Raw genomic sequence first — 72,089 nt, 5'->3', positions numbered from 1 at the left:
GAGCCTGCATACAGGCAGGCCTTTGTTGCTGCCATGACCACTGTCTTCCAGGGCAGGGTCTGCACTCTCTACCTGTGAAGGTCCAGAGAGTAAACATTCCAGGCTTTGAGGGACCTACAGTCTCTGTCACAACTACCACCCTCTGCTGTTGGAGGGCAAAGGCAGCTCCTGCAGTAGGTAGTCCAGGCTCGCACCCCCGCTTCCTGACATAAGTATTCCTGAGATACAATTTTCACATAACTTTGTTGGCTTTAGGTGTGCAGCAAAATGACTTGTTACATGTGCATATTGTGAAATGATCAGTTCATTAACTATACTTGACGTCTGTCATCACCCATAGTGACACACTATTTTCCTTGTGATGAGAAATTTTAAGAGGTACTCTCTTAACTAACAAATGCACAACGCAGTGCTGTTAACTACAGTCACCTTGCAGTACATTATGTCCCCAGGACTTGTTTATCTTCTAACTGGAAGTTTGTACATTTTGATTATCTTCCCGAATTTCAATCACCCCCTGACTCACCTCTGGCAACCACCAACCTGATCTCTGTTTCTATGTGTTTCGGTTTATTTTGTAGATTCCACATATAAATGAGATCATAGGTATTTGTCTTTCTGTCTTATTTATTTCACTTAGCATAATACCCTGAAGGTCCACCCAAGTTGTCACAAATGGCAGTATTTCACTTTTTTAATGTCTGAATAAGATTCCATTTTATATACATATATATGCATCTCGTTTTCTGTACCCATTCATCTGCTGATGGACACTTAGGTTGTTTACATATCTTGGTTATTGTAAATAATGATACAGTGAACATGAGGGTGCAGTTGTCTCATTGACATAGTGATTTCATTTCCTTTGGATATATTTCCTGCAGTGGACTTGCTGGATCATATGGAAGTTCTATTTTTAAATTTTGGGGGAGACTTCTTACTCTTTTCCCGAGTGATAGCACCAATTTACATTCCCACCAACATTGCACAAGTTTCCCTTTACTTCACACCACCACCATCACTTGTTATCTCTTGTATTTTGATGACACCCACCCTGACAGGTGAGAGGGGGTATCTCATTGTGGTTTTGATTTGCATTTCCCTGATGGTGAGTGATGTTGAGCACCTTTTCATGTACCTGATAGACATCTGTGTGCCTTCTTTGGAAAAATGTCTATTCAGTTCCTCTGCCCACTTTTTAAATCAGATTGCTTGTTTTTTGCTGTTGAATTGTAAGAGTTTTTTATATGTTTTGGGTGTTAACCCCTTATCAGATATATAGTCTGAAAGTACTTTCTCCCCTTCTGTCTGTTATCCTACCCTCTGCTTTCTGGATGACAGGGGTCCAGGCACTTGGGAATCTCTGCTTCTCACGTGTTTCCAATGGTGGGTGGGTGAGGGCTGTGTTCTGATAAAAGTGTGCACAACCGTGGGTCACTACCCCTTAGTTTAGAAGGTGGGCTCTGAAGAGTGCAGTGTGGGCAGGGATGTTTCCCTGAAGTCATCATTTGGATGGTCATGTGCTCTGGAACTCACATCATCTAGCCCGGGTGTGATGGGGCAATTTGCAAAGGGAGGACCTTGTAGCTAAGACACTGACCAGGTGATCTTGTGTCTTGTTGGAAGGACCTGGAAACAAAGTTGTGTGGAACAGGGACTCCTCCAGGTCACAAGGCTCAGTTCAGACTTCTGGGATGCAGAGACCTGCTCAGAGCCACTGTCACTGAGGAGGGAAGGGCCTCAGGCAGGAGGGAGGAGTTGCTGGATTTCACTTGCCCTGTTTGTCAAGTTTCAGCTCTGGTGATGTGTGGAACATGGGCTTAGCTTTGGGAATGTAAGAGGAGAGGTTCCTGGGGAAGGGCTGGCTTTTTCCTCTGATTGAGGTCCTACTGTGTGCCAATCACAGCAGTCCTCTGAGTCAGGGCTGGAAAGCCAGGCACAGAGAGGTCAGGGAGTTTCCAAGTCACACAACATTAGGGGCATCATTAGGGTCTGATGCAGACCTGACGCCCAGCCCACATTCTCTCTCCTTTCTCAGGACCATCATGATCCCACATGTCAGAATCACCCAGAGAGGCCCAGGTATGGGCACTGGGACCTTTCCTGCCTAACATGCCAGGAGCCTTAAGAGGGACGACAAGACACTTCCTGAGTCCATGATTCCCAGAGGCTGCTCTTAGCAAGAGGCTCAGCACACACTCCTGGATGAATCCTAGCTCTGTCCTGAGTCACTCTGTCCTCCCTGCCTCAGTTCTTCTGCCCACATGGGGCTGCAAACAGCAGCCACTTCACAAGGGTCTATGGAACCTCCAGGATCCTGGAAGCAGCGCCCTCACACAGGGAGCACGGTCTCCTTAACTTTTCCTCACCTCTTTGCTGGATGTAGAGTCCCAGAGGGGCACTGGCTTGTCCCAATTCTCACCCCAGATCAGGGTCCAGCAGGGGGTGTTGTCCAGGCTGGACTCTGTCCTCTGCCCCTTTTGGGGACCCTCATTCATTGCCCCTTGGCTGCCTGGACACTGTCTTCCAGGGGCCACTCTGTGCCTCCCACACCTACCTAGCATCCACCCACCCTGGGTTACTCCAGCGCCCTCTGGCCCTTGGCCACACACCTACTCCGTGTTGAGTGGAAATGAGGTGACCGACATGCTGGGCCTCCTGGACAGTCTGGAGGAGCCCGATATCCCCAACCTGCCCACCACACCAGGTGCCCAAGATGGGGAGAGGGTGTGCCTCCATTCATACTCTGATTTGCTCAGATTCTCAGCACCTACTTTGCTGGGTGGATATGGGGGCAGAGGTATGATGTAAAAGCAGGAGACATGGACAGCAGACCATGAGAAGGGGGCTAGCCCAGGCTGGTCTCATAACCCCCTTAGATTTGACTTTATCATCTTTAAAGTGGGACAGACTCTTGTGAGGTGAGCAGGATCCTGACCCATAGCCAGGCACTGTCCTACACACCTTAGAGAAGCTTACTGACTCCTCATGAAAATCTGTGGGGCAGGGACAGGCATTATCACCCATTTCTGCAGAAGTAACTGAGGCGCAGAGAGAACAGCTGAGGTGACCACCCCAGATTACAGAGCCCAGGTCATCTGGTTCCAGTGTCCAGGCTCATGGTAAGTGCCCATTCTGGGTTTTCCTCCTCCCTTCATCCTCCACTGGGACCCATGGCCGCAGCCTCATCTCAGTGTGATTGTTCATGGGGAGCAGGGTGGTTGCACTGAGGGCCCGTTTCTCTGAGGACTGCTTTCCCAGAAGGCTCAAGGGGTTGACTGTATTCACCACTGGACACCCAGGCCTGGGCCCAGGCCAGCCACACTGCAAAGCCTGAATCAGTGATTGTTGAGTGAATACCTGAACCTCTGCGTGTATCTGCATGTTGCCCCCATTTCCTCATCTCCACAGCTGGCTACCCAGCCAAAACGTTGTGTAATCAGGCCTGGGCCAGGGACAGTCAAGGGGACCAGAGCTGCTCAGCTGGGGACAGGAAGCCTCAGGGGCCCTGTGGCTGTCCCAAGCACCTCCTGGGGCAATTCACAGGGAAACCCAGACAGCTTCCAGGAACAGCAATCAGGTCCCAATCCCAGGGGTATAGGGTAGGTCTTGAGGGGTGTTCCTGAGACTGACTTTGTGTATGAAGGGGGCCTGGGGGTCAGGCTGCTTTCAACGTCCATTCCAGGCCCACACCCCTGCTGGCAGCATGGAGCTAGTCATAAAGGACACAGGTCGTGGGGCCAAGGCTATAGCAGGGCTCTGCTCCCTCTCTGTGGCTCAGTGTCCTCATCTGTAACAGAGAACTAGTAACAGGGCCATGGGAGGGCTCACTGAGACCCTCCTCTGTGGCTTTGGTTGGACACTGCCCTCTCTCTGCTCAGTGCCCTTCTCTGTAATAGAGAACTAGTAACATTTTTCTTAGCCCGTTTTGGCCCCATTTTTCTGAGTCTCTTTCTACATTGGGCCCAGGGCTTTCACAGAGATCACAGACTTGGGATGTAATCAGAGTGTGGTCACAGCCCTAGTGGTCTCAATTGAGGCCAGAGGAGCTTCAGGGGGGGTGGGAATCCAGAACTGCTTCATGGAGGAGGTAAGATCTGAGCTGTGTCCCCAAGGATGAGCTGTCATCTAGCTGAGGCCTGGCATTGAGCAGGACCCATGTACATGGTTAATGAGGGTGTGAATGAATGGATGGGCACCCCTCTAACAGAGAGTGAGGGAGGGAGTCCCCTAGGCCAAAGCAGGAAACACAGGGCACCCTGGGGGTGCAGAGGGCGGGGCTGCAGTGTGATGCCTGCCTCACCCTTTATGGGTGTCTTGCCACCACTTTAGCGTGTGTTCTGGTGGATTTAGAGCCCTTTCCTCTCCTCTGCTAAAGTATCCTGCTCTTCATTCCCAGCAACATCCGCCTGTGTCACCTCAGTGTCCCCAAGTGGACCTGGACCTGTCTTGTGGGAGATTGTGAAGAGGGATTTGGTGTGCATCCCAAGAATGAAGTGGGAGGGAGAGGATAATAGGGACCTCCATAGGGGATCATGGGCTGGGAGACATCGGAGGGGTGGGGAAGGCAGAGCCTCAGAGCTGTAGGATCCTGCTAGTGGTGGCTCCTTCACGAGGGGCTTCACAGGAAGGAAGCAAACATGGGGTAAAGGCAGAGCTCAGTTTGGGGCTTGCTGACATGGAACAGCTCATCACAGAGATGTCCAGAGGAGCTGGATGTAGGGAACGAAGATGCCACTGATGTCAGGGTCAAAGCCTGAGACCCAGATGTGGTGGGGCGGTGGTGCAGGGGAAGGGGCTTGAGGATATCAAGATGTTCATTCATTGGGGTCCTCAGGGTGGGGACCTTCATGTTCATTTCATAGCCACCTGGTGCCTGACAGAGTTAGGCTTAGGGAGGTCAGAGTAGACACGTGCCGATAACCTAGATTCTCCTCTTTCCACATAAAGTCCCTGGTGTGAAGCCAGCAGGCACTCTTCAGAGTCATACACCCTCACCCATGGGCTCTCTGTGTGCCTAGAGCCCAGTGGCCCCTTACCTCCCACTCCCCACTGCAGGACCCTTTGCACACCTGCATTTCCACAAGCTATAAAACATCTTCTCTTGCTGTGTGTTTACCCTATGAAACCTCATTGCCCCAGGAAGAGAGAACTCACATCCTTCCCTTATTAAATTGGTAAAGCCTTTTGTTCAGAGAAGCCCCTGACAGATCTCACAACCAACAAGGTACCTGTGCATGAATTGATCATGCAGCCCCCTCCTCCTTGTGTGCACAGCACCCCCCCAATAACAGACCCCACACACTCAACATTGGCTCTCGTGTAGGCACCTCTTGCCTGTGTGGCCTGATGTTGCCTATAGCAGTGTCCCTATTGAACTTTCCTAAACCCTTCTCAGACGCTGGTAATTCTTTACCAACCCAAGTAATTAGCCTGCCATTGTGCCCACAACACCTGAAACAGAGTTGACTAAATTATGCAGACTGATGATGCAGGTTAATTTGCTATAAAGGTGAAATCAAGGTTTACAAATGAAAGCAACATACATACTCAAGGCAGGACTAAGAACTCACACGGATAACTAAGACCCTCCACATACATCCCACTTTGCCCTTAGGGCCTTTGGGATGGCTGCTCTTTCAGCCAGGCTCTCTCTCCCCCTGCTTCTTAAACACCTCCAGGAATCTGCTCAAATGTCCTCCCTGACCTTATTTTTCTCCATGGAACATATCACCTCCGGACATTGTGTATATTTTACTTAATTTTCTCTGTGTCCCCCACCAGGCTGTCTGCTGCATGAGGATGGAGACCTGACTGCTTCACTACCTGCTGTGCCCGGTATCTGGAACCCACCCAACACAGTAGGACCTCAGAGATTGTGTGACGGGTGTGTGATCACTGTAGGCCACAGACAAAAGCCTTCCCAGCAGTCATGGTAAGAGTCATTCATACTCTACTTACTGAGCCCTACTGTGTGCTGGTTACTGACCTGGGTGGGAGGCATGCAGTGGATTAGACACAGTGAGCACACACAGCATGTTAGGAGGGACCTGTGCTCTGGAGAGCACATAAGGCTGGGGGAAGTCAGGAGTGCAGGAGTGGAGGAGAAGAGGGCCAGGTGGAGACAGTGGTGCCAGAGGAGACAGAGAGGTGGGGCCCAGGTCGTGTAGGGCTTTATGGCTCCTGTGAGGGCTTTTCGTCAGGGCAGCGGAACCATGGCTGGGTACGGAGCAGGGGCCCGTGTCCTGAATGCTATGCAGGAAATGGAGCAGGTGTCTGCTGGGGAGATGTGCTTGGAGGAGGCTGTCCCTGTAGACTGTGCAGGCAGAGAAGGCTCCTCTGAGGAGGTGACATCTGAGCTGAGCCCTTGTATGGACCGTGTTTCCACCTTCTGTAGACTGGATGCTTTCATCTGCCCTGCAGCCCTGTGCAGGACACACCCTGTTCTCAGTCACCTGGACTTGGCCTCCTGCCTCCCTTGTGGGCCCTCCCACCCCAGAAGGAGTCCTTCTAGATCTAACTCACTACCTCCTCCACTGGACTTGGACTCACACTGAGCCACTGTCCACCTGCCCAACTCACCCAGAGTCAAGTCCAGAAACTTGGGGGAGCCCCTCCACCACAGAGCCCATGAACTTACTCAAATGGCCAGTCCTCAGCCTGCTCACATGCCTCACACTCCCCTCCTGCAGAAACCCTGTGACAGATCATGTCCACAGCACCCTGCTCCTCCGATCCTGACCCCAGGCTTTCCCATGGGGTGTGACCCCGCATGGGTTGCAGTCCCCTCCTCCAGTCTGGTGAGTAGAAACTACCTTTTCTTTTTTCTTTTGTTAATATATTTATTTTTTTAATTTTTATTTTATTGAGTTATAGTCAGTTTGCTTTGTTGTGTCAATTTCCAGCATAGAACATAATTTTGTCAATTGTGTTTACTCTTTCAAGAAACCATCTCTTGGCTTGATTTTTTCAAATGTTCCTTATATCTCTATTTTATTTATTTCCTCCCTGATCTTTATTATTTCCTTCCTTCTGCTTACTTTTGTTATTTTTGCTCTTCTTTTTCTAATTCTTTTAGGTGGTAAGTTTGATTGTTTATTGCAGTTGTTCCTCGTTTTTGAGGTAGACCTGATTCTCTCGCTATAAACTTCCCTCTAAGCACTGCCTTTTCTGGATCCCATAGGTTCTGTATGGTTGTGTTTTCATCATCATTTGTCTGAATGTGTTTTTTATTTCTTCTTTGATTTCATCATCCACCCATTTTTTTTTAAAGTAGTATGTTGTTTAACCTCCATACTGTCATTTATTTCTCCTTTATTTTTCTGTAGTTCATTTCTAGTTTCATGGTATTGTGGTCAGAAAAAGTTGCTTCAAATATTTTCTATCTTCTTCAAATTGTTAATACTTCTTTTGTGACAAAGTATATGATCTATCCTAGAAAATGTGGTATGTGCACTTGAGAAGAATGTATGTTCTATTTTAGGGAAATATAATGTTCTGAAAATATTACCCAAGACAAATTGTTCTATTGTATCATTTAATTTCTATGTTGTCTTATTAATTTTATGTATGGAATATCTGTCCAGTGATGTTAATGGATTGTTAAAGTCTTCTACTGTGATTGTGTTCCGATCAAATTTTCCCTTTTTATCTGTTAGTATTTTCTTGTTATCTGTTATGTATTTAGGTGCTCCTATGTTGTGTTCATATATGTTAATGAGTGAAATATCTTCATCTATGACTCCTGTAATCATTATAAAATATCCTTCTTAATCTTTCTTTATAATCTTTGTTTTAAAGTCTATTTTATTTGAAATCACTGTTGATATTCCTGCTTTCTGGTCATTTCCATTTGTGTGGAATATCTTTTTCAATCCTCTCACTTTCAATCTATGTGTGTCCTTCTCCCTAACGTGGGTCTCTTCTATACAGCATATTGTAGATACTTGCTTTATTATCCACTCTGCACTCTATGTCCTTTGATTAAAGCGTTTAGTCCACTGACATTTATATTAATTATTGATAGAAATGTGTTTATTACACTTTGAACTTTGTTTTGCAGTTCATTTTGTATTTCCTCTTTGTTCCTTACTTTTTCTTTTTGTGGTTTGATAATTTTCCTTTTTATTATCTTGGTGTCTTTTTAGTTTTGTGACTCTATTGTAACTTTTTGGCTTGTGGTTAACCTACTTTGTACATATATTAACCCATTACTATATCTGTTTGTTTTAAACAGATAGTAATATAAGCTCAAACCCATCCTACCAAGAACAAAAAAGAGAGAGAGACAGAGAGAAAGAGAGAGAGAGAGAAACCTGTATATTTTCTTGCTCGCCTCTCCCACCCTTAATGATTTAGATGCCCTCTTTTATGATTTCATGGTTATTCTGTTGTAATTCATTGTAGCAATCACCTTTCCAATTATGGTTTTCTCCTTTTTGTAGCATCCTGCTTCTTTTCTATTTAGAGTAGGTCTTTCAATATTTCCTTTAGCATAGGTTTAGTGTTGCTAACTTCTTTTAGTTTTTGCTTGTCTGTGAAGTTCTTTATCTCTCCTTCTATTCTAAAGGATACCCTTGCTGGATAAAGTATCCTAGGCTGCATCATTTTTTCATTCAGGACTTTGAATATACCTTGCTTCTCCCTTCTGGCCTTTACTGTTTTTGTAGAGAAATCAGCTGAAAGTCTTATGGGGGTTCCCTTGTATCTCATTCTTTGTTTTTCTCTTGCTGCCTTTAGAATCATTTCCCATTCTCAACCCTGGTCATCCTGATTGTAATATGTCTTGGTGTGGGTCTGTTTGGGTCCTCCTTGTTTGGGACGCTCTGTGTTTCCTGTACTTGGATATCTGATTCCTTCTTTAGGTTTGGGAAGTTTTCAGTCATGATTCCTTCAAATATCTTTTCAATCTCCTTTGTTCTTTCTTCTCCTTCTGAGACCCCCATTATGAGTAGGTTGGCATGCTTTATGTTATTCCATAGGTCCCTTATATTGCTTTCATTGGTTTTTATTTGTTGTCTCTCAGCTGTTTGGTTGTCCTGTCTTCTAAGTCACATATTCATTCCTCTCAATTATCCAGCCTACATTTTACATCCTTTACCTCAACTCTCATCTCAGTAAATGAGTTTTCCAATTTTCACTGGCTCCTCTTTAGAGTTTCAATTTCGTTATTTGACATATTCTCTGTCTCTATACACAATCTCTTTTAGTTTCTTCAGTACTTTGATCACTCCTTTTTTGAAATCATCTAGTAGACTATCAATGTCTATTTCATTGATTGTTCTTTCAGGGGGTTTATCTTGTTCTTTTAATTGAGACAGGTTGCTCTGCTTTTTTATCTTGCTTATATCTCTGTGGCACTATGGCTTATGGAGTATCAATTATCTACTGTGGTCTTTTAAGAGTTTACTTATTTATATAAAATGGATGCAGAAATAAAACTAAGCACAAAGAAATTAGTTTTAAAAGCAGTATAATCAATAACAGAAGAACATATTGAAACAAGATAACAATTGAGTTGGGATGAATTTTTAAAATATTAAAGGAAGAAAAAATATTTGACAACAGAGTATAATCACAACAGAAGAAAAAAACAAGGATAAAAATGAAATTAGACAAATTGAAAGATAATAATAAAAGTATTTTAAAAGAAAATTTTAAAAGGGATTAAAAATAGAAATATAAAAATTATTTAAGAAGTAACATTTAAAAAGTAAAAGAAAATGGAACAGAAAAAGAAAAGAGTATGTTCCCGTGGAGATTGTGTGCCCTTAGTAATTTTATCAAGAGGTCCTTCTTAAATATGTGTGGTTACCAAGTCTTACTTCTGTGCCTTTTGTCTGTTATCCCTTTGGTTAATGATGTGGCCATTAACCTGTTAACCAGAGCCTACCCTGGCTATTGAATGGGGACTCCTCTTTGTTTTGTGGTTGTCACAGCTCCTGCCCTTGCCTTGCTTCATGAACTCAGCTCGTTGTTTCCAGAGACCCTCTGGTCACACCCTTGGTCTGTGCTGCTCCCAGTGCCTGTAGGTAGACATGTCACATCTCCTCCCAGTGCTGCATCTTGGTGCTGCACTCCTGCATGGTAGGTGGGCAGGTTGTGCCCCTTCCCAATGCCATGTCCAGGTGCAGCAGTCCTCCACAATAGTTGGGTTGGTTGCTCCCATATTCAGTGCAACTCCCCACTCCACATCTGTTCCACACTCTGTGGGTGGGCTTGAGGCAAATGGCCACACCAGCCCTAGTCCCTGCTCTTTGCCAGAACTTTGCTCCTTGTTCATTTGTCTTAGAGGTGTGAGTTCGTAGAGGCACCAGGACAGAAACTTCCTATATGTCTGGGGATGTAAACAAGTCTCAGTCTCACCTATGAGGTTGCAGAACTGCCAGGTACATATTCAGGTTTCAACCCCATGTCTGCCTGGGTGGGTATGATGGCTGTGGCTGAGCCTCATCTCTCTTATTCTGAGAAATCACCAGTTATGTTGCCATGAGTCAGCAGAAACAAAGGACGAAACACCCCTTCCCCCAGGCAAGCCAGCAATATTGCTTTGCTTTATTTTTTTTCTTATTTTATGGGAGGCCCAGGCTGTTCTGACCTGTATACAATCCAAGCAGATGTCCACAGCACACTGCAGTCCCCCAGGGTTACCTATGTACAGTCATCCAGAGTCTGCCTGGATCCAGCAGCCTGTCCCTTCCCATCCCTGATTCACTTCTAGGTTTGGGGGTTGTTGTCACACTTTGTGCCCATTTAACTTAATTCTGTCAGTCAAGGGTGGTTCTGTACACATCTGGGCCTCAGAGGTTCCCTGTCCATCCTGCTGACCTCTCCATTGGAAAGAGGGAGACCCAGTCAACCAGCACTATCCCTCCTTTGCTGCTCCCTCTTCAAAGGACCAACCCCAAGCCATTTTGCATTTTCTTCCTTCTTTTTTCCTTTTCTCCTACCAGATTGGTGGCACATTTTGTCTTTTGAAGATGGCAATGTTTTATCAAAGTTCAGCAGATGTCCTGAGTGGATGGGTGTGTCTGTGAATGTCAGTCTTGGTGAATTTATTGGAGAGGATAAGATACAAGCATCCTTCTACTCCACTATCTTGGCCTTTCTGCAAGAATATACACTCTTAATAATTTTGTCATAAGGTTTTTTTTAACTATGGGTGGTTGCCAAGTCTTCCTTCCATGCCTTTTGCCTGTTATCCCCTTTGTTGGTGGTGTGGCTGGTGTTCTGGTGGCCTGAATCTGCCCTGGCTATTGAGCAGGAGCTCCTTTTTTTCCTGTGGTTATCACACTCCTGCCCATATCCTGCTGTGAAAACTCCACTTGCTGGTTCCAGAGGCCGTCTAGTCGTGCCCCTGGTCTGTGTCCCAGCATCGGTAAATGGGTGGTCTGCACCCCCCACCAGATGCCTGGTCCCAGGACCACACTTGTGCAAGGTAGTTGGCAGGTAGCTCCCCTGCCGCATTAGGTCCATGCTTTGTAGGTGGACTCAGAGGAAACAGCTGCACTAGCCCTCACCCCTGCTCTGTTCCAGAACACTGCTTCTTGTGCATTTGTCTTAGAAGAGCCAACTCAGAGAGGCATCGGTGTGTAATGGTCCCTTCTTCTTGGGACTGTAAACAAATCTCAGTCCCACCTATGAGGTTGTGGAGCCCCTAGGTAGGGATTCGGGTTTTGACCCCTCCTCTACCTGGGAACCATGCACCAGAAAATATGGTGGCTATGGCTGAGCCTTGACACTCTTCTCCCAAGAAGTCTCCAATAATGGCACTGTGGGTCTGCGGACACAAAGGCTATGGCTCCCCTTCCCCCCAGGGCACACCAGCAGTGTTTTCTGCCTTTTTTTTTTTTGTATTTTATGGGGGACCCAGGCTATTCTGTATACTCTCCCAGCCATGGCACACAGAACATTGCAGTCCCCCAAGTTTTCCTCTGTAGAGTCAGCCCAAGTCCTCTGCTCAACTCAGACAGCCTGTCCCATCCCTCACCTGCTGGTTCGCATCTAGGGCTGGGGATCGTTGGGACCCTTTGTGCCCCATTAACTTATTTCTGTCAGTCAAAGTCTATTCTATACAGATCTGAGCCTGTGAGGTTCCATCTCCATCCTGCTGAACTGGCCAATGGAGTTGGAGAGACCCAGTGTATTAATGCTATTCCTCCTTTGCAGCTCCCTCCCCATTGGAATGGTCCAGAACTATTTTCCTTTTTCTTCTTTTCTCCTGTTCTCCCACCAGATTTGTGGAAAATTTTATCTTTTGAAGAAGCCAATATTCTGTCAAAGTTCAGCAGGTGTTCTGGGTGGTGGGTGTGTCTGTTGATGTCACTCTTGGTGAATTTGTGGGAGAGGGTGAGCTCTGAGCATCCTTTTAACTCCACCATCTTTCCTCCTCCTTCACTCTTTTTCTTTTGATTGGAACATTTAGTCCATTGACATTTATAGTAGCTATTTTATAGATGTGGGTTTATTGCTATTTTGAAATTTGTTTTCCAGTTGATTTTGGTAATTATTTGTTTCTTTCTTTTAATTATTTTTATTTTTGTGGTTTGATAAATTCCTTTTCTATTAGCTTGGTTTCTTTTTGGGTTTTATGACTCTATTATATACTTCTGATTTGTGGTTATCTTGTCATTCAAGTATGGTAACCCCTTACTTCATCTGTTTGGTTTTAGTTGATAGTCATGTGGGCTCAAGTGCATCCTAAAAAGAAAGAAGACAAAGAGAAAAAAGAAAAAAAAGAGAAAAAATATATATTCTCTTGCTCTCCTCTTCCACCTTTCATGATTTTGCTATTCTCTCTTTCTTGTTTGCCTTCTTGTTTTCTTTATTGACTTACTGACTTATTTATATCCTCATGTTTTCCCTTGCAACTCACTGTATTTATCGCATTTCCAATTATGGTTTCTTAATTTCTATAGCTTCCTGTTTATTTTTTATTTAGATTAGAACTTTCAAATTGTTTTTTAGCATAGATTTAGTACTGCTGAATTCTTTTAGTTTTTGCTTGTCTGTGAAAATCTTTCTCTCTTTCTGTTCTAAAGGATAGTCTTTCTAGATAGAATATCCTAGTTTGCAGCCTTTTTCTTATTCAGGACTTTGAATACATCTTGCCACTCCCTTCTGGCCAGAAGATTTTAGGTAGTGAAATCTGCTGAATGCTTATGGGACTCCCTTGTAACAAACACTTTGTTTTTCTCTCACTGCCTTTAGAATATTTTATTTTACTTTAACCATTTTAACTATAATATGTCTTGGTGTAGGTCTGTTTGGTTTCTCCTTGTTTGGGACCCTGTGTGCCTCCTGTAGTTAGATAATTCTTTCCTTCTTAAGGTTTGGAAAGTTTTCAGTCATGATTTCTTTAACTAACTTTTCAATCCCCCTTTCACTTTCTTCTCCTTTTGGGACTCACCATTATGCATAGGCTGGCACACTTTATATTATCTTGCTTTAATTGGTTTTTATTGACTTTTCTGTCTGCTGTTCTTTTTGGGTTATTTCTTTTATCTTGTCTCCTAAGCCATTTATTCATTCCTCTGCATTATCTAGTCTTCTTTTGATTGCCTGTAGTTGAATTTTCTATTTTTAACTAGCTCTTCTTTATAGTTTAAATTTTCTTTTTAAAGTTTTCTGTCTCTATTGATAGTCTCTTTTATTTCTTTCAGTGAGTTGATCATTTCCTTTTTGAAGTCTAGTAGACTATCAAAGTCTATTTTACTGATTGTTCTTTCAGGGGATTTCTCTTGTTCTTTTAATTGAAAGTGGTTCCTCGGCTTCTTTATTTTACTTATATTTCTCTGGCTCTATGTATTTCTTTTAGACCCGTTTCTGAGCTGTGATATGTAGTAGGCAGGGTTGGAGCAATTCAGTTGTGAAGAAGAATAGGCAGAAGATGTTCACTGGGGAGTTCTCTCTGTGGTGTTGCCTGTCACTTGTTATGCAGACTTACAAAGTACAATTTGTTGATGTTGGCTTTATCCCTGCCTTAGCTATGGGAATGTCAGCCACCTACTCTGGTGCCCCTCAGGTTCTGAGCCCCAGGAAACATCAGTGTAGATCCAGCAGTGTCAGTCCCTTGGACCTGCCTTAGCAAGTGTGCAGTCACACACATGAATTTGTGGTCCACTACAGGTTCAGCTCAAACCCTAATCCCGCACCCACATATGGAACCATACACCACCCTGTTGTAAATACCCTCACTGGCCACCCTTCTTGAGTCAGAACTCCACTCACTGCCTGTAAGTCTCAGAGGTGTGGATCCACAAAGTGACCAGATACAGCAAATCCACCCTCTCTGCCTGGGGCTGTAAACAAATCTCATTCCTGCCTGTGAAGTTGCAATGGCACAGGGTATGGAGTCAACATTCAGCTCTGCCTTTGTGCAGAAGTGTTGCCTATCACCAAGCCCCATTTCTCTTCTCATGAGAACACACCAACAATGGAGCCAAGTGGAGAAAGTGACTTTGGCACAGCTGTGTTTCATTCCTCCCCCATTATACCAACATCGGTGCTTTTTTATGAGAGTTTCAGTCTGTTCTGTTCCACACACACACACACAGCCAGAGCTCACACTGCCCTCTAGTTTCCTGAGGCTGCCTGTCTGCAGTGTGACCCAGCCCTCTGCCTGGGCTCTTCACTGACTCCAGTAGCCAGTTCTGGCTCATCCCTTCTAGCTCATGTCTAGGGCTGGTCATCACAGGGACCCTCTGTGTCAGTTTTCTCCAGTTCTGCCTGCCATGCAGTTGCCACTGTCTCCTCCAAACCTTGGAAGCTCTGCTTCTTTCCTAGCTGATCTCCCAGCTAGAGAGGTTGTGTCCCAGTGTGAGTGTGCCTTTCTTCCTATGCTACTCTTTCCCTGCAGGATCAGTTCTGCACTGAATTTTTCTTTTCTCTTTTTATTCCTTACCATATTTTGTGAGAATCTTCCTGTATTTCAAAATAAAAGACACTCTACCAGAGTTCAGGAGGTTTCTGTGCAATTCAATGTTTTTGTAGATGTAATTCTTTGCGTATTTGTGGGAGAGGTCAAGCTGTGAGTCTGTCTACTCTGCCATTTTGGCTCCTTCAAATTTTAAAATAGTGCTAGGTCTTTCTTAATTACTCTTAACAAGCTGTTGTAGTTTTCAACGTACATGTCTTGTAATTTTTCCTTGCCTCTATTGGATGCTGATTCAGAACATACACAACCTTCTGGAGAAACCTGTCCCACCCTGCCATTTACTGCCAAATAGCTGGCCTGTGTCTGAGTCACCAAAAAGTTTTGTTCTTTATCTGATTCTTAATTCTTTAGAATTTATCATTTTACTCTCATAAATGCTGATTGTACTTGTAACAAATATTTTAAAATAAAAATAATAAACTTTATTCTATAGATGAAATATGAATGAATCTCAAGTAACATATGCTTTTAATACCTTAGAATTAGTAAAGCAATATAGATACATTATAAACGCTTGAAATGTTGCCTAAAGGAAAAGTGCAGAGATTTGCAAATCCCACTCCCAGAAGTGACCGTCATTAATGGTTTGGTGAACATCTCTCAGTCTCTATCTCTCTCATTCTCTCTGCCTCTGTCTCTCACACACCACAAGATTCATTTACATCTATGATGATTTGACACATATGTGGTCATAGAGATGGCATCTTGGATGTAGATGATGGATTAACAGGCATCCAAACTGAGGGCTTCCTTGACATCAGGTAAAGACCTAGCACTCATTTTTCCAGCTGCACAACAATCATTCCTCCATCTGAACCAGAACTGATGAATCCCACCCCCTCTCCATGAACATTAGTGTTGCTTCCATTTCCCTAGTAGTTTAAACAGGACTGTGATGAACATCCTTGAAAAGACATCTTTGAACAATTGTGCAAGAATTTTAGTATGATCAACGGTAAGCATTAGCACTGCTCGAAAAGTGGTGCACTTGTGGAACTGTGATGCATCCTGCATACTGTTCTCCCAGAGAGGAGAGTCTGCTCACTCTTCCCTCCAGGGGATCTACTGTGGCCTCTGTCTCCTCATGTTGTCACTAGAGCTGGTTGTCACCAGGCTAAAGGCCTGCCAGTGTGATGTTGACCAATGCTGTCTCCGAAGTGTGAACATCTTGCATTCTCACTTGAGAGGTCGAGCATCTCTAATATACACTGGCCACCTGCATTGCCTCTTGTTGGAATTGCATGTGTTTGTTCTGTTTCTGTTTAGAACACAGTGTTTCAAGATATTTTTGGACCACAGGGATGTGAAACCTTTCTCTGACTTTAGGTTATGAAAAATGATATTTCCATGTTGTGGTTTGTCTTTCATGGATTTTGATTATTATTTTTTTTTATTTTGTTAGGTTATGTTTTGCCACAGGAAGAGCTAAGCATCTCCCTCCTGGCTCTGGTTTCACACATAGAATAGCAGTGCCTATCTCGAGATTATGCACATAGTTTCTAAAAATATTCATTTTGTATATCTCATATTTAATCCACCTGGATTTCCCTTTGAAATAACCAAAATGCTACTTCAAGTAAAAAAAAAAACACCAATCCCTTGTTAAAATATGAGAGCAGACACAAACAGCCATCTTTTGTATGATTTCATTGATAGGGAACATCCAGTGTAGGGAAAGACACACAGAGAGAAAGAGGATTAGGGCTTGTCAGGGGTTGGGGGAGGGAGAAAAGAGAATGTGTGCTTTGGATACGGGGTTTTATTTTGAGGAAAGAAACAGTCTGAAACTAGACAGTGACGATGGTTATACAGCATTGTGAATGCACTTAATGCTCCTGAATTGCACAATTTAAAATGGAAAAACATCTAAATTTTATTATGGTAAACTTAAAACATAAAAATAGATGGTACTCTAAATGACATGAAAGAAAACAAGGAAATGACAGAAAAAAGAAACAAAAATGATGCCAGGAGAAGGGAAGTAAAGTTCGGGTCTGAGAGTGGGTTGATTCTTAGAATTAGATGACAGTGTTGGTGGTTGCAGAGACATCTCAGCCCGTAGGGGTGGTGATGCCTGAATTGGCTCTGGGTCTCATAGAAGTATGTGTGTAGGTGCAGGGGGAGCTACAAAATCAGGCTCAGGGTCTCCCTGCAGGACTGGTAATGTAACCTGGTTCTAGGTCTCCTGTAGGGCTAGTCTTACAGTCTGCAAAGCTGGTGGGATGTGACACGGTCCTGTGTGATTTGCAGGTGCAGGCTCGGGTTCCCCAGCAGGGTTGTTAGAATGGGACACAGTCCTGGGTCTCCTGAAGGAGCCAGCTCAGGATCTCATGCAAGACCAGGCTCAGGGTATCCTTGTAATGCTTGTGGAATGAGACCCCATCATTTTTCTCCTGCAGCAGCAGATTCAGGGTGTCCCTGCAAGGTTTTGCAATTTCACCCTGCTCTATAACTCCTGCAGGAGCAGGCTTGGACTGTCCCTGCTGGGTTGTTGGAATATGACCCATCTCTGATTCTCTTTCAGAAGCAGGCTCAGGGTCCCCCTACAGGGCTAGTCGATTTTGTTCCAGTCTTAGGTCCTTTGCAGGTGCAGGACTGGGGTCTCCCTTCAGGGCTGGTGAAATGTGACTCAGCTGTTGGTCTCTTGCAGAAACAGGAAGAGTTTCTCCCTGCAAGCCTTGTGGAATGAGACCCATTGCTGGGTCTCCTACAGGAGCATGCTCGGGGTCTACATGCAGGGCTAGTGGAATTGGACCTGGCTAATGGTGTCCCTGCAGTGCTGCTGGAATTGTTGCAATTCTTGGGTGTCTTGAAGGTGTAGGCTCTAAGTCTCCCTGCATTGCTAGTGAAATGTGACCCAGTTGTGGTTCTCCTGAAGGGACAGACTCAGGGTTTCCCTGCAGGGCTGGTGGATGGGACATAGTCCTGGGTCTCCTGGAGGAGCAGGCTCATGTTGCAACATGACGAATCTCAGGTTCTCCTGCAGGAGTAGGCTTGGGACCTTCCTGAAGGGCTAGTGGAATTGGACATGGCTCATGGTCTCCCTGCAGTGCCATTGGAATTGGTCCAATTCTTGGGTCTTTTGAAGGTGTAGGTTGCAGGCTGATAAATTACCTGTAGGGCTGGTGGAATGTGACATGGCTCTTAGTCTAATGCTAGAGCTGATTCAGGGTCTTTCCACAGGGTTGGTAGAATTGGTCCCAGGCCTGGGTCTCCTGCATGTGCAGGCTCTGGTATCCCTGTAGGGCTTGTGGAAAGTGACTGGGTTTCTGTTTCCTGCAGGGGCAGGCTCAGAGTCTCCTTGCAGTGTTGCTGGAATGGCACATGGTTCTGAGTTTCCTGCAACAGCAGGCTTATGTCCTTCCTGCATGGCTAGTTGAATATGACTCAGACCTTGGTCACTTGCAGGAGCAGGCTAGTTTTCTCACTGCTGGGATGGTGGAATCAGACCCTGTCCTGAGTCTTCTGCAGAAGCAGCTCCAGGTCTTCCTGCAGGGCTGTTGGAACATGACCCATCACTGGTTCTGCTTCAGGAGTAGGCACAGAGTCTCCTTGCAAGGATAGTGTAATTGGTCCCAGCTCAGGGATCACTACAGGGCTGATTAAATGTGTCCTGGCTCTGTGGTTCCTGCAAGTGTAGATTCTGTGTCTCCCTTCAGGGTTGGTTTAGTGGGACCCATTCCTGAGTCTCCTGTAGTAGTAGGCTCAGAGTCTCCCTGCAGGGCTGGTGGAATGGGACCCTTCTCTAGGTCACCTGCCAGAACAGATTTGGACTCTGCCTTCAGGCTGGTGGAATTGGGCCTGTTCTTGCATCTCCTGCAGGAGCAGGCCTTGGTTCTTCCTGGAAGAATACTGTAATATGACCCATCTCTGGTTCTCTTGCAGGAGAAGCTCATGGTCTCCCTAGAAGGTTAGCAGAATTTGTCCCATTCCTTGGTCCAAGGCTCAGGGTATCCCTGCAAGGTTGGTGGGATGGGACATAGTCCTGTGTCTCCTGCAGTAGCAGGTTCTGTTCTCTTTGCAGGGCTGGTGGAATGTGACTCCACCCTGTGGTTCTTTTGCAGATGCAGGCTCAGGGACCCCACCAGAACTGATGGCTCTTAGTCTCCTATGGGAGCAGGTGAGGGATTCCCTGGAGAGCTGTTGGAATTGGTCCCAGTCCTGGGTCTCTTACAACTGCAGGCTCAGTGTCTCCCTGGAGGGTTTGTGGAATATGACTTGGCTGTGGGTATGCTGCAGGAGCAAGCTCAGTGTTTCCATGCAGGGTTGGTGGAATGGGATCTAGTTCTGGCTCTCCTGCAGGAGGAGGCTGGGGTTCTCCCTGGAGAGGCTGATGGAATTGGACTGGGATGTCTGTCTCCTGCAGGAGCAAGCCTATGGATTACCTGCAGAGCTGGTAGAATGTCACACAACTCTTGTTCTTCTGCAGGAGCTGGCTCATATTCTCTGTGAATGGCTTGGTCTCCCCCAGGAGCAGGTTTGTAGTCTCACTACAGGGCTGGTGTTATGTGACCCGCACTGTGTTTTCTGCAGATACAGTCTTAGTGTTTGACTGCAGGTTTGGTGGAATGGGACTAAGTTCTGGGTTTCCTGGAGTAGCAGGCTCACGGTCTCCCTTCTGGGGTATTGGAATGTGACCCAGTCATGTGTTTCCTGCCGAAGTGGCCTCAGGATATCCCTGCAGGGCTGTTGGAATTGTACCTCACTGTGTATCACCTGCAGGATCAGGTTTGTGCTCTCCCAGCAAGGCTGGCGTATTTGGACCTATTCCTGGGTCTCCTGCAGAAGCAGGCTTTCAGTCTTCCTGCAGGGCTTCTGGAATATGACATATCTCTAATTTTCCTGCAGGATCAGGCTTGTGGGTCACCCAGCAAGGCTAGTGGAATTGGACCCACTTCAAGGTCTTAGTGCATGATTGATGGAATGGGACCCAGTCCTGGGTCTCCTGCAGGAATTGGCTCAGAGTCTTCCTGCAGGACTGGTGAAATTGGACCAATTCCTGAGTCTCCTGCAGGAGGAGGCCCTGCATCTTCCTGGAGGGATGGTGGAAAATGACAGAGATCTGTTTCTCCTGCAGGAACAGGCTCAAGGTCTCCCTACAAGGCTAGTGTAATTGGACACATTCCTGGATCCATTGCAAGTGAAGGCATGATGGTCTTCCTATGCAGCTGGTGGAATGTGATTCGGCTCTCAGTCTCCAGCAGGAGTAGGCTTAGGGTCTCCTTGAAAGATTGGTGAAATGGGACAAAGTGCTGTGTCTCCTGCAGTAGCAGGCTCAGGTTCTCCCTACAGTATTGGTAAAATTGGACCTGGATCTAATTCTCCTGCAGTAGCAGACTGAGGGTATACCTGCATGGCTGGTTTAGTGTGAAGGAACAGCAAGTCTTAATACATTGGCCCACTCCTGGGAAAAGGATAAACAGGGCTTGGTGCATGGTCTCTTGTATTGTCTGAAAAAGCCCCTTGAGATGTGTTGATTCTGATGACCTCTTCGAAGAACTTGAACACTTTTAGAATCTCTGCCCATTCATCTTGTTTAGACTGAAGGAATCTGCCTTTCATCAGTTCTTGGAATAGAGATCAACACAAAAGGAAAGAGGGAAGAAAAAAATACCAATCTATCTGTTGAGAAATCAGCTGAAGACATTAAAAAGTTCTCTTGCAATACACTTGTTTCTATTTTGGTGCAATTAGAATCATTTCCTTATTATCAATTTTTGCCATTTAAATTAGAATATATATTGTTGTAGGCCTACTGGGGTTCGTTATGCTTGGACGCTCTGTGCTTGTTGTGTTGAGATAGCCGGTTCTATATTTGGTTTAAGAAAATTTCAGTCTGATTTCTTCAAATACCTTTTCAAACCATTTGTCTTTATTCTTTTCCATGTGGGATCCCTATGAGTCATACACTGGTATGTTTTCTCTTATCCCAGATTTCATTTGCATTGCTTGCATTGGTTTTCACTAGCTTTTCTATGTCGTGTTCTGACTGAGTGATTGCGGTTATCCTGTTTTCTAAGTCATTTATTTGTTCCTGTGCATTATCTAGTCCGATTTGGACTGTCTTTAGCTTAGCTATTCTCACCATTGAGTTTTCTGATTATATTTGGCTCATCTAAAGTGTTTCTCTTTCCATTTATACTAGCCTGCATTTGTATTCATAGACTCAAGATTTCCTTCAGTGTTTTATGTCCTCCCTTTTCAAGTCATGTTCTAGTAAATTTTGGGGGTCTAATACATTGGATGTTCTTTCAGGAGACTCCTGTCTTTTGAAAATTTGGAATAGTTCTTTTAACTTTATTATATCTCTCTATCGCTATGGGTTAAGGATTACCAGTTATCTATTATAGAGTTGAACGGCTTTTGTAAGTGAAATCATTTCTGTGCACATTTAGTTTTAATGCTGTGAGGATTGTTTTTGGTATGTAATGATGCCATGCATTCCTTCTGTGTCTGTTGCCTGTTATATCTATGATTGCTACTGCGGTTTTTGTTGTGGTGAATATAACCTATTCTAGTAAAGTTAGCAGAGTGTCATTTTGGTTAAATGTTTATCATAGCTCTGACAGTGCTGGGACTACTAATTTTTGCTGGAATAGAGGTTTCCAAATGGTTTCTGGGCTGCAGGCTGGATATGTGGAGAGGGAATTGTTCCAATACACACTCATGAAAGTGCATTCGTCCTCACTGTTGCCACGGAAAAGTCAAAATTTTATAGTGGGTTCCCTCAGGTTCTCTGCAAACAAAAATAAAAGTGGAAACAAATCTAATGATGTCACTCATTAGAACCTGCTGAAACAATCCTGCAGTGCCACAATTGGGTCCTTAGTGTAGTACTGGGTCAGCACCACAACTATAGTTGCATTAGCATGTGGTAGGCAAGGTTGATGGAAAGGCTTCAAATTCTCCTATTTTTCATCAGATCTCTGCTCCAAGAACTTTTGTCAATAAGGCATGGGAACTCAAAGGCAAGCATGGAGCATTTCAAAAACCTCTGCTTTGGACAATAAGAAATTTCAATCCTGCCTATGAAAGTTGCAGATCTTTTGGCTATAGAATCTTATTTCAACACTAAATTGCCCTGGATTCTAGAAACCAGATAAAGATGGCTCTGATTGAGACCATTTCTCCTTTATGGAGAAAATGAGCAATTATACTGTGGATGTGAAAAGACTGTGACAAAGTCCCTGGGTTACTAAGCTAATCCACAACACATATGCCAGCAGATTTAATATTAAGAGAGGACCCAGGCAGATCTGTTCTCTAGATAGTACCAACCACAGCCCAAAACAATCTCCAAACCCCTGGGAATAAATTTGTGACATCAGCCACACCCCTAACACACAGATTCCACAGGCACTCCTAACTCAAAATTGGCAGATGCAGTCTTGGTCTGGGAATCAATTGCAGAGAAATTTTGTGATTATTGCTTTCAGTTATGTCAATCAAACGTCCACTATGCACTCTTTTAACCCTCAGCGCATCGTCTTCCATCTTAAATGACCTGTCCACTTTAGAGTGTGCATCCCAGTAAAACACAGTTTCCCCTTTACTGCTCCTTCACCAAAGGTCAGGACCTGTACTGATTTCCATTCTCTACTTTGCCTTCTACTCTTTCCAGGTTATGTGAGAATTCTTTCTGACTTTTGAAGTAAGAGATGTTTGGCCATTATTCAGCAGGGATCCTGAGCCAAGGGCCGGGAGAGTGGATGTTTATCTTGCTGTATATATGGGAGAGAGTGAGCGAAGTTTGCACTGGTACTCTGCCAGTTTGGCATAGATAAATTAACGCAATTTAGACATAACTCACAGACACTTGATCCTTGTTTAGATATTTTTCTCTATATCAATTGTGGAAGGATGTTTTCGAAGATTCCAAGTCTGACAATGTGTACATACCTCCATTGCAGACTTTCAAATAGTTAACAGAATTGAATTACATACTATGGGAAGTGTATCAAAATAAAGATAATTTTAGAAATATACTAAATCTAACTACAAGACAGAGTTGCCATATTTAGGTATCAGCTTGAAATACCCAAATAAGAAAAATACACAGAAAATATAAATTAGCAGCCAAAAGTCATGAAGGAGGCAGGTCAACACTTTTCTCTTGGTGCTTCCAACACTAAGAAAAAAAATGAAATAATTCTTAGAATCATTAACAACCACAACCATGGGTTTCCATTGTTCATGTGGTGCCCTTTCCTAATAATGGCACATACTGGTCAATGTTGGCGATTCAAGGGGCAACATTACTATTTAGGAAAGCACAAAGAAATCCAAACAATGTATTTTTATATAGGCTTGGTTTCAATAGCACTTAGAGACATTATAGATACGAGAACACTGCAAAAGTTTTGTTAGGCTATTGAGAATCATGTGCTCTTCTATGAAAGATGAGAATGTTTAATCATCCAATTATGTTGAGAAACACAATTAAACCTGACAAATATGGCAACCACATATTTGCACCAGGTACATGCCTGAAGGGAAAAATGGTCCACAAAAAATGTGTCACTACATATCTATGCCAACAATTACACTTCATTTCAATAACAGAATTATAATAGTTACAAATACTGTTTTGAAAAACTGAGGATAAATAAATATTCAAATTCAGGCAAAGAATACACTCACTTACAAAACACCGTTCACACCAAAGTAGATATAACCACAGCATGATCTGAATCTGGGGGAAGGTCATCATTTCACAGTGTGAGCTAAGAATTCAAACCAACCTATTTTAGTCCAGAGTATTTGACCATGGAGGAGTTCACTGTTGTGCACAGAATGTGAAGGTGGAGGAACTCTGAATCTAGGAGGGTCTTCCTGTGCTCCTACTGGCTTCAATGCAGTTCAAGGGCTGATTCTCTGAAATGTATAACTGAGTGAAGGGGAGGGAAAAGCAAGTGCTTGAGAGCAAGGAACAACCCTGGGAAAAGGCTTAGCAGGGCTTGGTGCTTGGTCGTCTGAGTGGTTTGTAAATGCCCCGTGGAACGTTTGGAATTTCAAGACATCTTCGAAGAACATGAGATCTTCTATAATTTCTATCTTCTCTTATGTTTTGGATGGAAGAAATCTTGGACACGTACTTGGAGCAGAGAATTAAGTACCTTCCTCAAGTGCACGTTCATATTCCACATGTTAATGACAGTATCAACGAGGCTCAATATGTCCATGAATGTCTTCCAAGCTTGGTATTCTCTACAGCTGTTTCCATGCCAGTATTATTCATTGTAGCAAAACAAATCTCATCAATGTGATCGCATCTCTCCTCAATCCGTGCAGATATCTTTTCTGCCAGATTCACTTCGTGTCTCCTATAAAGTCAAATTCTAAAGGATTGGGCAATTCTGAAAGGACCTCGGAGAATCACCAGTGAGGTGATGACAGGCATTTCTTCCACTGTCTGCTCTTAAAGTTTCTGAAACTGACCCGTAAACACAGGCCATAGGGCAGCAACAGTATCTCGAACTTACACAGCTTCCCGGACCAAAGACTTAAGCCAAGCTCCACAGAGGGAGGCAGACCCTCCATCACACTGATCCACCCACAGAACTCTGCCCGGTTACCTAGGATCCACCAGCCACAACAAGCCTCGCGGTACACAACAATATTCCACCTGGAATCCAACAGATAACTGCCATCCCCAATGGCTGCTGCATCTTGTCAGTGTTGGGGGAGGGGCTGCATCCGACGAGAGGTTCCTAATGTAAATGTGATTCTACCCACTAGCATACCATGGGCCTTTCTTCTTCCCTCTTTCTTTGGTCCAGATCTGTATGCACAGTACCAACTGAGGGAAGTGTGTCCATTTTCAGTTAATGGTTTCACACGTCTTTTAACTTTCTAACAGTTCACAGCACACAGAGACCCAATAAAGGAAACTTATGTTCCTATAATATCCGTACACCCGGAACACATATCCGTCGGTTGATTTCTGCTGAAACACCCGCACTCTCAGGACATGGATCCATTTGTTTCATGGGGGCTGAAATTCCTAGAAATGAAACCAACCACAATGTGCACTTTACTGTCTGACTTTTTTGCCCTTAGTACACTATTGCAAAGCTAATTGTTTTTGTTATAGGCTTATGCCGTTTCTTCTCTACGTAGGGAAAAATATGGCATTCATTCATCCTGTTGGAAGACTTGCAAGTCTATATCACGGATTAGGACTCTATTTTCTTCCAAATCGGCATTTGGGTTAGGTCACGATATGCTCTTAAGAATCAATATTTACGAATATGAATGCACGCCTCTGATTTCCAAATACAAGTGTGTTGAGTACATGCAAGCCGCTATACTGGGTCGATGCGTGCTGAATGATCCTTGACATCACCTTGAGTATTTTCTTTTGAATAATCATGGTTCCTTTGCTATATGTCAGCCAACCATACACAGTTGGTGCTTGTTTGTTTGTTTGTTTGAATCTTTGTTGGTCTGCATACCGTTAGTTTTGCAAAAACATCAGGCCATGAATTTCTCGGTTCGCTTCAGAGAGTCATATAAGCTGATTCACTTAAGATAGTGCTTCAAATCACCAATGATTTCCTGCTTCCCTCTCCCAACTTTAGGGTTTTGATGTCCTCCTTACATTCTTCTTGTTTCTTCTTTGCTACTCATGCTCTTCTTGCATTTCCAATAAAGGTCTCTTCTTTCAACTTCACCTTGCTGATTTTTTATTCAGGGTAGATTTCTCAACCATATTTGTAGGATAAGATTTGAACTGCTGAATTCTTTTAAGATTTGCCGGTCTGTGGAAATCTCTAGTTTTGCCGTTATTAGAAATGGCGGTCATGTGTCATAGGCTACCCGAGATGGCAGCATTTTCTCATTCAGGATGTGAATTATGTCCTGGCACTCCTCCCTGTCCTGCAATATTGCTGCCGAGATATCAGCTGAAACCTCTCTGGAGGTTCAATTGTGAATATGTTGTTTCCTCCAGGTGCATTTTAAATCAATGGGATATTCGTGAACTTTGTTGATTTGAATCATACCGCTGCTGGTAGGTCTATAGGGATTCCACATCCTTTGGACGCTGTGTACTACCTGAATTTGCATAGATGACTCTTTCTTGGCTTTCAGCAAGTTTCAGTCTGATATTCCAACAGATAAGTTCTCAGATATTTTTTGTTTCTTTATCTCTTGCTTTTCCATCTGGGACTCTAATGAATTCTAGTCTTTCATGCCTTGTCTTAACCCAGGATTCAACACCAATGTTTTCATTGGTTTGCACTTGCTTTCCTATGTCTGCTTCTGACCGAGGTTTTTCTCTTCCCCTGTCTTCAACAGTCATTCACGCGTCCCTCTGCATTATCTAGTCTGCTAAGGACTGAATTTTAGCCCTGATATTATCACAACCATTGAGTTTCCTGATATTTTTGGCTCGTGTTGAGACTTTCTCTTCCCCTTTTCTGGTATTCTGCCTTTTGTGATTCTGAGACACTGGTGTTCTTCAGTGTTTTCCTGACCTTCATTTTCAACACTTGTTCTGGATAGCGTTTTGCAGACTAGTTGTTTGAAAGCTTATCTTTTGCGCCTTCAATATCTTTGGAACTGAAAATGGTACTTCCTGTTTCTTTTACTGTTCTTCTTCATCTCTACTGGTCAGGTAATATCAGGTATCTAATGTAGACTTCTAGGGCTTTGTTAATTGAAAATTTTAGACTCTTGTCTCTACGCAATTCCATGGGATTTCTGTGAGGACAATTTCTCCTAGACATTGATGCCATAACCTGTACCTGTGTGTGTTGTTTGGTATATCTCCAATTGCTGGTGTTGCATTAGTTGTGATGAACAACCCATACTACTTCGATTAGCATAACTTCGTTTTGATTATACTTATCTCACACTTCTGAAAGTGCACAGGACACTTCCTCTTGTGGAAATGAAGCTTCTAAAAGTTCTCAGCTCTGCATTCTTCTCTATGTCATTTTGGAGTGTTTCCAAAACAGCAAACTGAGAGTGCTCTTCTGCTTTTTATTGCCACGGGAATGTCCCAATGAAATCAGTTCTTTCCAGAGCTTCTCTGTCTACAGAAACACCAGTGGAAGCATATCTATGGATGTCACATATCAGGGCCTGCTGGAATGATCCCGCAGACCTTCCTTGTTGTCCTAGGTGCCGTACCGTGCCGGTGCCATCCAAAATGTAGCATCCGCCTTTGGGAGATAGTGCTGAAGGGAATGCTTCCTCTTCTCACGCTGTGGACTTGGACCACTCTCCCTTGTCCTCTCATCCTTGTGGCACGGGTGCACGAAGGCAACCACAGAGTTGTTGCGCATCCTGTGACTCAAACCAAACCATAATCCCAGCCCAGGTTATGAATGTAGCATATCCTAAGGCTTTTCATTCTGATTTCAAATTCAAGGCCCCCTGGATCCCTCAGACCAGATGCACGATATCTCTGATTCAGCCCCACACGTGCTCTATTGGCAAAATTCCCAATTGGTCCCTGGTCCTGCAGATGTACTGGGTGTGGCCATGGGACATATCGGTAATCGCAACCGCGCGACCAGTGTGGTTGATTTATTATTGGTACACAGTTCGGTTTGCTCTCTTGATTCGACCCACCACATCCCACAGCGCACTCCAGATCCCTGAGACTCAGTGTGTGCCATCATCCGTAGCTCTATGCCTCACTGACCATTGCCTCTGCTACCTCAAATTTGGCAGCTGGGATCTTAGTCTCAGAATTAACTGTGGGGATATTTTGCGCTGGTTTCTTTGAGTTCTCTCAGCCAAGCATCTGCTGTGCACTCTTGTAAATCTCAGCACATCACCTTCAAACCCATGTCTCCTGTCCGCTTGAGAGTGTGCGTCCAAGTTAAACAGAGTTTCACCCTTGTTGCTCCATCACCAGGGGTCCGAACCTGCACTGGTTTCCATTCCCTGCTTTGCATTCTCCTGCTTCCAGGTGTCCTGAGGCCTCATCCTGTCTTTGGGAGTAACAGACCTCTCTTCGGCCAGTGTCCTATGCTAAGGGCTGGGTGAGTGGATGTTTCCATTGCTCTGTACATGGGAGCGAGTGAGTGCAGGTTGCACTTCTTCTCTGCCAACTGGGCATCGATGAATCAACACTATCCAGATACATTTCACAGAAATGTGATATTTGCTTAGCTCTTTGTTTCTATACAGCCGTGGTGGGAGGGATTGTCCGAAGACAACTATTTTGACATTGTGTTGATATCCCATTTGCAGTCTTTAAGAAGTTTAACAGAACTCATTTACATGTTTTGGGAGTTATACGAAAATGGAGTTATTTTTTGAAACACACTAAATCGACCTAGAAGCCAGACTTGTCAATTTTGGTAACATTGTGTCAGCTCTACGGAAAAGCTAGACAGATAGAATGCAAACTAGCAGTCCAAACTGTTCAAGGGGTCATGTCAGCTCTTTAAGGTTGAAGCCTCCGAAACCAACAGGAACCATGAAATAACTTTCGGAAACATGGAATAACCCCCAACCTTGGATACACTTGTGCATGTGGTGCCCTTTATCCCAATGACACCTACTGGCCAATGTTGGCATTTCAAGGGGTAACATCCCTCTCTAGGAAAATACAAGAGGAAACAAACCAAATATATACATTTAGGTTTGAATCCAAAAGCACCTAGAGGCATTCTAGCTAGGAGAATCCTGCTGCAGTTATGCTAGTCTATTGAGAACCAGGTGTTTTTCTATCAGTGTTGAGAACGCTTAATCATCCGACCCTGTAGTTTAAAGCCATTTAACGCAACCAAGTCTGCACCCCCATGATATAGTGCCCCCGGGGGCTTGACTCAAGTGAAAGACGATCCACATAAGCTGTGTCTTTAATGTCATTGGCGACTTTTACAGTTCAGTTCACTTTCTGACTTGTACTATTTACCTTCACTGTCTTGAAAAACTGAAGCCTAATACAGATTCATGTTCAGTCAAAGATTCCCCTCACTTACCACAGTCCCTTCACCCCAGGGAAGACATAAACACAACACTTGCTGAATCTAGCGGAAGGACATCGTTTCTAGGTGTGAGCTAAGTATTCAAGTTTATCTATTTCAGCCGAGACTATTTGACCTTTAAGGTGTTCACTGTTGTTCACAGAGAGTGAAGCTGGAGGAACTCTGATTCTAGGAGGGGCTTGCTCTTCTCGTAATGGCTTCATTGCAGCTCAGGTACTGATCCTTCAAAATGGATGCCTGAGTGGAGGGGAGGGAAGGGCAAGTGCTCACTAGCTAGGCCCAAACCTGGGAAAAGGCTTACCTGGGCTTGTTGAATTTTGGTCTGAATGGCTTGGGAATGCCCCTTGGGGCGTGTGGATTCTCACGACCTCTTCCAAGAACAGGAGCGTTTTGATCATCTCTGCCATTTCTTCTCCTTCAGACGTCAGGGACCTTGGACCCGTTATTGGAGAAGAGAATTGAGGAACTTCCTCAAGTCCACGTTGGCACTCCGTATGTTTCTGCCTGTATCAGTGAGGTTCAATATGTCTCATGAATGTCTTTTGAGCCTGGTATCCTCTACAGCTGTCTCCACGCCAGTATTCTCCATTGTAGCAGAACATCTCTCATCCATGTGTTCGCATCTCTCCTCAATCCGTGCAGCCAGCTTATCGGCCAGCTTCTCTTCGTGTCTCCCCTAAAGTCGACTTCACCAGGACTGGGCAAGTCTGAAAGTACCTCGGAGCCTGACCAGTAAGCTGATGACAGGCAGATCTTCCACTGTCTGCCCTTTCAGGTTCTGGAAACTGACCTGTGACCTCAGGTCTTTGGGCAGCAGCAGTATCTCGAACTTACACAGCTTCCCGGACCAAACACCTAAGCCAAGCTCCACAGAGGGCGGCAGCCCCTCCATCACACTGATCCACCCACAGAACTCTGCCCGGTTACCTAGGATCCAACAGCCACAACAAGCCTCGCGGTAAACACCAACATTCCACCTGGAATCCAACCGCTAACTGCCATCCCCAATGGCTGCTGCATCTTGTCAGTGTTGGGGGAGGGGCTGCATCCGACGAGAGGTTCCTAAGGTAAATGTGATTCTACCCACTAGCGTCCCATGGGCCTTTCTTCTTCCCTCTTTCCTTTTGTTCAGAGCTCTATGCACCGTACCAATGGAGGGAAGTGTGTCCCTTTTCAGTTGATGGTTTCACACGTCTTTAAACTTTCTAACAGTTCACAGTACACAGGGACCCACTAAAGGAGACTTATGTTCCTATAATATCCGTACACCCGGAATACATATGCGTCGCCTGATTTCTGCTGAAACACCCACACTCTCAGGACATGGATCCATTGGATTCATGGGGGCTGAAATTCCAAGAAATGAAACCAACCCCAATGTGCACTTTGCTGTCGGTCTCTTTTGCACTTAGTACACTTTGGCAGAGCTACTTGCCTTTGTTATAGGCTTCTTACATTTCTTCTCTACGTAGCCTAGAATATGGCATTCCTTCATCCTGTTGGAAGACATACAAGTCTACATCACGGACTAGGAAACCATTTGATTCCAAATCGGCATTAGTGTTAGGTCACGATATGCTCTTATGAATCAAAATTTACGAATATGAATGCACGCTTCTGATTTCCGAATACAAGTGTGCTGAGTACATGCAAGCCACGATACTGGGTCGATGCCTTCTGAATGACCCTTGACCTCACCTTGAGTATTTTCTTTTGAATAATCATGGTTCCCTTTGTATATGTCAGCCAACCATACCATTTTGGTGCTTGTTTGTTGGTTTGATTCTTTGTTGGTCTTCTTCTCGCTTGTTTTGCAAACACGTCAGGCCATGCATCTCTCCTTTCGCTTCAAACAGAGTCAAATAAGCTGATTCACTTAAGAGAGTGCTTCCAATCACCTATGATTTCCTGCTTCCCTCTCCCATCTTTAGGATTTTGATGTCCTCCTTAAGTTCTTCTTCTTTCTTCTCTGCCACACATGCTCTTCTTGCATTTCCAATAATGGTTTCTTCTTTCCATTCCATCTTGCTGCTTTTCTATTCAGGGGAGTTTTCTCAACCTTTCTTTTAGAAAAACTTTTGAACTGCTGAATTCTTTTAAGATTTGCCGGTCTGTAGAATTCTCTAGCTCTGCCGTTATTTGAAATGGTGTTCATGTGGCATAGGCTACCCTAGGTGGCAGCATTTGGCCATTCAGGATATGGTCTGTGTCCTGGCACTCCTCCCTGTCCTGCAATATTGCTGCCGAGATATCAGCTGAAACCCCTCTGGAGGTTTCCTTGTGACTATGTTGTTTCCTCCAGGTGCATTTTAAATCACTCGGATATTCGTGAACTTTGTTGATTTGAATCATACAGCTGCTGGTAGGTCTATTGGGATTCCACCTCCTTCGGATGCTGTGTAATTCCTGAATTCGCATAGATGATTCTTTCTTGGCTTTCAGCAAGTTTCAGTCTGATTTTTCTACAGATAAATTTTCAGACACTTTTTGTTTCTTTATCTCTTGCTTTTCCATCTGGGACTCATGATTTCTATTCTTTCATGCCCTGTCTTAACCCAGGGTTCAACTGCAATGTTTTCATTTGTTTGCACTTGCTTTCCTATGTCTGCTTCTGACCGAGGTTTTTCTCTTCCCCTGTCTTCAACAGTCATTCACGCGTCCCTCTGCATTATCTAGTCTGCTAAGGACTGAATTTTAGCCCTGATATTATCACAACCATTGAGTTTCCTGATATTTTTGGCTCGTGTTGAGACTTTCTCTTCCCCTTTTCTGGTATTCTGCCTTTTGTGATTCTGAGACACTGGTGTTCTTCAGTGTTTTCCTGACCTTCATTTTCAACACTTGTTCTGGATAGCGTTTTGCAGACTAGTTGTTTGAAAGCTTATCTTTTGCGCCTTCAATATCTTTGGAACTGAAAATGGTACTTCCTGTTTCTTTTACTGTTCTTCTTCATCTCTACTGGTCAGGTAATATCAGGTATCTAATGTAGACTTCTAGGGCTTTGTTAATTGAAAATTTTAGACTCTTGTCTCTACGCAATTCCATGGGATTTCTGTGAGGACAATTTCTCCTAGACATTGATGCCATAACCTGTACCTGTGTGTGTTGTTTGGTATATCTCCAATTGCTGGTGTTGCATTAGTTGTGATGAACAACCCATACTACTTCGATTAGCATAACTTCGTTTTGATTATACTTATCTCACACTTCTGAAAGTGCACAGGACACTTCCTCTTGTGGAAATGAAGCTTCTAAAAGTTCTCAGCTCTGCATTCTTCTCTATGTCATTTTGGAGTGTTTCCAAAACAGCAAACTGAGAGTGCTCTTCTGCTTTTTATTGCCACGGGAATGTCCCAATGAAATCAGTTCTTTCCAGAGCTTCTCTGTCTACAGAAACACCAGTGGAAGCATATCTATGGATGTCACATATCAGGGCCTGCTGGAATGATCCCGCAGACCTTCCTTGTTGTCCTAGGTGCCGTACCGTGCCGGTGCCATCCAAAATGTAGCATCCGCCTTTGGGAGATAGTGCTGAAGGGAATGCTTCCTCTTCTCACGCTGTGGACTTGGACCACTCTCCCTTGTCCTCTCATCCTTGTGGCACGGGTGCACGAAGGCAACCACAGAGTTGTTGCGCATCCTGTGACTCAAACCAAACCATAATCCCAGCCCAGGTTATGAATGTAGCATATCCTAAGGCTTTTCATTCTGATTTCAAATTCAAGGCCCCCTGGATCCCTCAGACCAGATGCACGATATCTCTGATTCAGCCCCACACGTGCTCTAATGGCAAAATTCCCAATTGGTCCCTGGTCCTGCAGATGTACTGGGTGTGGCCATGGGACATATCGGTAATCGCAACCGCGCGACCAGTGTGGTTGATTTATTATTGGTACACAGTTCGGTTTGCTCTCTTGATTCGACCCACCACATCCCACAGCGCACTCCAGATCCCTGAGACTCGGCGTGTGCCATCATCCGTAGCTCTATGCCTCACTGACCATTGCCTCTGCTACCTCAAATTTGGCAGCTGGGATCTTGGTCTCAGAATTAACTGTGGGGATATTTTGCGCTGGTTTCTTTGAGTTCTCTCAGCCAAGCATCTGCTGTGCACTCTTGTAAATCTCAGCACATCACCTTCAAACCCATGTCTCCTGTCCGCTTGAGAGTGTACGTCCAAGTTAAACAGAGTTTCACCCTTGTTGCTCCATCACCAGGGGTCCGAACCTGCACTGGTTTCCATTCCCTGCTTTGCATTCTCCTGCTTCCTGGTGTCCTGAGGCCTCATCCTGTCTTTGGGAGTAACAGACCTCTCTTCGGCCAGTGTCCTATGCTAAGGGCTGGGTGAGTGGATGTTTCCATTGCTCTGTACATGGGAGCGAGTGAGTGCAGGTTGCACTTCTTCTCTGCCAACTGGGCATCGATGAATCAACACTATCCAGATACATTTCACAGAAATGTGATATTTGCTTAGCTCTTTGTTTCTATACAGCCGTGGTGGGAGGGATTGTCCGAAGACAACTATTTTGACATTGTGTTGATATCCCATTTGCAGTCTTTAAGAAGTTTAACAGAACTCATTTACATGTTTTGGGAGTTATACGAAAATGGAGTTATTTTTTGAAACACACTAAATCGACCTAGAAGCCAGACTTGTCAATTTTGGTAACATTGTGTCAGCTCTACGGAAAAGCTAGACAGATAGAATGCAAACTAGCAGTCCAAACTGTTCAAGGGGTCATGTCAGCTCTTTAAGGTTGAAGCCTCCGAAACCAACAGGAACCATGAAATAACTTTCGGAAACATGGAATAACCCCCAACCTTGGATACACTTGTGCATGTGGTGCCCTTTATCCCAATGACACCTACTGGCCAATGTTGGCATTTCAAGGGGTAACATCCCTCTCTAGGAAAATACAAGAGGAAACAAACCAAATATATACATTTAGGTTTGAATCCAAAAGCACCTAGAGGCATTCTAGCTAGGAGAATCCTGCTGCAGTTATGCTAGTCTATTGAGAACCAGGTGTTTTTCTATCAGTGTTGAGAACGCTTAATCATCCGACCCTGTAGTTTAAAGCTATTTAACGCAACCAAGTCTGCACCCCCATGATATAGTGCCCCCGGGGGCTTGACTCAAGTGAAAGACGATCCACATAAGCTGTGTCTTTAATGTCATTGGCGACTTTTACAGTTCAGTTCACTTTCTGACTTGTACTATTTACCTTCACTGTCTTGAAAAACTGAAGCCTAATACAGATTCATGTTCAGTCAAAGATTCCCCTCACTTACCACAGTCCCTTCACCCCAGGGAAGACATAAACACAACACTTGCTGAATCTAGCGGAAGGACATCGTTTCTAGGTGTGAGCTAAGTATTCAAGTTTATCTATTTCAGCCGAGACTATTTGACCTTTAAGGTGTTCACTGTTGTTCACAGAGAGTGAAGCTGGAGGAACTCTGATTCTAGGAGGGGCTTGCTCTTCTCGTAATGGCTTCATTGCAGCTCAGGTACTGATCCTTCAAAATGGATGCCTGAGTGGAGGGGAGGGAAGGGCAAGTGCTCACTAGCTAGGCCCAAACCTGGGAAAAGGCTTACCTGGGCTTGTTGAATTTTGGTCTGAATGGCTTGGGAATGCCCCTTGGGGCGTGTGGATTCTCACGACCTCTTCCAAGAACAGGAGCGTTTTGATCATCTCTGCCATTTCTTCTCCTTCAGACGTCAGGGACCTTGGACCCGTTATTGGAGAAGAGAATTGAGGAACTTCCTCAAGTCCACGTTGGCACTCCGTATGTTTCTGCCTGTATCAGTGAGGTTCAATATGTCTCATGAATGTCTTTTGAGCCTGGTATCCTCTACAGCTGTCTCCACGCCAGTATTCTCCATTGTAGCAGAACATCTCTCATCCATGTGTTCGCATCTCTCCTCAATCCGTGCAGCCAGCTTATCGGCCAGCTTCTCTTCGTGTCTCCCCTAAAGTCGACTTCACCAGGACTGGGCAAGTCTGAAAGTACCTCGGAGCCTGACCAGTAAGCTGATGACAGGCAGATCTTCCACTGTCTGCCCTTTCAGGTTCTGGAAACTGACCTGTGACCTCAGGTCTTTGGGCAGCAGCAGTATCTCGAACTTACACAGCTTCCCGGACCAAACACCTAAGCCAAGCTCCACAGAGGGCGGCAGCCCCTCCATCACACTGATCCACCCACAGAACTCTGCCCGGTTACCTAGGATCCAACAGCCACAACAAGCCTCGCGGTAAACACCAACATTCCACCTGGAATCCAACCGCTAACTGCCATCCCCAATGGCTGCTGCATCTTGTCAGTGTTGGGGGAGGGGCTGCATCCGACGAGAGGTTCCTAAGGTAAATGTGATTCTACCCACTAGCGTCCCATGGGCCTTTCTTCTTCCCTCTTTCCTTTTGTTCAGAGCTCTATGCACCGTACCAATGGAGGGAAGTGTGTCCCTTTTCAGTTGATGGTTTCACACGTCTTTAAACTTTCTAACAGTTCACAGTACACAGGGACCCACTAAAGGAGACTTATGTTCCTATAATATCCGTACACCCGGAATACATATGCGTCGCCTGATTTCTGCTGAAACACCCACACTCTCAGGACATGGATCCATTGGATTCATGGGGGCTGAAATTCCAAGAAATGAAACCAACCCCAATGTGCACTTTGCTGTCGGTCTCTTTTGCACTTAGTACACTTTGGCAGAGCTACTTGCCTTTGTTATAGGCTTCTTACATTTCTTCTCTACGTAGCCTAGAATATGGCATTCCTTCATCCTGTTGGAAGACATACAAGTCTACATCACGGACTAGGAAACCATTTGATTCCAAATCGGCATTAGTGTTAGGTCACGATATGCTCTTATGAATCAAAATTTACGAATATGAATGCACGCTTCTGATTTCCGAATACAAGTGTGCTGAGTACATGCAAGCCACGATACTGGGTCGATGCCTTCTGAATGACCCTTGACCTCACCTTGAGTATTTTCTTTTGAATAATCATGGTTCCCTTTGTATATGTCAGCCAACCATACCATTTTGGTGCTTGTTTGTTGGTTTGATTCTTTGTTGGTCTTCTTCTCGCTTGTTTTGCAAACACGTCAGGCCATGCATCTCTCCTTTCGCTTCAAACAGAGTCAAATAAGCTGATTCACTTAAGAGAGTGCTTCCAATCACCTATGATTTCCTGCTTCCCTCTCCCATCTTTAGGATTTTGATGTCCTCCTTAAGTTCTTCTTCTTTCTTCTCTGCCACACATGCTCTTCTTGCATTTCCAATAATGGTTTCTTCTTTCCATTCCATCTTGCTGCTTTTCTATTCAGGGGAGTTTTCTCAACCTTTCTTTTAGAAAAACTTTTGAACTGCTGAATTCTTTTAAGATTTGCCGGTCTGTAGAATTCTCTAGCTCTGCCGTTATTTGAAATGGTGTTCATGTGGCATAGGCTACCCTAGGTGGCAGCATTTGGCCATTCAGGATATGGTCTGTGTCCTGGCACTCCTCCCTGTCCTGCAATATTGCTGCCGAGATATCAGCTGAAACCCCTCTGGAGGTTTCCTTGTGACTATGTTGTTTCCTCCAGGTGCATTTTAAATCACTCGGATATTCGTGAACTTTGTTGATTTGAATCATACAGCTGCTGGTAGGTCTATTGGGATTCCACCTCCTTCGGATGCTGTGTAATTCCTGAATTCGCATAGATGATTCTTTCTTGGCTTTCAGCAAGTTTCAGTCTGATTTTTCTACAGATAAATTTTCAGACACTTTTTGTTTCTTTATCTCTTGCTTTTCCATCTGGGACTCATGATTTCTATTCTTTCATGCCCTGTCTTAACCCAGGGTTCAACTGCAATGTTTTCATTTGTTTGCACTTGCTTTCCTATGTCTGCTTCTGACCGAGGTTTTTCTCTTCCCCTGTCTTCAACAGTCATTCACGCGTCCCTCTGCATTATCTAGTCTGCTAAGGACTGAATTTTAGCCCTGATATTATCACAACCATTGAGTTTCCTGATATTTTTGGCTCGTGTTGAGACTTTCTCTTCCCCTTTTCTGGTATTCTGCCTTTTGTGATTCTGAGACACTGGTGTTCTTCAGTGTTTTCCTGACCTTCATTTTCAACACTTGTTCTGGATAGCGTTTTGCAGACTAGTTGTTTGAAAGCTTATCTTTTGCGCCTTCAATATCTTTGGAACTGAAAATGGTACTTCCTGTTTCTTTTACTGTTCTTCTTCATCTCTACTGGTCAGGTAATATCAGGTATCTAATGTAGACTTCTAGGGCTTTGTTAATTGAAAATTTTAGACTCTTGTCTCTACGCAATTCCATGGGATTTCTGTGAGGACAATTTCTCCTAGACATTGATGCCATAACCTGTACCTGTGTGTGTTGTTTGGTATATCTCCAATTGCTGGTGTTGCATTAGTTGTGATGAACAACCCATACTACTTCGATTAGCATAACTTCGTTTCGATTATACTTATCTCACACTTCTGAAAGTGCACAGGACACTTCCTCTTGTGGAAATGAAGCTTCTAAAAGTTCTCAGCTCTGCATTCTTCTCTATGTCATTTTGGAGTGTTTCCAAAACAGCAAACTGAGAGTGCTCTTCTGCTTTTTATTGCCACGGGAATGTCCCAATGAAATCAGTTCTTTCCAGAGCTTCTCTGTCTACAGAAACACCAGTGGAAGCATATCTATGGATGTCACATATCAGGGCCTGCTGGAATGATCCCGCAGACCTTCCTTGTTGTCCTAGGTGCCGTACCGTGCCGGTGCCATCCAAAATGTAGCATCCGCCTTTGGGAGATAGTGCTGAAGGGAATGCTTCCTCTTCTCACGCTGTGGACTTGGACCACTCTCCCTTGTCCTCTCATCCTTGTGGCACGGGTGCACGAAGGCAACCACAGAGTTGTTGCGCATCCTGTGACTCAAACCAAACCATAATCCCAGCCCAGGTTATGAATGTAGCATATCCTAAGGCTTTTCATTCTGATTTCAAATTCAAGGCCCCCTGGATCCCTCAGACCAGATGCACGATATCTCTGATTCAGCCCCACACGTGCTCTATTGGCAAAATTCCCAATTGGTCCCTGGTCCTGCAGATGTACTGGGTGTGGCCATGGGACATATCGGTAATCGCAACCGCGCGACCAGTGTGGTTGATTTATTATTGGTACACAGTTCGGTTTGCTCTCTTGATTCGACCCACCACATCCCACAGCGCACTCCAGATCCCTGAGACTCGGCGTGTGCCATCATCCGTAGCTCTATGCCTCACTGACCATTGCCTCTGCTACCTCAAATTTGGCAGCTGGGATCTTGGTCTCAGAATTAACTGTGGGGATATTTTGCGCTGGTTTCTTTGAGTTCTCTCAGCCAAGCATCTGCTGTGCACTCTTGTAAATCTCAGCACATCACCTTCAAACCCATGTCTCCTGTCCGCTTGAGAGTGTACGTCCAAGTTAAACAGAGTTTCACCCTTGTTGCTCCATCACCAGGGGTCCGAACCTGCACTGGTTTCCATTCCCTGCTTTGCATTCTCCTGCTTCCTGGTGTCCTGAGGCCTCATCCTGTCTTTGGGAGTAACAGACCTCTCTTCGGCCAGTGTCCTATGCTAAGGGCTGGGTGAGTGGATGTTTCCATTGCTCTGTACATGGGAGCGAGTGAGTGCAGGTTGCACTTCTTCTCTGCCAACTGGGCATCGATGAATCAACACTATCCAGATACATTTCACAGAAATGTGATATTTGCTTAGCTCTTTGTTTCTATACAGCCGTGGTGGGAGGGATTGTCCGAAGACAACTATTTTGACATTGTGTTGATATCCCATTTGCAGTCTTTAAGAAGTTTAACAGAACTCATTTACATGTTTTGGGAGTTATACGAAAATGGAGTTATTTTTTGAAACACACTAAATCGACCTAGAAGCCAGACTTGTCAATTTTGGTAACATTGTGTCAGCTCTACGGAAAAGCTAGACAGATAGAATGCAAACTAGCAGTCCAAACTGTTCAAGGGGTCATGTCAGCTCTTTAAGGTTGAAGCCTCCGAAACCAACAGGAACCATGAAATAACTTTCGGAAACATGGAATAACCCCCAACCTTGGATACACTTGTGCATGTGGTGCCCTTTATCCCAATGACACCTACTGGCCAATGTTGGCATTTCAAGGGGTAACATCCCTCTCTAGGAAAATACAAGAGGAAACAAACCAAATATATACATTTAGGTTTGAATCCAAAAGCACCTAGAGGCATTCTAGCTAGGAGAATCCTGCTGCAGTTATGCTAGTCTATTGAGAACCAGGTGTTTTTCTATCAGTGTTGAGAACGCTTAATCATCCGACCCTGTAGTTTAAAGCTATTTAACGCAACCAAGTCTGCACCCCCATGATATAGTGCCCCCGGGGGCTTGACTCAAGTGAAAGACGATCCACATAAGCTGTGTCTTTAATGTCATTGGCGACTTTTACAGTTCAGTTCACTTTCTGACTTGTACTATTTACCTTCACTGTCTTGAAAAACTGAAGCCTAATACAGATTCATGTTCAGTCAAAGATTCCCCTCACTTACCACAGTCCCTTCACCCCAGGGAAGACATAAACACAACACTTGCTGAATCTAGCGGAAGGACATCGTTTCTAGGTGTGAGCTAAGTATTCAAGTTTATCTATTTCAGCCGAGACTATTTGACCTTTAAGGTGTTCACTGTTGTTCACAGAGAGTGAAGCTGGAGGAACTCTGATTCTAGGAGGGGCTTGCTCTTCTCGTAATGGCTTCATTGCAGCTCAGGTACTGATCCTTCAAAATGGATGCCTGAGTGGAGGGGAGGGAAGGGCAAGTGCTCACTAGCTAGGCCCAAACCTGGGAAAAGGCTTACCTGGGCTTGTTGAATTTTGGTCTGAATGGCTTGGGAATGCCCCTTGGGGCGTGTGGATTCTCACGACCTCTTCCAAGAACAGGAGCGTTTTGATCATCTCTGCCATTTCTTCTCCTTCAGACGTCAGGGACCTTGGACCCGTTATTGGAGAAGAGAATTGAGGAACTTCCTCAAGTCCACGTTGGCACTCCGTATGTTTCTGCCTGTATCAGTGAGGTTCAATATGTCTCATGAATGTCTTTTGAGCCTGGTATCCTCTACAGCTGTCTCCACGCCAGTATTCTCCATTGTAGCAGAACATCTCTCATCCATGTGTTCGCATCTCTCCTCAATCCGTGCAGCCAGCTTATCGGCCAGCTTCTCTTCGTGTCTCCCCTAAAGTCGACTTCACCAGGACTGGGCAAGTCTGAAAGTACCTCGGAGCCTGACCAGTAAGCTGATGACAGGCAGATCTTCCACTGTCTGCCCTTTCAGGTTCTGGAAACTGACCTGTGACCTCAGGTCTTTGGGCAGCAGCAGTATCTCGAACTTACACAGCTTCCCGGACCAAACACCTAAGCCAAGCTCCACAGAGGGCGGCAGCCCCTCCATCACACTGATCCACCCACAGAACTCTGCCCGGTTACCTAGGATCCAACAGCCACAACAAGCCTCGCGGTAAACACCAACATTCCACCTGGAATCCAACCGCTAACTGCCATCCCCAATGGCTGCTGCATCTTGTCAGTGTTGGGGGAGGGGCTGCATCCGACGAGAGGTTCCTAAGGTAAATGTGATTCTACCCACTAGCGTCCCATGGGCCTTTCTTCTTCCCTCTTTCCTTTTGTTCAGAGCTCTATGCACCGTACCAATGGAGGGAAGTGTGTCCCTTTTCAGTTGATGGTTTCACACGTCTTTAAACTTTCTAACAGTTCACAGTACACAGGGACCCACTAAAGGAGACTTATGTTCCTATAATATCCGTACACCCGGAATGCATATGCGTCGCCTGATTTCTGCTGAAACACCCACACTCTCAGGACATGGATCCATTGGATTCATGGGGGCTGAAATTCCAAGAAATGAAACCAACCCCAATGTGCACTTTGCTGTCGGTCTCTTTTGCACTTAGTACACTTTGGCAGAGCTACTTGCCTTTGTTATAGGCTTCTTACATTTCTTCTCTACGTAGCCTAGAATATGGCATTCCTTCATCCTGTTGGAAGACATACAAGTCTACATCACGGACTAGGAAACCATTTGATTCCAAATCGGCATTAGTGTTAGGTCACGATATGCTCTTATGAATCAAAATTTACGAATATGAATGCACGCTTCTGATTTCCGAATACAAGTGTGCTGAGTACATGCAAGCCACGATACTGGGTCGATGCGTTCTGAATGACCCTTGACCTCACCTTGAGTATTTTCTTTTGAATAATCATGGTTCCCTTTGTATATGTCAGCCAACCATACCATTTTGGTGCTTGTTTGTTGGTTTGATTCTTTGTTGGTCTTCTTCTCGCTTGTTTTGCAAACACGTCAGGCCATGCATCTCTCCTTTCGCTTCAAACAGAGTCAAATAAGCTGATTCACTTAAGAGAGTGCTTCCAATCACCTATGATTTCCTGCTTCCCTCTCCCATCTTTAGGGTTTTGATGTCCTCCTTAAGTTCTTCTTCTTTCTTCTCTGCCACACATGCTCTTCTTGCATTTCCAATAATGGTTTCTTCTTTCCATTCCATCTTGCTGCTTTTCTATTCAGGGGAGTTTTCTCAACCTTTCTTTTAGAAAAACTTTTGAACTGCTGAATTCTTTTAAGATTTGCCGGTCTGTAGAATTCTCTAGCTCTGCCGTTATTTGAAATGGTGTTCATGTGGCATAGGCTACCCTAGGTGGCAGCATTTGGCCATTCAGGATATGGTCTGTGTCCTGGCACTCCTCCCTGTCCTGCAATATTGCTGCCGAGATATCAGCTGAAACCCCTCTGGAGGTTTCCTTGTGACTATGTTGTTTCCTCCAGGTGCATTTTAAATCACTCGGATATTCGTGAACTTTGTTGATTTGAATCATACAGCTGCTGGTAGGTCTATTGGGATTCCACCTCCTTCGGATGCTGTGTAATTCCTGAATTCGCATAGATGATTCTTTCTTGGCTTTCAGCAAGTTTCAGTCTGATTTTTCTACAGATAAATTTTCAGACACTTTTTGTTTCTTTATCTCTTGCTTTTCCATCTGGGACTCATGATTTCTATTCTTTCATGCCCTGTCTTAACCCAGGGTTCAACTGCAATGTTTTCATTTGTTTGCACTTGCTTTCCTATGTCTGCTTCTGACCGAGGTTTTTCTCTTCCCCTGTCTTCAACAGTCATTCACGCGTCCCTCTGCATTATCTAGTCTGCTAAGGACTGAATTTTAGCCCTGATATTATCACAACCATTGAGTTTCCTGATATTTTTGGCTCGTGTTGAGACTTTCTCTTCCCCTTTTCTGGTATTCTGCCTTTTGTGATTCTGAGACACTGGTGTTCTTCAGTGTTTTCCTGACCTTCATTTTCAACACTTGTTCTGGATAGCGTTTTGCAGACTAGTTGTTTGAAAGCTTATCTTTTGCGCCTTCAATATCTTTGGAACTGAAAATGGTACTTCCTGTTTCTTTTACTGTTCTTCTTCATCTCTACTGGTCAGGTAATATCAGGTATCTAATGTAGACTTCTAGGGCTTTGTTAATTGAAAATTTTAGACTCTTGTCTCTACGCAATTCCATGGGATTTCTGTGAGGACAATTTCTCCTAGACATTGATGCCATAACCTGTACCTGTGTGTGTTGTTTGGTATATCTCCAATTGCTGGTGTTGCATTAGTTGTGATGAACAACCCATACTACTTCGATTAGCATAACTTCGTTTCGATTATACTTATCTCACACTTCTGAAAGTGCACAGGACACTTCCTCTTGTGGAAATGAAGCTTCTAAAAGTTCTCAGCTCTGCATTCTTCTCTATGTCATTTTGGAGTGTTTCCAAAACAGCAAACTGAGAGTGCTCTTCTGCTTTTTATTGCCACGGGAATGTCCCAATGAAATCAGTTCTTTCCAGAGCTTCTCTGTCTACAGAAACACCAGTGGAAGCATATCTATGGATGTCACATATCAGGGCCTGCTGGAATGATCCCGCAGACCTTCCTTGTTGTCCTAGGTGCCGTACCGTGCCGGTGCCATCCAAAATGTAGCATCCGCCTTTGGGAGATAGTGCTGAAGGGAATGCTTCCTCTTCTCACGCTGTGGACTTGGACCACTCTCCCTTGTCCTCTCATCCTTGTGGCACGGGTGCACGAAGGCAACCACAGAGTTGTTGCGCATCCTGTGACTCAAACCAAACCATAATCCCAGCCCAGGTTATGAATGTAGCATATCCTAAGGCTTTTCATTCTGATTTCAAATTCAAGGCCCCCTGGATCCCTCAGACCAGATGCACGATATCTCTGATTCAGCCCCACACGTGCTCTATTGGCAAAATTCCCAATTGGTCCCTGGTCCTGCAGATGTACTGGGTGTGGCCATGGGACATATCGGTAATCGCAACCGCGCGACCAGTGTGGTTGATTTATTATTGGTACACAGTTCGGTTTGCTCTCTTGATTCGACCCACCACATCCCACAGCGCACTCCAGATCCCTGAGACTCGGCGTGTGCCATCATCCGTAGCTCTATGCCTCACTGACCATTGCCTCTGCTACCTCAAATTTGGCAGCTGGGATCTTGGTCTCAGAATTAACTGTGGGGATATTTTGCGCTGGTTTCTTTGAGTTCTCTCAGCCAAGCATCTGCTGTGCACTCTTGTAAATCTCAGCACATCACCTTCAAACCCATGTCTCCTGTCCGCTTGAGAGTGTGCGTCCAAGTTAAACAGAGTTTCACCCTTGTTGCTCCATCACCAGGGGTCCGAACCTGCACTGGTTTCCATTCCCTGCTTTGCATTCTCCTGCTTCCAGGTGTCCTGAGGCCTCATCCTGTCTTTGGGAGTAACAGACCTCTCTTCGGCCAGTGTCCTATGCTAAGGGCTGGGTGAGTGGATGTTTCCATTGCTCTGTACATGGGAGCGAGTGAGTGCAGGTTGCACTTCTTCTCTGCCAACTGGGCATCGATGAATCAACACTATCCAGATACATTTCACAGAAATGTGATATTTGCTTAGCTCTTTGTTTCTATACAGCCGTGGTGGGAGGGATTGTCCGAAGACAACTATTTTGACATTGTGTTGATATCCCATTTGCAGTCTTTAAGAAGTTTAACAGAACTCATTTACATGTTTTGGGAGTTATACGAAAATGGAGTTATTTTTTGAAACACACTAAATCGACCTAGAAGCCAGACTTGTCAATTTTGGTAACATTGTGTCAGCTCTACGGAAAAGCTAGACAGATAGAATGCAAACTAGCAGTCCAAACTGTTCAAGGGGTCATGTCAGCTCTTTAAGGTTGAAGCCTCCGAAACCAACAGGAACCATGAAATAACTTTCGGAAACATGGAATAACCCCCAACCTTGGATACACTTGTGCATGTGGTGCCCTTTATCCCAATGACACCTACTGGCCAATGTTGGCATTTCAAGGGGTAACATCCCTCTCTAGGAAAATACAAGAGGAAACAAACCAAATATATACATTTAGGTTTGAATCCAAAAGCACCTAGAGGCATTCTAGCTAGGAGAATCCTGCTGCAGTTATGCTAGTCTATTGAGAACCAGGTGTTTTTCTATCAGTGTTGAGAACGCTTAATCATCCGACCCTGTAGTTTAAAGCCATTTAACGCAACCAAGTCTGCACCCCCATGATATAGTGCCCCCGGGGGCTTGACTCAAGTGAAAGACGATCCACATAAGCTGTGTCTTTAATGTCATTGGCGACTTTTACAGTTCAGTTCACTTTCTGACTTGTACTATTTACCTTCACTGTCTTGAAAAACTGAAGCCTAATACAGATTCATGTTCAGTCAAAGATTCCCCTCACTTACCACAGTCCCTTCACCCCAGGGAAGACATAAACACAACACTTGCTGAATCTAGCGGAAGGACATCGTTTCTAGGTGTGAGCTAAGTATTCAAGTTTATCTATTTCAGCCGAGACTATTTGACCTTTAAGGTGTTCACTGTTGTTCACAGAGAGTGAAGCTGGAGGAACTCTGATTCTAGGAGGGGCTTGCTCTTCTCGTAATGGCTTCATTGCAGCTCAGGTACTGATCCTTCAAAATGGATGCCTGAGTGGAGGGGAGGGAAGGGCAAGTGCTCACTAGCTAGGCCCAAACCTGGGAAAAGGCTTACCTGGGCTTGTTGAATTTTGGTCTGAATGGCTTGGGAATGCCCCTTGGGGCGTGTGGATTCTCACGACCTCTTCCAAGAACAGGAGCGTTTTGATCATCTCTGCCATTTCTTCTCCTTCAGACGTCAGGGACCTTGGACCCGTTATTGGAGAAGAGAATTGAGGAACTTCCTCAAGTCCACGTTGGCACTCCGTATGTTTCTGCCTGTATCAGTGAGGTTCAATATGTCTCATGAATGTCTTTTGAGCCTGGTATCCTCTACAGCTGTCTCCACGCCAGTATTCTCCATTGTAGCAGAACATCTCTCATCCATGTGTTCGCATCTCTCCTCAATCCGTGCAGCCAGCTTATCGGCCAGCTTCTCTTCGTGTCTCCCCTAAAGTCGACTTCACCAGGACTGGGCAAGTCTGAAAGTACCTCGGAGCCTGACCAGTAAGCTGATGACAGGCAGATCTTCCACTGTCTGCCCTTTCAGGTTCTGGAAACTGACCTGTGACCTCAGGTCTTTGGGCAGCAGCAGTATCTCGAACTTACACAGCTTCCCGGACCAAACACCTAAGCCAAGCTCCACAGAGGGCGGCAGCCCCTCCATCACACTGATCCACCCACAGAACTCTGCCCGGTTACCTAGGATCCAACAGCCACAACAAGCCTCGCGGTAAACACCAACATTCCACCTGGAATCCAACCGCTAACTGCCATCCCCAATGGCTGCTGCATCTTGTCAGTGTTGGGGGAGGGGCTGCATCCGACGAGAGGTTCCTAAGGTAAATGTGATTCTACCCACTAGCGTCCCATGGGCCTTTCTTCTTCCCTCTTTCCTTTTGTTCAGAGCTCTATGCACCGTACCAATGGAGGGAAGTGTGTCCCTTTTCAGTTGATGGTTTCACACGTCTTTAAACTTTCTAACAGTTCACAGTACACAGGGACCCACTAAAGGAGACTTATGTTCCTATAATATCCGTACACCCGGAATGCATATGCGTCGCCTGATTTCTGCTGAAACACCCACACTCTCAGGACATGGATCCATTGGATTCATGGGGGCTGAAATTCCAAGAAATGAAACCAACCCCAATGTGCACTTTGCTGTCGGTCTCTTTTGCACTTAGTACACTTTGGCAGAGCTACTTGCCTTTGTTATAGGCTTCTTACATTTCTTCTCTACGTAGCCTAGAATATGGCATTCCTTCATCCTGTTGGAAGACATACAAGTCTACATCACGGACTAGGAAACCATTTGATTCCAAATCGGCATTAGTGTTAGGTCACGATATGCTCTTATGAATCAAAATTTACGAATATGAATGCACGCTTCTGATTTCCGAATACAAGTGTGCTGAGTACATGCAAGCCACGATACTGGGTCGATGCGTTCTGAATGACCCTTGACCTCACCTTGAGTATTTTCTTTTGAATAATCATGGTTCCCTTTGTATATGTCAGCCAACCATACCATTTTGGTGCTTGTTTGTTGGTTTGATTCTTTGTTGGTCTTCTTCTCGCTTGTTTTGCAAACACGTCAGGCCATGCATCTCTCCTTTCGCTTCAAACAGAGTCAAATAAGCTGATTCACTTAAGAGAGTGCTTCCAATCACCTATGATTTCCTGCTTCCCTCTCCCATCTTTAGGGTTTTGATGTCCTCCTTAAGTTCTTCTTCTTTCTTCTCTGCCACACATGCTCTTCTTGCATTTCCAATAATGGTTTCTTCTTTCCATTCCATCTTGCTGCTTTTCTATTCAGGGGAGTTTTCTCAACCTTTCTTTTAGAAAAACTTTTGAACTGCTGAATTCTTTTAAGATTTGCCGGTCTGTAGAATTCTCTAGCTCTGCCGTTATTTGAAATGGTGTTCATGTGGCATAGGCTACCCTAGGTGGCAGCATTTGGCCATTCAGGATATGGTCTGTGTCCTGGCACTCCTCCCTGTCCTGCAATATTGCTGCCGAGATATCAGCTGAAACCCCTCTGGAGGTTTCCTTGTGACTATGTTGTTTCCTCCAGGTGCATTTTAAATCACTCGGATATTCGTGAACTTTGTTGATTTGAATCATACAGCTGCTGGTAGGTCTATTGGGATTCCACCTCCTTCGGATGCTGTGTAATTCCTGAATTCGCATAGATGATTCTTTCTTGGCTTTCAGCAAGTTTCAGTCTGATTTTTCTACAGATAAATTTTCAGACACTTTTTGTTTCTTTATCTCTTGCTTTTCCATCTGGGACTCATGATTTCTATTCTTTCATGCCCTGTCTTAACCCAGGGTTCAACTGCAATGTTTTCATTTGTTTGCACTTGCTTTCCTATGTCTGCTTCTGACCGAGGTTTTTCTCTTCCCCTGTCTTCAACAGTCATTCACGCGTCCCTCTGCATTATCTAGTCTGCTAAGGACTGAATTTTAGCCCTGATATTATCACAACCATTGAGTTTCCTGATATTTTTGGCTCGTGTTGAGACTTTCTCTTCCCCTTTTCTGGTATTCTGCCTTTTGTGATTCTGAGACACTGGTGTTCTTCAGTGTTTTCCTGACCTTCATTTTCAACACTTGTTCTGGATAGCGTTTTGCAGACTAGTTGTTTGAAAGCTTATCTTTTGCGCCTTCAATATCTTTGGAACTGAAAATGGTACTTCCTGTTTCTTTTACTGTTCTTCTTCATCTCTACTGGTCAGGTAATATCAGGTATCTAATGTAGACTTCTAGGGCTTTGTTAATTGAAAATTTTAGACTCTTGTCTCTACGCAATTCCATGGGATTTCTGTGAGGACAATTTCTCCTAGACATTGATGCCATAACCTGTACCTGTGTGTGTTGTTTGGTATATCTCCAATTGCTGGTGTTGCATTAGTTGTGATGAACAACCCATACTACTTCGATTAGCATAACTTCGTTTCGATTATACTTATCTCACACTTCTGAAAGTGCACAGGACACTTCCTCTTGTGGAAATGAAGCTTCTAAAAGTTCTCAGCTCTGCATTCTTCTCTATGTCATTTTGGAGTGTTTCCAAAACAGCAAACTGAGAGTGCTCTTCTGCTTTTTATTGCCACGGGAATGTCCCAATGAAATCAGTTCTTTCCAGAGCTTCTCTGTCTACAGAAACACCAGTGGAAGCATATCTATGGATGTCACATATCAGGGCCTGCTGGAATGATCCCGCAGACCTTCCTTGTTGTCCTAGGTGCCGTACCGTGCCGGTGCCATCCAAAATGTAGCATCCGCCTTTGGGAGATAGTGCTGAAGGGAATGCTTCCTCTTCTCACGCTGTGGACTTGGACCACTCTCCCTTGTCCTCTCATCCTTGTGGCACGGGTGCACGAAGGCAACCACAGAGTTGTTGCGCATCCTGTGACTCAAACCAAACCATAATCCCAGCCCAGGTTATGAATGTAGCATATCCTAAGGCTTTTCATTCTGATTTCAAATTCAAGGCCCCCTGGATCCCTCAGACCAGATGCACGATATCTCTGATTCAGCCCCACACGTGCTCTATTGGCAAAATTCCCAATTGGTCCCTGGTCCTGCAGATGTACTGGGTGTGGCCATGGGACATATCGGTAATCGCAACCGCGCGACCAGTGTGGTTGATTTATTATTGGTACACAGTTCGGTTTGCTCTCTTGATTCGACCCACCACATCCCACAGCGCACTCCAGATCCCTGAGACTCGGCGTGTGCCATCATCCGTAGCTCTATGCCTCACTGACCATTGCCTCTGCTACCTCAAATTTGGCAGCTGGGATCTTGGTCTCAGAATTAACTGTGGGGATATTTTGCGCTGGTTTCTTTGAGTTCTCTCAGCCAAGCATCTGCTGTGCACTCTTGTAAATCTCAGCACATCACCTTCAAACCCATGTCTCCTGTCCGCTTGAGAGTGTGCGTCCAAGTTAAACAGAGTTTCACCCTTGTTGCTCCATCACCAGGGGTCCGAACCTGCACTGGTTTCCATTCCCTGCTTTGCATTCTCCTGCTTCCAGGTGTCCTGAGGCCTCATCCTGTCTTTGGGAGTAACAGACCTCTCTTCGGCCAGTGTCCTATGCTAAGGGCTGGGTGAGTGGATGTTTCCATTGCTCTGTACATGGGAGCGAGTGAGTGCAGGTTGCACTTCTTCTCTGCCAACTGGGCATCGATGAATCAACACTATCCAGATACATTTCACAGAAATGTGATATTTGCTTAGCTCTTTGTTTCTATACAGCCGTGGTGGGAGGGATTGTCCGAAGACAACTATTTTGACATTGTGTTGATATCCCATTTGCAGTCTTTAAGAAGTTTAACAGAACTCATTTACATGTTTTGGGAGTTATACGAAAATGGAGTTATTTTTTGAAACACACTAAATCGACCTAGAAGCCAGACTTGTCAATTTTGGTAACATTGTGTCAGCTCTACGGAAAAGCTAGACAGATAGAATGCAAACTAGCAGTCCAAACTGTTCAAGGGGTCATGTCAGCTCTTTAAGGTTGAAGCCTCCGAAACCAACAGGAACCATGAAATAACTTTCGGAAACATGGAATAACCCCCAACCTTGGATACACTTGTGCATGTGGTGCCCTTTATCCCAATGACACCTACTGGCCAATGTTGGCATTTCAAGGGGTAACATCCCTCTCTAGGAAAATACAAGAGGAAACAAACCAAATATATACATTTAGGTTTGAATCCAAAAGCACCTAGAGGCATTCTAGCTAGGAGAATCCTGCTGCAGTTATGCTAGTCTATTGAGAACCAGGTGTTTTTCTATCAGTGTTGAGAACGCTTAATCATCCGACCCTGTAGTTTAAAGCCATTTAACGCAACCAAGTCTGCACCCCCATGATATAGTGCCCCCGGGGGCTTGACTCAAGTGAAAGACGATCCACATAAGCTGTGTCTTTAATGTCATTGGCGACTTTTACAGTTCAGTTCACTTTCTGACTTGTACTATTTACCTTCACTGTCTTGAAAAACTGAAGCCTAATACAGATTCATGTTCAGTCAAAGATTCCCCTCACTTACCACAGTCCCTTCACCCCAGGGAAGACATAAACACAACACTTGCTTAATCTAGCGGAAGGACATCGTTTCTAGGTGTGAGCTAAGTATTCAAGTTTATCTATTTCAGCCGAGACTATTTGACCTTTAAGGTGTTCACTGTTGTTCACAGAGAGTGAAGCTGGACGAACTCTGATTCTAGGAGGGGCTTGCTCTTCTCGTAATGGCTTCATTGCAGCTCAGGTACTGATCCTTCAAAATGGATGCCTGAGTGGAGGGGAGGGAAGGGCAAGTGCTCACTAGCTAGGCCCAAACCTGGGAAAAGGCTTACCTGGGCTTGTTGAATTTTGGTCTGAATGGCTTGGGAATGCCCCTTGGGGCGTGTGGATTCTCACGACCTCTTCCAAGAACAGGAGCGTTTTGATCATCTCTGCCATTTCTTCTCCTTCAGACGTCAGGGACCTTGGACCCGTTATTGGAGAAGAGAATTGAGGAACTTCCTCAAGTCCACGTTGGCACTCCGTATGTTTCTGCCTGTATCAGTGAGGTTCAATATGTCTCATGAATGTCTTTTGAGCCTGGTATCCTCTACAGCTGTCTCCACGCCAGTATTCTCCATTGTAGCAGAACATCTCTCATCCATGTGTTCGCATCTCTCCTCAATCCGTGCAGCCAGCTTATCGGCCAGCTTCTCTTCGTGTCTCCCCTAAAGTCGACTTCACCAGGACTGGGCAAGTCTGAAAGTACCTCGGAGCCTGACCAGTAAGCTGATGACAGGCAGATCTTCCACTGTCTGCCCTTTCAGGTTCTGGAAACTGACCTGTGACCTCAGGTCTTTGGGCAGCAGCAGTATCTCGAACTTACACAGCTTCCCGGACCAAACACCTAAGCCAAGCTCCACAGAGGGCGGCAGCCCCTCCATCACACTGATCCACCCACAGAACTCTGCCCGGTTACCTAGGATCCAACAGCCACAACAAGCCTCGCGGTAAACACCAACATTCCACCTGGAATCCAACCGCTAACTGCCATCCCCAATGGCTGCTGCATCTTGTCAGTGTTGGGGGAGGGGCTGCATCCGACGAGAGGTTCCTAAGGTAAATGTGATTCTACCCACTAGCGTCCCATGGGCCTTTCTTCTTCCCTCTTTCCTTTTGTTCAGAGCTCTATGCACCGTACCAATGGAGGGAAGTGTGTCCCTTTTCAGTTGATGGTTTCACACGTCTTTAAACTTTCTAACAGTTCACAGTACACAGGGACCCACTAAAGGAGACTTATGTTCCTATAATATCCGTACACCCGGAATGCATATGCGTCGCCTGATTTCTGCTGAAACACCCACACTCTCAGGACATGGATCCATTGGATTCATGGGGGCTGAAATTCCAAGAAATGAAACCAACCCCAATGTGCACTTTGCTGTCGGTCTCTTTTGCACTTAGTACACTTTGGCAGAGCTACTTGCCTTTGTTATAGGCTTCTTACATTTCTTCTCTACGTAGCCTAGAATATGGCATTCCTTCATCCTGTTGGAAGACATACAAGTCTACATCACGGACTAGGAAACCATTTGATTCCAAATCGGCATTAGTGTTAGGTCACGATATGCTCTTATGAATCAAAATTTACGAATATGAATGCACGCTTCTGATTTCCGAATACAAGTGTGCTGAGTACATGCAAGCCACGATACTGGGTCGATGCGTTCTGAATGACCCTTGACCTCACCTTGAGTATTTTCTTTTGAATAATCATGGTTCCCTTTGTATATGTCAGCCAACCATACCATTTTGGTGCTTGTTTGTTGGTTTGATTCTTTGTTGGTCTTCTTCTCGCTTGTTTTGCAAACACGTCAGGCCATGCATCTCTCCTTTCGCTTCAAACAGAGTCAAATAAGCTGATTCACTTAAGAGAGTGCTTCCAATCACCTATGATTTCCTGCTTCCCTCTCCCATCTTTAGGGTTTTGATGTCCTCCTTAAGTTCTTCTTCTTTCTTCTCTGCCACACATGCTCTTCTTGCATTTCCAATAATGGTTTCTTCTTTCCATTCCATCTTGCTGCTTTTCTATTCAGGGGAGTTTTCTCAACCTTTCTTTTAGAAAAACTTTTGAACTGCTGAATTCTTTTAAGATTTGCCGGTCTGTAGAATTCTCTAGCTCTGCCGTTATTTGAAATGGTGTTCATGTGGCATAGGCTACCCTAGGTGGCAGCATTTGGCCATTCAGGATATGGTCTGTGTCCTGGCACTCCTCCCTGTCCTGCAATATTGCTGCCGAGATATCAGCTGAAACCCCTCTGGAGGTTTCCTTGTGACTATGTTGTTTCCTCCAGGTGCATTTTAAATCACTCGGATATTCGTGAACTTTGTTGATTTGAATCATACAGCTGCTGGTAGGTCTATTGGGATTCCACCTCCTTCGGATGCTGTGTAATTCCTGAATTCGCATAGATGATTCTTTCTTGGCTTTCAGCAAGTTTCAGTCTGATTTTTCTACAGATAAATTTTCAGACACTTTTTGTTTCTTTATCTCTTGCTTTTCCATCTGGGACTCATGATTTCTATTCTTTCATGCCCTGTCTTAACCCAGGGTTCAACTGCAATGTTTTCATTTGTTTGCACTTGCTTTCCTATGTCTGCTTCTGACCGAGGTTTTTCTCTTCCCCTGTCTTCAACAGTCATTCACGCATCCCTCTGCATTATCTAGTCTGCTAAGGACTGAATTTTAGCCCTGATATTATCACAACCATTGAGTTTCCTGATATTTTTGGCTCGTGTTGAGACTTTCTCTTCCCCTTTTCTGGTATTCTGCCTTTTGTGATTCTGAGACACTGGTGTTCTTCAGTGTTTTCCTGACCTTCATTTTCAACACTTGTTCTGGATAGCGTTTTGCAGACTAGTTGTTTGAAAGCTTATCTTTTGCGCCTTCAATATCTTTGGAACTGAAAATGGTACTTCCTGTTTCTTTTACTGTTCTTCTTCATCTCTACTGGTCAGGTAATATCAGGTATCTAATGTAGACTTCTAGGGCTTTGTTAATTGAAAATTTTAGACTCTTGTCTCTACGCAATTCCATGGGATTTCTGTGAGGACAATTTCTCCTAGACATTGATGCCATAACCTGTACCTGTGTGTGTTGTTTGGTATATCTCCAATTGCTGGTGTTGCATTAGTTGTGATGAACAACCCATACTACTTCGATTAGCATAACTTCGTTTTGATTATACTTATCTCACACTTCTGAAAGTGCACAGGACACTTCCTCTTGTGGAAATGAAGCTTCTAAAAGTTCTCAGCTCTGCATTCTTCTCTATGTCATTTTGGAGTGTTTCCAAAACAGCAAACTGAGAGTGCTCTTCTGCTTTTTATTGCCACGGGAATGTCCCAATGAAATCAGTTCTTTCCAGAGCTTCTCTGTCTACAGAAACACCAGTGGAAGCATATCTATGGATGTCACATATCAGGGCCTGCTGGAATGATCCCGCAGACCTTCCTTGTTGTCCTAGGTGCCGTACCGTGCCGGTGCCATCCAAAATGTAGCATCCGCCTTTGGGAGATAGTGCTGAAGGGAATGCTTCCTCTTCTCACGCTGTGGACTTGGACCACTCTCCCTTGTCCTCTCATCCTTGTGGCACGGGTGCACGAAGGCAACCACAGAGTTGTTGCGCATCCTGTGACTCAAACCAAACCATAATCCCAGCCCAGGTTATGAATGTAGCATATCCTAAGGCTTTTCATTCTGATTTCAAATTCAAGGCCCCCTGGATCCCTCAGACCAGATGCACGATATCTCTGATTCAGCCCCACACGTGCTCTATTGGCAAAATTCCCAATTGGTCCCTGGTCTTGCAGATGTACTGGGTGTGGCCATGGGACATATCGGTAATCGCAACCGCGCGACCAGTGTGGTTGATTTATTATTGGTACACAGTTCGGTTTGCTCTCTTGATTCGACCCACCACATCCCACAGCGCACTCCAGATCCCTGAGACTCGGCGTGTGCCATCATCCGTAGCTCTATGCCTCACTGACCATTGCCTCTGCTACCTCAAATTTGGCAGCTGGGATCTTGGTCTCAGAATTAACTGTGGGGATATTTTGCGCTGGTTTCTTTGAGTTCTCTCAGCCAAGCATCTGCTGTGCACTCTTGTAAATCTCAGCACATCACCTTCAAACCCATGTCTCCTGTCCGCTTGAGAGTGTGCGTCCAAGTTAAACAGAGTTTCACCCTTGTTGCTCCATCACCAGGGGTCCGAACCTGCACTGGTTTCCATTCCCTGCTTTGCATTCTCCTGCTTCCAGGTGTCCTGAGGCCTCATCCTGTCTTTGGGAGTAACAGACCTCTCTTCGGCCAGTGTCCTATGCTAAGGGCTGGGTGAGTGGATGTTTCCATTGCTCTGTACATGGGAGCGAGTGAGTGCAGGTTGCACTTCTTCTCTGCCAACTGGGCATCGATGAATCAACACTATCCAGATACATTTCACAGAAATGTGATATTTGCTTAGCTCTTTGTTTCTATACAGCCGTGGTGGGAGGGATTGTCCGAAGACAACTATTTTGACATTGTGTTGATATCCCATTTGCAGTCTTTAAGAAGTTTAACAGAACTCATTTACATGTTTTGGGAGTTATACGAAAATGGAGTTATTTTTTGAAACACACTAAATCGACCTAGAAGCCAGACTTGTCAATTTTGGTAACATTGTGTCAGCTCTACGGAAAAGCTAGACAGATAGAATGCAAACTAGCAGTCCAAACTGTTCAAGGGGTCATGTCAGCTCTTTAAGGTTGAAGCCTCCGAAACCAACAGGAACCATGAAATAACTTTCGGAAACATGGAATAACCCCCAACCTTGGATACACTTGTGCATGTGGTGCCCTTTATCCCAATGACACCTACTGGCCAATGTTGGCATTTCAAGGGGTAACATCCCTCTCTAGGAAAATACAAGAGGAAACAAACCAAATATATACATTTAGGTTTGAATCCAAAAGCACCTAGAGGCATTCTAGCTAGGAGAATCCTGCTGCAGTTATGCTAGTCTATTGAGAACCAGGTGATTTTCTATCAGTGTTGAGAACGCTTAATCATCCGACCCTGTAGTTTAAAGCCATTTAACGCAACCAAGTCTGCACCCCCATGATATAGTGCCCCCGGGGGCTTGACTCAAGTGAAAGACGATCCACATAAGCTGTGTCTTTAATGTCATTGGCGACTTTTACAGTTCAGTTCACTTTCTGACTTGTACTATTTACCTTCACTGTCTTGAAAAACTGAAGCCTAATACAGATTCATGTTCAGTCAAAGATTCCCCTCACTTACCACAGTCCCTTCACCCCAGGGAAGACATAAACACAACACTTGCTGAATCTAGCGGAAGGACATCGTTTCTAGGTGTGAGCTAAGTATTCAAGTTTATCTATTTCAGCCGAGACTATTTGACCTTTAAGGTGTTCACTGTTGTTCACAGAGAGTGAAGCTGGAGGAACTCTGATTCTAGGAGGGGCTTGCTCTTCTCGTAATGGCTTCATTGCAGCTCAGGTACTGATCCTTCAAAATGGATGCCTGAGTGGAGGGGAGGGAAGGGCAAGTGCTCACTAGCTAGGCCCAAACCTGGGAAAAGGCTTACCTGGGCTTGTTGAATTTTGGTCTGAATGGCTTGGGAATGCCCCTTGGGGCGTGTGGATTCTCACGACCTCTTCCAAGAACAGGAGCGTTTTGATCATCTCTGCCATTTCTTCTCCTTCAGACGTCAGGGACCTTGGACCCGTTATTGGAGAAGAGAATTGAGGAACTTCCTCAAGTCCACGTTGGCACTCCGTATGTTTCTGCCTGTATCAGTGAGGTTCAATATGTCTCATGAATGTCTTTTGAGCCTGGTATCCTCTACAGCTGTCTCCACGCCAGTATTCTCCATTGTAGCAGAACATCTCTCATCCATGTGTTCGCATCTCTCCTCAATCCGTGCAGCCAGCTTATCGGCCAGCTTCTCTTCGTGTCTCCCCTAAAGTCGACTTCACCAGGACTGGGCAAGTCTGAAAGTACCTCGGAGCCTGACCAGTAAGCTGATGACAGGCAGATCTTCCACTGTCTGCCCTTTCAGGTTCTGGAAACTGACCTGTGACCTCAGGTCTTTGGGCAGCAGCAGTATCTCGAACTTACACAGCTTCCCGGACCAAACACCTAAGCCAAGCTCCACAGAGGGCGGCAGCCCCTCCATCACACTGATCCACCCACAGAACTCTGCCCGGTTACCTAGGATCCAACAGCCACAACAAGCCTCGCGGTAAACACCAACATTCCACCTGGAATCCAACCGCTAACTGCCATCCCCAATGGCTGCTGCTTCTTGTCAGTGTTGGGGGAGGGGCTGCATCCGACGAGAGGTTCCTAAGGTAAATGTGATTCTACCCACTAGCGTCCCATGGGCCTTTCTTCTTCCCTCTTTCCTTTTGTTCAGAGCTCTATGCACCGTACCAATGGAGGGAAGTGTGTCCCTTTTCAGTTGATGGTTTCACACGTCTTTAAACTCTCTAACAGTTCACAGTACACAGGGACCCACTAAAGGAGACTTATGTTCCTATAATATCCGTACACCCGGAATGCATATGCGTCGCCTGATTTCTGCTGAAACACCCACACTCTCAGGACATGGATCCATTGGATTCATGGGGGCTGAAATTCCAAGAAATGAAACCAACCCCAATGTGCACTTTGCTGTCGGTCTCTTTTGCACTTAGTACACTTTGGCAGAGCTACTTGCCTTTGTTATAGGCTTCTTACATTTCTTCTCTACGTAGCCTAGAATATGGCATTCCTTCATCCTGTTGGAAGACATACAAGTCTACATCACGGACTAGGAAACCATTTGATTCCAAATCGGCATTAGTGTTAGGTCACGATATGCTCTTATGAATCAAAATTTACGAATATGAATGCACGCTTCTGATTTCCGAATACAAGTGTGCTGAGTACATGCAAGCCACGATACTGGGTCGATGCCTTCTGAATGACCCTTGACCTCACCTTGAGTATTTTCTTTTGAATAATCATGGTTCCCTTTGTATATGTCAGCCAACCATACCATTTTGGTGCTTGTTTGTTGGTTTGATTCTTTGTTGGTCTTCTTCTCGCTTGTTTTGCAAACACGTCAGGCCATGCATCTCTCCTTTCGCTTCAAACAGAGTCAAATAAGCTGATTCACTTAAGAGAGTGCTTCCAATCACCTATGATTTCCTGCTTCCCTCTCCCATCTTTAGGGTTTTGATGTCCTCCTTAAGTTCTTCTTCTTTCTTCTCTGCCACACATGCTCTTCTTGCATTTCCAATAATGGTTTCTTCTTTCCATTCCATCTTGCTGCTTTTCTATTCAGGGGAGTTTTCTCAACCTTTCTTTTAGAAAAACTTTTGAACTGCTGAATTCTTTTAAGATTTGCCGGTCTGTAGAATTCTCTAGCTCTGCCGTTATTTGAAATGGTGTTCATGTGGCATAGGCTACCCTAGGTGGCAGCATTTGGCCATTCAGGATATGGTCTGTGTCCTGGCACTCCTCCCTGTCCTGCAATATTGCTGCCGAGATATCAGCTGAAACCCCTCTGGAGGTTTCCTTGTGACTATGTTGTTTCCTCCAGGTGCATTTTAAATCACTCGGATATTCGTGAACTTTGTTGATTTGAATCATACAGCTGCTGGTAGGTCTATTGGGATTCCACCTCCTTCGGATGCTGTGTAATTCCTGAATTCGCATAGATGATTCTTTCTTGGCTTTCAGCAAGTTTCAGTCTGATTTTTCTACAGATAAATTTTCAGACACTTTTTGTTTCTTTATCTCTTGCTTTTCCATCTGGGACTCATGATTTCTATTCTTTCATGCCCTGTCTTAACCCAGGGTTCAACTGCAATGTTTTCATTTGTTTGCACTTGCTTTCCTATGTCTGCTTCTGACCGAGGTTTTTCTCTTCCCCTGTCTTCAACAGTCATTCACGCGTCCCTCTGCATTATCTAGTCTGCTAAGGACTGAATTTTAGCCCTGATATTATCACAACCATTGAGTTTCCTGATATTTTTGGCTCGTGTTGAGACTTTCTCTTCCCCTTTTCTGGTATTCTGCCTTTTGTGATTCTGAGACACTGGTGTTCTTCAGTGTTTTCTTGACCTTCATTTTCAACACTTGTTCTGGATAGCGTTTTGCAGACTAGTTGTTTGAAAGCTTATCTTTTGCGCCTTCAATATCTTTGGAACTGAAAATGGTACTTCCTGTTTCTTTTACTGTTCTTCTTCATCTCTACTGGTCAGGTAATATCAGGTATCTAATGTAGACTTCTAGGGCTTTGTTAATTGAAAATTTTAGACTCTTGTCTCTACGCAATTCCATGGGATTTCTGTGAGGACAATTTCTCCTAGACATTGATGCCATAACCTGTACCTGTGTGTGTTGTTTGATATATCTCCAATTGCTGGTGTTGCATTAGTTGTGATGAACAACCCATACTACTTCGATTAGCATAACTTCGTTTTGATTATACTTATCCCACACTTCTGAAAGTGCACAGGACACTTCCTCTTGTGGAAATGAAGCTTCTAAAAGTTCTCAGCTCTGCATTCTTCTCTATGTCATTTTGGAGTGTTTCCAAAACAGCAAACTGAGAGTGCTCTTCTGCTTTTTATTGCCACGGGAATGTCCCAATGAAATCAGTTCTTTCCAGAGCTTCTCTGTCTACAGAAACACCAGTGGAAGCATATCTATGGATGTCACATATCAGGGCCTGCTGGAATGATCCCGCAGACCTTCCTTGTTGTCCTAGGTGCCGTACCGTGCCGGTGCCATCCAAAATGTAGCATCCGCCTTTGGGAGATAGTGCTGAAGGGAATGCTTCCTCTTCTCACGCTGTGGACTTGGACCACTCTCCCTTGTCCTCTCATCCTTGTGGCACGGGTGCACGAAGGCAACCACAGAGTTGTTGCGCATCCTGTGACTCAAACCAAACCATAATCCCAGCCCAGGTTATGAATGTAGCGTATCCTAAGGCTTTTCATTCTGATTTCAAATTCAAGGCCCCCTGGATCCCTCAGACCAGATGCACGATATCTCTGATTCAGCCCCACACGTGCTCTATTGGCAAAATTCCCAATTGGTCCCTGGTCCTGCAGATGTACTGGGTGTGGCCATGGGACATATCGGTAATCGCAACCGCGCGACCAGTGTGGTTGATTTATTATTGGTACACAGTTCGGTTTGCTCTCTTGATTCGACCCACCACATCCCACAGCGCACTCCAGATCCCTGAGACTCGGCGTGTGCCATCATCCGTAGCTCTATGCCTCACTGACCATTGCCTCTGCTACCTCAAATTTGGCAGCTGGGATCTTGGTCTCAGAATTAACTGTGGGGATATTTTGCGCTGGTTTTTTGAGTTCTCTCAGCCAAGCATCTGCTGTGCACTCTTGTAAATCTCAGCACATCACCTTCAAACCCATGTCTCCTGTCCGCTTGAGAGTGTGCGTCCAAGTTAAACAGAGTTTCACCCTTGTTGCTCCATCACCAGGGGTCCGAACCTGCACTGGTTTCCATTCCCTGCTTTGCATTCTCCTGCTTCCAGGTGTCCTGAGGCCTCATCCTGTCTTTGGGAGTAACAGACCTCTCTTCGGCCAGTGTCCTATGCTAAGGGCTGGGTGAGTGGATGTTTCCATTGCTCTGTACATGGGAGCGAGTGAGTGCAGGTTGCACTTCTTCTCTGCCAACTGGGCATCGATGAATCAACACTATCCAGATACATTTCACAGAAATGTGATATTTGCTTAGCTCTTTGTTTCTATACAGCCGTGGTGGGAGGGATTGTCCGAAGACAACTATTTTGACATTGTGTTGATATCCCATTTGCAGTCTTTAAGAAGTTTAACAGAACTCATTTACATGTTTTGGGAGTTATACGAAAATGGAGTTATTTTTTGAAACACACTAAATCGACCTAGAAGCCAGACTTGTCAATTTGGGTAACATTGTGTCAGCTCTACGGAAAAGCTAGACAGATAGAATGCAAACTAGCAGTCCAAACTGTTCAAGGGGTCATGTCAGCTCTTTAAGGTTGAAGCCTCCGAAACCAACAGGAACCATGAAATAACTTTCGGAAACATGGAATAACCCCCAACCTTGGATACACTTGTGCATGTGGTGCCCTTTATCCCAATGACACCTACTGGCCAATGTTGGCATTTCAAGGGGTAACATCCCTCTCTAGGAAAATACAAGAGGAAACAAACCAAATATATACATTTAGGTTTGAATCCAAAAGCACCTAGAGGCATTCTAGCTAGGAGAATCCTGCTGCAGTTATGCTAGTCTATTGAGAACCAGGTGTTTTTCTATCAGTGTTGAGAACGCTTAATCATCCGACCCTGTAGTTTAAAGCCATTTAACGCAACCAAGTCTGCACCCCCATGATATAGTGCCCCCGGGGGCTTGACTCAAGTGAAAGACGATCCACATAAGCTGTGTCTTTAATGTCATTGGCGACTTTTACAGTTCAGTTCACTTTCTGACTTGTACTATTTACCTTCACTGTCTTGAAAAACTGAAGCCTAATACAGATTCATGTTCAGTCAAAGATTCCCCTCACTTACCACACTCCCTTCACCCCAGGGAAGACATAAACACAACATTTGCTGAATCTAGCGGAAGGACATCGTTTCTAGGTGTGAGCTAAGTATTCAAGTTTATCTATTTCAGCCGAGACTATTTGACCTTTAAGGTGTTCACTGTTGTTCACAGAGAGTGAAGCTGGACGAACTCTGATTCTAGGAGGGGCTTGCTCTTCTCGTAATGGCTTCATTGCAGCTCAGGTACTGATCCTTCAAAATGGATGCCTGAGTGGAGGGGAGGGAAGGGCAAGTGCTCACTAGCTAGGCCCAAACCTGGGAAAAGGCTTACCTGGGCTTGTTGAATTTTGGTCTGAATGGCTTGGGAATGCCCCTTGGGACGTGTGGATTCTCACGACCTCTTCCAAGAACAGGAGCGTTTTGATCATCTCTGCCATTTCTTCTCCTTCAGACGTCAGGGACCTTGGACCCGTTATTGGAGAAGAGAATTGAGGAACTTCCTCAAGTCCACGTTGGCACTCCGTATGTTTCTGCCTGTATCAGTGAGGTTCAATATGTCTCATGAATGTCTTTTGAGCCTGGTATCCTCTACAGCTGTCTCCACGCCAGTATTCTCCATTGTAGCAGAACATCTCTCATCCATGTGTTCGCATCTCTCCTCAATCCGTGCAGCCAGCTTATCGGCCAGCTTCTCTTCGTGTCTCCCCTAAAGTCGACTTCACCAGGACTGGGCAAGTCTGAAAGTACCTCGGAGCCTGACCAGTAAGCTGATGACAGGCAGATCTTCCACTGTCTGCCCTTTCAGGTTCTGGAAACTGACCTGTGACCTCAGGTCTTTGGGCAGCAGCAGTATCTCGAACTTACACAGCTTCCCGGACCAAACACCTAAGCCAAGCTCCACAGAGGGCGGCAGCCCCTCCATCACACTGATCCACCCACAGAACTCTGCCCGGTTACCTAGGATCCAACAGCCACAACAAGCCTCGCGGTAAACACCAACATTCCACCTGGAATCCAACCGCTAACTGCCATCCCCAATGGCTGCTGCATCTTGTCAGTGTTGGGGGAGGGGCTGCATCCGACGAGAGGTTCCTAAGGTAAATGTGATTCTACCCACTAGCGTCCCATGGGCCTTTCTTCTTCCCTCTTTCCTTTTGTTCAGAGCTCTATGCACCGTACCAATGGAGGGAAGTGTGTCCCTTTTCAGTTGATGGTTTCACACGTCTTTAAACTTTCTAACAGTTCACAGTACACAGGGACCCACTAAAGGAGACTTATGTTCCTATAATATCCGTACACCCGGAATGCATATGCGTCGCCTGATTTCTGCTGAAACACCCACACTCTCAGGACATGGATCCATTGGATTCATGGGGGCTGAAATTCCAAGAAATGAAACCAACCCCAATGTGCACTTTGCTGTCGGTCTCTTTTGCACTTAGTACACTTTGGCAGAGCTACTTGCCTTTGTTATAGGCTTCTTACATTTCTTCTCTACGTAGCCTAGAATATGGCATTCCTTCATCCTGTTGGAAGACATACAAGTCTACATCACGGACTAGGAAACCATTTGATTCCAAATCGGCATTAGTGTTAGGTCACGATATGCTCTTATGAATCAAAATTTACGAATATGAATGCACGCTTCTGATTTCCGAATACAAGTGTGCTGAGTACATGCAAGCCACGATACTGGGTCGATGCGTTCTGAATGACCCTTGACCTCACCTTGAGTATTTTCTTTTGAATAATCATGGTTCCCTTTGTATATGTCAGCCAACCATACCATTTTGGTGCTTGTTTGTTGGTTTGATTCTTTGTTGGTCTTCTTCTCGCTTGTTTTGCAAACACGTCAGGCCATGCATCTCTCCTTTCGCTTCAAACAGAGTCAAATAAGCTGATTCACTTAAGAGAGTGCTTCCAATCACCTATGATTTCCTGCTTCCCTCTCCCATCTTTAGGGTTTTGATGTCCTCCTTAAGTTCTTCTTCTTTCTTCTCTGCCACACATGCTCTTCTTGCATTTCCAATAATGGTTTCTTCTTTCCATTCCATCTTGCTGCTTTTCTATTCAGGGGAGTTTTCTCAACCTTTCTTTTAGAAAAACTTTTGAACTGCTGAATTCTTTTAAGATTTGCCGGTCTGTAGAATTCTCTAGCTCTGCCGTTATTTGAAATGGTGTTCATGTGGCATAGGCTACCCTAGGTGGCAGCATTTGGCCATTCAGGATATGGTCTGTGTCCTGGCACTCCTCCCTGTCCTGCAATATTGCTGCCGAGATATCAGCTGAAACCCCTCTGGAGGTTTCCTTGTGACTATGTTGTTTCCTCCAGGTGCATTTTAAATCACTCGGATATTCGTGAACTTTGTTGATTTGAATCATACAGCTGCTGGTAGGTCTATTGGGATTCCACCTCCTTCGGATGCTGTGTAATTCCTGAATTCGCATAGATGATTCTTTCTTGGCTTTCAGCAAGTTTCAGTCTGATTTTTCTACAGATAAATTTTCAGACACTTTTTGTTTCTTTATCTCTTGCTTTTCCATCTGGGACTCATGATTTCTATTCTTTCATGCCCTGTCTTAACCCAGGGTTCAACTGCAATGTTTTCATTTGTTTGCACTTGCTTTCCTATGTCTGCTTCTGACCGAGGTTTTTCTCTTCCCCTGTCTTCAACAGTCATTCACGCGTCCCTCTGCATTATCTAGTCTGCTAAGGACTGAATTTTAGCCCTGATATTATCACAACCATTGAGTTTCCTGATATTTTTGGCTCGTGTTGAGACTTTCTCTTCCCCTTTTCTGGTATTCTGCCTTTTGTGATTCTGAGACACTGGTGTTCTTCAGTGTTTTCCTGACCTTCATTTTCAACACTTGTTCTGGATAGCGTTTTGCAGACTAGTTGTTTGAAAGCTTATCTTTTGCGCCTTCAATATCTTTGGAACTGAAAATGGTACTTCCTGTTTCTTTTACTGTTCTTCTTCATCTCTACTGGTCAGGTAATATCAGGTATCTAATGTAGACTTCTAGGGCTTTGTTAATTGAAAATTTTAGACTCTTGTCTCTACGCAATTCCATGGGATTTCTGTGAGGACAATTTCTCCTAGACATTGATGCCATAACCTGTACCTGTGTGTGTTGTTTGGTATATCTCCAATTGCTGGTGTTGCATTAGTTGTGATGAACAACCCATACTACTTCGATTAGCATAACTTCGTTTTGATTATACTTATCTCACACTTCTGAAAGTGCACAGGACACTTCCTCTTGTGGAAATGAAGCTTCTAAAAGTTCTCAGCTCTGCATTCTTCTCTATGTCATTTTGGAGTGTTTCCAAAACAGCAAACTGAGAGTGCTCTTCTGCTTTTTATTGCCACGGGAATGTCCCAATGAAATCAGTTCTTTCCAGAGCTTCTCTGTCTACAGAAACACCAGTGGAAGCATATCTATGGATGTCACATATCAGGGCCTGCTGGAATGATCCCGCAGACCTTCCTTGTTGTCCTAGGTGCCGTACCGTGCCGGTGCCATCCAAAATGTAGCATCCGCCTTTGGGAGATAGTGCTGAAGGGAATGCTTCCTCTTCTCACGCTGTGGACTTGGACCACTCTCCCTTGTCCTCTCATCCTTGTGGCACGGGTGCACGAAGGCAACCACAGAGTTGTTGCGCATCCTGTGACTCAAACCAAACCATAATCCCAGCCCAGGTTATGAATGTAGCATATCCTAAGGCTTTTCATTCTGATTTCAAATTCAAGGCCCCCTGGATCCCTCAGACCAGATGCACGATATCTCTGATTCAGCCCCACACGTGCTCTATTGGCAAAATTCCCAATTGGTCCCTGGTCCTGCAGATGTACTGGGTGTGGCCATGGGACATATCGGTAATCGCAACCGCGCGACCAGTGTGGTTGATTTATTATTGGTACACAGTTCGGTTTGCTCTCTTGATTCGACCCACCACATCCCACAGCGCACTCCAGATCCCTGAGACTCAGCGTGTGCCATCATCCGTAGCTCTATGCCTCACTGACCATTGCCTCTGCTACCTCAAATTTGGCAGCTGGGATCTTGGTCTCAGAATTAACTGTGGGGATATTTTGCGCTGGTTTCTTTGAGTTCTCTCAGCCAAGCATCTGCTGTGCACTCTTGTAAATCTCAGCACATCACCTTCAAACCCATGTCTCCTGTCCGCTTGAGAGTGTGCATCCAAGTTAAACAGAGTTTCACCCTTGTTGCTCCATCACCAGGGGTCCGAACCTGCACTGGTTTCCATTCCCTGCTTTGCATTCTCCTGCTTCCAGGTGTCCTGAGGCCTCATCCTGTCTTTGGGAGTAACAGACCTCTCTTCGGCCAGTGTCCTATGCTAAGGGCTGGGTGAGTGGATGTTTCCATTGCTCTGTACATGGGAGCGAGTGAGTGCAGGTTGCACTTCTTCTCTGCCAACTGGGCATCGATGAATCAACACTATCCAGATACATTTCACAGAAATGTGATATTTGCTTAGCTCTTTGTTTCTATACAGCCGTGGTGGGAGGGATTGTCCGAAGACAACTATTTTGACATTGTGTTGATATCCCATTTGCAGTCTTTAAGAAGTTTAACAGAACTCATTTACATGTTTTGGGAGTTATACGAAAATGGAGTTATTTTTTGAAACACACTAAATCGACCTAGAAGCCAGACTTGTCAATTTTGGTAACATTGTGTCAGCTCTACGGAAAAGCTAGACAGATAGAATGCAAACTAGCAGTCCAAACTGTTCAAGGGGTCATGTCAGCTCTTTAAGGTTGAAGCCTCCGAAACCAACAGGAACCATGAAATAACTTTTGGAAACATGGAATAACCCCCAACCTTGGATACACTTGTGCATGTGGTGCCCTTTATCCCAATGACACCTACTGGCCAATGTTGGCATTTCAAGGGGTAACATCCCTCTCTAGGAAAATACAAGAGGAAACAAACCAAATATATACATTTAGGTTTGAATCCAAAAGCACCTAGAGGCATTCTAGCTAGGAGAATCCTGCTGCAGTTATGCTAGTCTATTGAGAACCAGGTGTTTTTCTATCAGTGTTGAGAACGCTTAATCATCCGATCCTGTAGTTTAAAGCCATTTAACGCAACCAAGTCTGCACCCCCATGATATAGTGCCCCCGGGGGCTTGACTCAAGTGAAAGACGATCCACATAAGCTGTGTCTTTAATGTCATTGGCGACTTTTACAGTTCAGTTCACTTTCTGACTTGTACTATTTACCTTCACTGTCTTGAAAAACTGAAGCCTAATACAGATTCATGTTCAGTCAAAGATTCCCCTCACTTACCACACTCCCTTCACCCCAGGGAAGACATAAACACAACATTTGCTGAATCTAGCGGAAGGACATCGTTTCTAGGTGTGAGCTAAGTATTCAAGTTTATCTATTTCAGCCGAGACTATTTGACCTTTAAGGTGTTCACTGTTGTTCACAGAGAGTGAAGCTGGACGAACTCTGATTCTAGGAGGGGCTTGCTCTTCTCGTAATGGCTTCATTGCAGCTCAGGTACTGATCCTTCAAAATGGATGCCTGAGTGGAGGGGAGGGAAGGGCAAGTGCTCACTAGCTAGGCCCAAACCTGGGAAAAGGCTTACCTGGGCTTGTTGAATTTTGGTCTGAATGGCTTGGGAATGCCCCTTGGGACGTGTGGATTCTCACGACCTCTTCCAAGAACAGGAGCGTTTTGATCATCTCTGCCATTTCTTCTCCTTCAGACGTCAGGGACCTTGGACCCGTTATTGGAGAAGAGAATTGAGGAACTTCCTCAAGTCCACGTTGGCACTCCGTATGTTTCTGCCTGTATCAGTGAGGTTCAATATGTCTCATGAATGTCTTTTGAGCCTGGTATCCTCTACAGCTGTCTCCACGCCAGTATTCTCCATTGTAGCAGAACATCTCTCATCCATGTGTTCGCATCTCTCCTCAATCCGTGCAGCCAGCTTATCGGCCAGCTTCTCTTCGTGTCTCCCCTAAAGTCGACTTCACCAGGACTGGGCAAGTCTGAAAGTACCTCGGAGCCTGACCAGTAAGCTGATGACAGGCAGATCTTCCACTGTCTGCCCTTTCAGGTTCTGGAAACTGACCTGTGACCTCAGGTCTTTGGGCAGCAGCAGTATCTCGAACTTACACAGCTTCCCGGACCAAACACCTAAGCCAAGCTCCACAGAGGGCGGCAGCCCCTCCATCACACTGATCCACCCACAGAACTCTGCCCGGTTACCTAGGATCCAACAGCCACAACAAGCCTCACGGTAAACACCAACATTCCACCTGGAATCCAACCGCTAACTGCCATCCCCAATGGCTGCTGCATCTTGTCAGTGTTGGGGGAGGGGCTGCATCCGACGAGAGGTTCCTAAGGTAAATGTGATTCTACCCACTAGCGTCCCATGGGCCTTTCTTCTTCCCTCTTTCCTTTTGTTCAGAGCTCTATGCACCGTACCAATGGAGGGAAGTGTGTCCCTTTTCAGTTGATGGTTTCACACGTCTTTAAACTTTCTAACAGTTCACAGTACACAGGGACCCACTAAAGGAGACTTATGTTCCTATAATATCCGTACACCCGGAATGCATATGCGTCGCCTGATTTCTGCTGAAACACCCACACTCTCAGGACATGGATCCATTGGATTCATGGGGGCTGAAATTCCAAGAAATGAAACCAACCCCAATGTGCACTTTGCTGTCGGTCTCTTTTGCACTTAGTACACTTTGGCAGAGCTACTTGCCTTTGTTATAGGCTTCTTACATTTCTTCTCTACGTAGCCTAGAATATGGCATTCCTTCATCCTGTTGGAAGACATACAAGTCTACATCACGGACTAGGAAACCATTTGATTCCAAATCGGCATTAGTGTTAGGTCACGATATGCTCTTATGAATCAAAATTTACGAATATGAATGCACGCTTCTGATTTCCGAATACAAGTGTGCTGAGTACATGCAAGCCACGATACTGGGTCGATGCGTTCTGAATGACCCTTGACCTCACCTTGAGTATTTTCTTTTGAATAATCATGGTTCCCTTTGTATATGTCAGCCAACCATACCATTTTGGTGCTTGTTTGTTGGTTTGATTCTTTGTTGGTCTTCTTCTCGCTTGTTTTGCAAACACGTCAGGCCATGCATCTCTCCTTTCGCTTCAAACAGAGTCAAATAAGCTGATTCACTTAAGAGAGTGCTTCCAATCACCTATGATTTCCTGCTTCCCTCTCCCATCTTTAGGGTTTTGATGTCCTCCTTAAGTTCTTCTTCTTTCTTCTCTGCCACACATGCTCTTCTTGCATTTCCAATAATGGTTTCTTCTTTCCATTCCATCTTGCTGCTTTTCTATTCAGGGGAGTTTTCTCAACCTTTCTTTTAGAAAAACTTTTGAACTGCTGAATTCTTTTAAGATTTGCCGGTCTGTAGAATTCTCTAGCTCTGCCGTTATTTGAAATGGTGTTCATGTGGCATAGGCTACCCTAGGTGGCAGCATTTGGCCATTCAGGATATGGTCTGTGTCCTGGCACTCCTCCCTGTCCTGCAATATTGCTGCCGAGATATCAGCTGAAACCCCTCTGGAGGTTTCCTTGTGACTATGTTGTTTCCTCCAGGTGCATTTTAAATCACTCGGATATTCGTGAACTTTGTTGATTTGAATCATACAGCTGCTGGTAGGTCTATTGGGATTCCACCTCCTTCGGATGCTGTGTAATTCCTGAATTCGCATAGATGATTCTTTCTTGGCTTTCAGCAAGTTTCAGTCTGATTTTTCTACAGATAAATTTTCAGACACTTTTTGTTTCTTTATCTCTTGCTTTTCCATCTGGGACTCATGATTTCTATTCTTTCATGCCCTGTCTTAACCCAGGGTTCAACTGCAATGTTTTCATTTGTTTGCACTTGCTTTCCTATGTCTGCTTCTGACCGAGGTTTTTCTCTTCCCCTGTCTTCAACAGTCATTCACGCGTCCCTCTGCATTATCTAGTCTGCTAAGGACTGAATTTTAGCCCTGATATTATCACAACCATTGAGTTTCCTGATATTTTTGGCTCGTGTTGAGACTTTCTCTTCCCCTTTTCTGGTATTCTGCCTTTTGTGATTCTGAGACACTGGTGTTCTTCAGTGTTTTCCTGACCTTCATTTTCAACACTTGTTCTGGATAGCGTTTTGCAGACTAGTTGTTTGAAAGCTTATCTTTTGCGCCTTCAATATCTTTGGAACTGAAAATGGTACTTCCTGTTTCTTTTACTGTTCTTCTTCATCTCTACTGGTCAGGTAATATCAGGTATCTAATGTAGACTTCTAGGGCTTTGTTAATTGAAAATTTTAGACTCTTGTCTCTACGCAATTCCATGGGATTTCTGTGAGGACAATTTCTCCTAGACATTGATGCCATAACCTGTACCTGTGTGTGTTGTTTGGTATATCTCCAATTGCTGGTGTTGCATTAGTTGTGATGAACAACCCATACTACTTCGATTAGCATAACTTCGTTTTGATTATACTTATCTCACACTTCTGAAAGTGCACAGGACACTTCCTCTTGTGGAAATGAAGCTTCTAAAAGTTCTCAGCTCTGCATTCTTCTCTATGTCATTTTGGAGTGTTTCCAAAACAGCAAACTGAGAGTGCTCTTCTGCTTTTTATTGCCACGGGAATGTCCCAATGAAATCAGTTCTTTCCAGAGCTTCTCTGTCTACAGAAACACCAGTGGAAGCATATCTATGGATGTCACATATCAGGGCCTGCTGGAATGATCCCGCAGACCTTCCTTGTTGTCCTAGGTGCCGTACCGTGCCGGTGCCATCCAAAATGTAGCATCCGCCTTTGGGAGATAGTGCTGAAGGGAATGCTTCCTCTTCTCACGCTGTGGACTTGGACCACTCTCCCTTGTCCTCTCATCCTTGTGGCACGGGTGCACGAAGGCAACCACAGAGTTGTTGCGCATCCTGTGACTCAAACCAAACCATAATCCCAGCCCAGGTTATGAATGTAGCATATCCTAAGGCTTTTCATTCTGATTTCAAATTCAAGGCCCCCTGGATCCCTCAGACCAGATGCACGATATCTCTGATTCAGCCCCACACGTGCTCTATTGGCAAAATTCCCAATTGGTCCCTGGTCCTGCAGATGTACTGGGTGTGGCCATGGGACATATCGGTAATCGCAACCGCGCGACCAGTGTGGTTGATTTATTATTGGTACACAGTTCGGTTTGCTCTCTTGATTCGACCCACCACATCCCACAGCGCACTCCAGATCCCTGAGACTCAGCGTGTGCCATCATCCGTAGCTCTATGCCTCACTGACCATTGCCTCTGCTACCTCAAATTTGGCAGCTGGGATCTTGGTCTCAGAATTAACTGTGGGGATATTTTGCGCTGGTTTCTTTGAGTTCTCTCAGCCAAGCATCTGCTGTGCACTCTTGTAAATCTCAGCACATCACCTTCAAACCCATGTCTCCTGTCCGCTTGAGAGTGTGCGTCCAAGTTAAACAGAGTTTCACCCTTGTTGCTCCATCACCAGGGGTCCGAACCTGCACTGGTTTCCATTCCCTGCTTTGCATTCTCCTGCTTCCAGGTGTCCTGAGGCCTCATCCTGTCTTTGGGAGTAACAGACCTCTCTTCGGCCAGTGTCCTATGCTAAGGGCTGGGTGAGTGGATGTTTCCATTGCTCTGTACATGGGAGCGAGTGAGTGCAGGTTGCACTTCTTCTCTGCCAACTGGGCATCGATGAATCAACACTATCCAGATACATTTCACAGAAATGTGATATTTGCTTAGCTCTTTGTTTCTATACAGCCGTGGTGGGAGGGATTGTCCGAAGACAACTATTTTGACATTGTGTTGATATCCCATTTGCAGTCTTTAAGAAGTTTAACAGAACTCATTTACATGTTTTGGGAGTTATACGAAAATGGAGTTATTTTTTGAAACACACTAAATCGACCTAGAAGCCAGACTTGTCAATTTTGGTAACATTGTGTCAGCTCTACGGAAAAGCTAGACAGATAGAATGCAAACTAGCAGTCCAAACTGTTCAAGGGGTCATGTCAGCTCTTTAAGGTTGAAGCCTCCGAAACCAACAGGAACCATGAAATAACTTTTGGAAACATGGAATAACCCCCAACCTTGGATACACTTGTGCATGTGGTGCCCTTTATCCCAATGACACCTACTGGCCAATGTTGGCATTTCAAGGGGTAACATCCCTCTCTAGGAAAATACAAGAGGAAACAAACCAAATATATACATTTAGGTTTGAATCCAAAAGCACCTAGAGGCATTCTAGCTAGGAGAATCCTGCTGCAGTTATGCTAGTCTATTGAGAACCAGGTGTTTTTCTATCAGTGTTGAGAACGCTTAATCATCCGATCCTGTAGTTTAAAGCCATTTAACGCAACCAAGTCTGCACCCCCATGATATAGTGCCCCCGGGGGCTTGACTCAAGTGAAAGACGATCCACATAAGCTGTGTCTTTAATGTCATTGGCGACTTTTACAGTTCAGTTCACTTTCTGACTTGTACTATTTACCTTCACTGTCTTGAAAAAATGAAGCCTAATACAGATTCATGTTCAGTCAAAGATTCCCCTCACTTACCACACTCCCTTCACCCCAGGGAAGACATAAACACAACATTTGCTGAATCTAGCGGAAGGACATCGTTTCTAGGTGTGAGCTAAGTATTCAAGTTTATCTATTTCAGCCGAGACTATTTGACCTTTAAGGTGTTCACTGTTGTTCACAGAGAGTGAAGCTGGACGAACTCTGATTCTAGGAGGGGCTTGCTCTTCTCGTAATGGCTTCATTGCAGCTCAGGTACTGATCCTTCAAAATGGATGCCTGAGTGGAGGGGAGGGAAGGGCAAGTGCTCACTAGCTAGGCCCAAACCTGGGAAAAGGCTTACCTGGGCTTGTTGAATTTTGGTCTGAATGGCTTGGGAATGCCCCTTGGGACGTGTGGATTCTCACGACCTCTTCCAAGAACAGGAGCGTTTTGATCATCTCTGCCATTTCTTCTCCTTCAGACGTCAGGGACCTTGGACCCGTTATTGGAGAAGAGAATTGAGGAACTTCCTCAAGTCCACGTTGGCACTCCGTATGTTTCTGCCTGTATCAGTGAGGTTCAATATGTCTCATGAATGTCTTTTGAGCCTGGTATCCTCTACAGCTGTCTCCACGCCAGTATTCTCCATTGTAGCAGAACATCTCTCATCCATGTGTTCGCATCTCTCCTCAATCCGTGCAGCCAGCTTATCGGCCAGCTTCTCTTCGTGTCTCCCCTAAAGTCGACTTCACCAGGACTGGGCAAGTCTGAAAGTACCTCGGAGCCTGACCAGTAAGCTGATGACAGGCAGATCTTCCACTGTCTGCCCTTTCAGGTTCTGGAAACTGACCTGTGACCTCAGGTCTTTGGGCAGCAGCAGTA

At 44.8% G+C, this 72,089-nt stretch overlaps 4 long non-coding RNA genes across 5 annotated transcripts; all 4 read left to right on the top strand.

Moving 5' to 3' along the window:
• Positions 1-29,778: 29,778 nt before the first annotated feature.
• Positions 29,779-34,787, top strand: LOC140694144 (uncharacterized). Its single transcript, XR_012069897.1, has 3 exons — positions 29,779-29,951; positions 34,325-34,395; positions 34,604-34,787. It is a non-coding gene; the product is annotated as an uncharacterized lncRNA (long non-coding RNA).
• A 281-nt stretch (positions 34,788-35,068) lies between these two features.
• LOC140694145 (uncharacterized) lies at positions 35,069-40,085 on the top strand. Its single transcript, XR_012069898.1, has 3 exons — positions 35,069-35,249; positions 39,623-39,693; positions 39,902-40,085. It is a non-coding gene; the product is annotated as an uncharacterized lncRNA (long non-coding RNA).
• Positions 40,086-40,377: 292 nt separating this feature from the next.
• Positions 40,378-45,557, top strand: LOC140694137 (uncharacterized). Of its 2 annotated transcripts, XR_012069890.1 has the most exons (4): positions 40,378-40,547; positions 44,921-44,991; positions 45,200-45,290; positions 45,373-45,557. It is a non-coding gene; the product is annotated as an uncharacterized lncRNA (long non-coding RNA). The 2 variants fall into 2 exon arrangements; XR_012069889.1 differs by having other exon boundaries at positions 45,200-45,373.
• A 5,405-nt stretch (positions 45,558-50,962) lies between these two features.
• On the top strand, positions 50,963-55,969 carry LOC140694134 (uncharacterized). The gene is made up of 3 exons (XR_012069885.1): positions 50,963-51,143; positions 55,517-55,587; positions 55,796-55,969. It is a non-coding gene; the product is annotated as an uncharacterized lncRNA (long non-coding RNA).
• The last annotated feature ends 16,120 nt before the right edge of the window (positions 55,970-72,089 follow it).

This window comes from Vicugna pacos, unplaced genomic scaffold, assembly GCF_048564905.1.
Source record: "Vicugna pacos unplaced genomic scaffold, VicPac4 scaffold_20, whole genome shotgun sequence".
Taxonomy (NCBI): domain Eukaryota; kingdom Metazoa; phylum Chordata; class Mammalia; order Artiodactyla; family Camelidae; genus Vicugna; species Vicugna pacos.
This window is presented reverse-complemented; position numbering and strand designations above follow the sequence as displayed.